This window comes from Pinus tabuliformis, chromosome 1_1 (genome assembly GCF_031772625.1).
Source record: "Pinus tabuliformis cultivar Carrire ecotype Pingquan chromosome 1_1, CPIR1, whole genome shotgun sequence".
NCBI lineage: Eukaryota > Viridiplantae > Streptophyta > Pinopsida > Pinales > Pinaceae > Pinus > Pinus tabuliformis.
In genome coordinates, this window is record NC_142297.1 from 316154682 (window position 1) to 316226770 (window position 72089).

Sequence of the window (72089 nt, forward strand, 5' to 3'; positions counted from 1 at the left end):
AGGTTTTTCCTAAACCCAAAAGATTAACCCGCATACCCCAAAACCCACGAAAAAACCCCTAACCTAAAGTTTTAGAACCCGAAGTATTTTAAATGAATATTATATTCGCTGGCGGGTCCCCACCCAAACTTGCACGATGGGTCGGGGCGCCCGCCAGCCCTTGATTTCCCGCTGCCCCCAATCTAACGGTGGGCAGTCCTTTTCGGATTTGAACCCGCCGCGCTTTAGCGTCCGGGGAGCGGGTGGTTTTGCTCCCGTACGCTGGACGCGTGGTAGCCGGCAGAGGTGTTCGGAGCCCCCCTCCCTGATACCGCCTTCTCCCAAAAGCGGTGCGGGGAGACCGCTTACCGCCTCCTCTGTCACGTCAACCCACATCATCGTGACGTCATGTTGCCAACCCCCGCCACCGCGCCTCGTGGCCCTCCACATCACCTTGCCACCCCAGGCATCCGCCACCGTGTCCTGCCATGCTGGCCTCCAACTCAGCACCCACGTCACCTTCCGTACCCGGGCTCGCCATGACGTCATGCTGACGTCATTGGCGGAAAAGCGCCAATAGCCCGCTTTTTCCAAAATGGTCGTTAAAAATGCGCAAAAGAGCAGTTTTATGTCATTTTCACTCGAAAACGACACAGTCGCCATTTTACTTGTTCATTGCGAAATTTGCCTCCAAGCTGCGAAAGTCAAAGCAACAGACGCCGCAACTCACCTGTTTAGCTGCATTGTTCATCCACTGTCCGACCCGGAGGCTCTCGGCATCGTTTATCCAGGTATTTGCCAGAATTCACCCGTTTTACCTGTGTTTATGCCTTTCTCTGCAATATTGTCCATTAAACACCTAGTAATTCCCAAATTAAAGATTGTCTCTTAGTCAATTCTGGACTAAAACAACCTGCATTGCCCCCTGCTCCAAAATTCGATGTTACAACAATAATCCGCGGTCTCAAATTTGCAAATTGACCCCCAAATCGCCCGACATTGTTCCCTTTTGCCAGGTGCATACTTGAAGGACCAAATTTTACCAAATTATAATTATACCCCCTCCTCTGCAATTCATCTTTATTATTCACAATTCCTGTGAATTTACCAAAGAAGAGCAGACAAGCCTGCCTAACCTGCCTATACCTCTTTGAAGAATATATCAAGCATCATCTCTATGAGTATTTGGAGGTCTTTCTCCTCCAAGGTACTGAACAAACTCTTATCTTCGGTCATGTGGAAAGAAGCTCCACTGTCAAGAAACCAACCACATCCCACCATGGATGAAACCATGCATGCGAAGAGGGTGAAATCCAACTCGAACTATGAGGCCAATGCCTCACTTTCAGATCCTTCCTTGGATCCCATCTTGGATTTCTTCAGTGGACAATTTGTAGCAAAATGGCCCACCTCATGACAATGAAAGCATCGCACTTTCGATTTGTCAAACCTCTTCCCACCTTGAGAAGAACTCGATTTGGGATAAGAATCCTTCTCCTTCCCTTTCTTTGCCTTACTTGCTAAGGTGCAATTTTCTTCATCCTCCTTAGATGAAGAACCATCTTTGGTGCTTCTTCTTATCTCCTCCTGCATCAGATTTGACCAAAGTCGTTCCCAATCTAGTAGTTTTTCTCTTCCATTTACTGAGTATTGGTAGCTATGCTAGCTCTTAGGAAGACCAAGGAGCGCAAGACTCACCATGTCATCATCGGTTGTCGTGATCTCTATGCTTCCAAGATCATCCCTGCAGGTGGTGAGATTGTTCAGATACGTAGAGATTGTGTCACCCTTTTCACACTTCATTTTCCGAAGCTTGTCTTTCAGTGCGAGCTTCCTCTGATCATTGTTGTTCTGATATAGATCTTTCAATGTTTTCCACATCAAAAATGGTGTCTCCTTCCCATGGAGACTCGAGACTATGTGGTCTCGAACTCGCTCCAGAAGGATTCTCCTTGCTCTAGCCACACATTTCTTCCATTCTGCCAATTCTGTAGTATTAGCTGCTGCCGGCTTGGGGACTTCTTGATCAATGAAGTCCTTTAGACTGTTATCCTCTAATACTGCTTCCATGCGATCCTTCCAGGCTATATAATTCGAACTGGCACCAAGAGCATATTCAAGTCTTAAACCGTTGAACACCATTGGTGAAACTGAGATGTGATAAGAACTCGATTTCTATATTCAGGAACCTTAAACTTCGAACTTCTCCCTTCTTGTATACAGTTCTCTCCTTTGATCACCTTTGCTCTGATACCATGTAGAAATTCTCACTGTAGATCACCTGATAGTGTAATATGATAAAGCAAAATATTTGATCTACTTCTACTATCAAACTTTGCGGAAGCTTAATCGAATATGAGCAATATCAATAAGAACACATATAATTGAGAATGAGAAAGCAATCACACATGAACACAAAAGAATACTTTGGGGAAAGTCTCAGCCTAAAACCCCGATCTTTGTATTATCATACAAGTGGAAAATAGTCTGGATTACATAAAGAATCGGCTCACAAGCTATCCTGCTCTCTCTACAATCCCTTTTCTGCTCAAAGATAATGAAAGGCTTCTCACAAACCTTCTCCTCTGCCCTCCAAGCCTCTTATTTCCTTACACAGTTTCTCCTAGGGTCCAATGCTGCCACCTGTGTGAATTCACCTCTCACACAACTCACCAAACTTAGAAATAACTGTGTAGTCCTGAAGGAGATAATTCCTTCTGCATGGATGATTTTCCTATATAGGAGAATTCCTCCAACTGATAGTACATTGTCCCTTCCTCTGATCTCAACTGGGTCTTTGACTGAACTGACATGCATGAGTTATTTATGAGAGAATTATTAAGTTATCTAAAGTGCAACAGTTACATGCATGCATGCATTGACTAACTGAACTCACAATTAATTCTACAAACTGTTAAAACTAATCTAACTGGACTTAACTCAGTTAACTGATCTAACTAATTACAACTCAAAGTACAACTCATCCTCATCTCCTTAACTAAGGGATAAATTCCTCAATCAATGGAGAAACCGTTGCATGTCTTCACATAGACTTCATGTTTGATTTTCTACAACTAATTAACTCAAGATGAATTAATTAATTATTTTATAACCACTGCTAAGATCAAATTTGAATTTGAATTCTCAATTTTAGTTCAGGGATTAACTAAAATTGGAATCTATACTGAAATGATATTTATAGCAATGATATTTTTAACATTTCCATTTTTCATTCCTTGTTGCTATGTCCAACACTGGAACATGAAATGTTATTTATAGCAATGTTATTTTTAACACTTATATTTTTAGCATTTCTTGTTGCTATTTTCAACACTCCTATTTTCTTGCGCAATTCTTGAGGAAATTGGCCCCCAAAAGATAAGAATTTCCTCCAAATTGATTGCACAATTCCCAAGGATTGAGTCCCTGTGATCCAGGATACTTTCGCTTATAGATGTATGGAAATAATCACATGTAAAAATTGCAGCTTAACATAGAATTATAATGTGCACACAAGAAAAGAAGAAGAAACACATAAAAAGCATGAAGGAAAACACAAAGACTTGATAACGGAGTTTGTCCAACTCGAACTATGTCTCCGGGCCCTGCTCTGTCAATGGGGAGGCCTTCATATTAAATGGCATAAAAAGAAGAGAATGCAATCATTTGGTACATCAAAAGAGGGTTACACCTCCATTATAAAAGATGGCTGAGAACAGAAGAATTCAAATGGAGAAGTGGGCAACACCAATGCGTCTGTGGCGTTGAGCAGACTAAAAAACATCTAAAACTTGTCCAAAACAGACAAAATACGCTATTAGCCACCTGAAAGCTCTCCTCCTTCGAACAACATGCTGAAATTCTTCCCCCTTGCTTTTTCCAACTATCGGGCTTTTATAATAGGTCATTTGGACTAATCCCGCTTAAATCAGGGTTGTTTTGATATAAAATAGAGGTCGTTTTAGTAGAAGGGTCGGCGGGTGCAACAAACCCCAACACAATATTTTTATCGTTCCAAGCGATAATATCCAAAAACCCCCGAAATACACTAAAATCCGACCAAATCCTTAAGTCTTGGACTTCAAAAAATATTAAATCGGACATATATCCTTATTGGGTACGGGCTCGATATCGCAATCAGCATATCGGGGTTCAACAGTCATGTTAAAGGGGATTGCCGACCGCCGATCGCCGATCGCCTATATCGGCGTTGGCCGATCGCATTGCCATCCTGCTCATACAACGGCCCGGGGTTCTGGTCTGCCGATCGCTGATGCCGATCCGATCGCTTTATATCGCCGATCGCAATCGCAAGTCGGCCCCTGCCTGGTTCCGATATCGCCAATATATATATATATATATATATATATATATATATATATATATATATATATATATATATATGTATATATGTATATATGTATATATGTATATATATATATATATGGCCTTCCTCCGACCCGATTTTTTGGCAATCGCTGATCAGGGGTCTTAAGGTCTGCCCTCTGCACGATTTCCAATGTGATTCCTTTTTAAAGGAAAATGCCTCATTTTCTTAAGGAACATAGCAAACTTCTTTTTGTGATAACTTCATCATTTGGACTCGGATTGAAGTGTTGTTCATGCCATTAAAATCAGGATGACGAGATCTACACTTTGGTCCTAGGTCGACTTCATTCTAAGCACTTTGATTTTGGAGTTTTTCCATGTCATTATATCTGAAGATCCACATGAATCAATCTTCCCCATTGAGGAGCTTTTGGACTACCAAAAGCTTTCATTAGTCAATTGGCAAGTGAGGGAATTATTCCCTCACCTTTTCCTTCTCCAACCATTTATCTTTGTTGGGGTGCATTCCCTTAAAACCCACTCGAAGGTATTCCACATCTCCTCGCTGTGAAGTCCTTGTCCTTTTGTCAAGGATGATGTCCTCCAGTAACTCTTCGAGATATTCTAGTGCAAAATCATCGACTGTAGGAATTGTGCCCACCTCATCTGTGTCCATGATTAATGATGGTTCATATAGCTTTAGGTTCTCTACATTCACTACTGAGTACATCTGCATATACACTGGAAAATCAAGACGAAAGGCATTGTTTCCAATCTTCTCCAATACGGTGAATGGCCATACCAGATGGATCACAATTTCTTCCCTTCTCCTTTCATACTATCCTTGCTGATGTGGAACCACACTTTGTCGCCCACTTGGAATTGGTGGTCGACTTGGTGTTTGTCATGTCGAGCCTTGTAATAGGCTTGACTTTTCTCCAATTGCTCTTGTACTGCTTGGTGAATCAATTGGATTCGCTGAATGAACTGCTGAGCTTTGTCCCTATCATTACATCCACTGGAGCCATCTTCCCTTCCAGAGACCATATCAAAAGGGTCCTTTGGCAGGTAGCCAAAGCATGTCTCAAACGGTGAACGTTGCGTAGATGAAGGCACTGCTCAGTTTTAGGAATGTTGTACATAGGGGAGATGTTCATCCCACAACTTGGGAAGTTTCCCACGATAGCCCTGTAACAAGTGTACCACGGTACGGTTTACAATCTATGTCTATCTGTCAGTCTGCAGATGAAATGTCATGCTTTTTTTTCATTTTGGTGTCCATCCTCTTCCACAAACTGGTCCAAAACTCTCTGAGAAAGCGAGAGTCTCGATCTGACACAATAGATGTGGGTAACCTAAAATGGACCCAAACACACTGAAAGAAAAGAGAAGCAATCTTCTCTGCAGTAATTTGATTTTTACAAGGCATAAGAATACACATCTTGCTAAAACAATCAACGACAACATACAAGTAGTTGTGACTCTTTCTGGACAAAGATAAACCTCCTACAAAGTCCATTGACACACTTTCCCATGGACGACTCGGAATAGGGAGTGGTGTGTAGAGCCAGAGTTTTCTATTAGAGGGCTTTGAAACATAACACATCACACAACCCTTTACATAGCAAGTCACAATGTTTTTCATATGAGGCCAAAAACAAAATCTTTGTACATGACATAAAGTCTTTTCGACACCAAAGTGTCCAAACACAAGAGAGGTGTAGGCCTCTCAAATTACATGTACTGTTTCCCCTGTGGGAATACACAATTTTCCAAGGTGATACAACAATTTCCCTTGCAAGTGATAGTTGTCCACCTGTAAACCATGGGTTAGTTTTGCATAAACCTCCTTAAAGTCATCATTGTTAGCATATTGTTTAGCATAACTTTCAAAAGATAACGAAGCATTATGCAAAATAACAGAAGAAGAAATAGGAGGGCGAGATAGCATATCGACCACCTTGTTACTAGTGCCCTTCTTATACTTTATTACCATATGAAACTGTTGAAGAAAACCCATCCACCTGAAATGACAAGATTGCTGCAACTTGGTTTGTGACTGAAGGTACTGCAAGGGTGATGATCTGTATGGACGATGGTCTCCTTGCCGATTAGGTAGTGTTTCCATTTTTTCACACTCTGCACCAAGGCATAAAGCTCCTTGTCATAAGTGGGATAGTTTATCACAGCTTGAGTAAACTTCAAATCGGCTTCTTTTGTTGCATCAGTACAGCGCCCATGGCATAATCGCTAGCATCGGTTTCAATCTCGAATGGCTGTTGGAGATCAGGTAAGGCTAAGACCAGCGCGGTGCTGATCTTTTCCTTCAATGTTTCGAAGGACTTTTGTTGTCTTCCTCCCCATTGGAAGACCTGTTTCACACTTTTCAATGTGTGCAAAGGTGCTGCAATAACAAAGAAATTAGCAATAAATCTCCTCCAATATTGGACTGCACCTAAAAAGCTACGGACCTCGGTTACACTAGTAGGCTTAGGCCAATTTAAAATTGCTTCAACTTTAGAGGGATCAATTTTTAACTGACCATGACCAACAATATGACCTAGGTAACCCAAAGAGGTTTTCTCAAACTCACACTTTGACAATTTTACAAAGAGTTTTTCTTTTTTCAGTACATCAAGCACTTTCTTTACATGACACACATGCTCAGCCCAGCTCTTACTAAAGGCAAGTATATCATCTAAATATACAAGAGAAAATTCATCAATGTAATTATGTAAGGTTGAAAGAGATCATTCATAACCCTCATAAAATTGGTTGGAGCATTGCAAAGTCCAAATGGCATCACCATCCATTCAAACAGCCCCTGTTTGGTCTTGAAGGCAGTTTTCCATACGTCCTGCTCTGCGATTCGGACCTAGTGATAACCACTGTGCAAATCCAATGTGGTGAAATAAACAACATGCTTTAATTGATCTAATAAATCATCTATGCGTGGAAGGGGATAGTGATTTTTCACCGTAATTTTGCTGAGCGCGCGGTAATCTACGCACATCCTCCATGTGCCATCTTTCTTTGACACTAAGACAATTGGTGAGACACATGGAGAGGTTCTCGGCCTGATGACCCCTTGGTCCAACAATTCTTGCACTTGTCTCTTGACTTCCTCCATCTCAATAGTCGACATCCTGTACATGCCAATATTTGGCAAAGGAGCATCATGCTGCAAATGGATTTCATGTTGGATTTCCCTCTTCGGAGGTAATCCCTTCGGTTCCTGAAACAACTCATCATAATTAGAAATTAATTCAGATAATTCTTGTTTATGTTCTTGATCGCAACCCTGGAAAACATCAGCAAATTCTGCCTCTTTTTCCTTTACAACCATAAGCATGCAACCCTTACTGGAATTTACCAGTCTTTTCATTTGTCCAGCGCTTACAAGGTTGGCATTGATTTTATTTTGATGAGCCCCTACTATATATTATACCCCATATTTTGTGATTTGGTATTTGTTTTCATGTCGAAAGAAGACTTCCTTTCTATCATACAGGTATGGGCTCCCTAACACCATGCCACAGATATCCAGTGGTATTACATCTAATTCTACTTCATCTATTAGCTTAGAAGCAATTACAAATTTGACCTTTCACTATTTGGTTACATTCAGTTTTGCTTTATCATGTATCCATCAAAGCGGGTAAGGTTTCGGGTGTGGTCTTGTTTCTAAGCCAAGTTTCTTTACCAAGGATTCTGCAATTAAGTTTGCTTGGGACCCAGTATCAAACAAAGTTTCAACTTTGGTGTGATTTACAACAACTCTAATATGAAACAGTTCAATTCTCTTTTGATCATTAGGAAGGGACACATTTACAGAATTGGTGCCTTCATATGATTCATAATTGACATGATGTGTAAGAGTACCTTTTGTTCCTGCTGTTGTGATCAATGCTTCATCTCCCGAATCCGATCCAAGGTCTTGTTGTGCCAATGCCACTGTCTTTTACTTCCCTTTTCCTCCATACTTCTTTGGACACTTTTCTGGGTGCTGCTTCCAACAGTGATCGTCATCGTGGCCTTCCTTTTGCAATGATTGCAATATGACCATTCTCCTTCTTTGGCTACTGTTATTTTCTTTTCCTTTCCCTTCCATTTTGCTTTTGATTTACCATTGGGAGGTTTGAATGGTGGCTTTCTAGACTGATCATCCCTTTCATTTTTGCCCCTGCTTTCAATATGAATTTCCTTTACGCTGGCTGAGTCAATAGTGGTTGGTTCAAACAACAACAATGAATGCCTAATATAGTTATGCAATGAGCCAATATACTTAGTTACAACTTCAGGTGTATCAAGTGCAATACCCAAATTCAGTGATTTCTTTTTAAACTCCTTTGAAAAACTCTAAACATCTAACATCCTGACCTTTGCCTTGCCTTAAATACTGCCAATTCATTAATTCTTTTTGCTTGTATCCTAAGGGATAAACTCTTCCCGGTTCCATTTCTTAATCTTTCTTTTTATTTCCTTAAGCTTCAATTGGAACATGTGCATATGGTTCCTGCCAATTCCATGCTTTTCTTCCACCATTCTTCCACTTTTTGCATCAACTTACGGTCCCTGAGACAAAAGGATTCAAATATGAGGGGAGGGTTTTTACGACCTGCTTTTAGGTCAATCTCCAACAAAATGGGCCAGTGATCTGATCCCATACAAGGGAAAATGGATGCTTCCAAGATGTCGTGGCTGATTACCTGCTCATAAACCAGAACTGAGAAAACGATCCAAACGTGATGCAATCTGGTGTAGTCCCCTTGTTCTATTATTCCAGGTGTGGATTCCATTGTTGGTCAGAATTTCAACGAGGTGGAGCTCAGTGATTAGGTCTTTGAACATTTCCATGTCTATGTCCTGAACATTTCCATGTCTACGTCGTGACATATGATCCCCCCTTTTTTCTCCTCTAGGGATGTAATCGTATTGAAATCTCCCCCAACAATCCATAAGTCGTCTCGATAAGCTCTGCTCATATTTTATGTGTTTTGAAGGAAAACCCCTTTGTCTCCACGAATATGAGGTCCATAGAATCATGTTAGCAAGGCCCAATCTTTAGATCCAATATGTCTAAATCTCCAAGAGAGGATTTTGGGTCAACTTGCCCAATCTTCAAAATATATTTCCATCATGTTGCATAAGATGGAAAGTCTGCCTGCACTGCCCCTGACATCCTAGGCTATGACTTCGTAGTGCGTCTTGAAGGTCTTTATGATGTCTTTGAGTTTGACTTCTAAGATCTTGGTTTCTTAGATCACCATGATATTGAGCTTGTCTTTCTTAAGTCTCTCTTTCAAGCAACCTTGTTTGCCTTTGTTGTTAAGGCCTCTTATATTCCAGGATGTAATTATTATTTGGACAATTTGTTGAGTTAAGGGAATGCCACTGACAGCGGCACCACCCTTCCAGAGTTCACCGACGCTTCTCCTATCATTTTGATGGTCTCATTTAAGTTTTTCCTTCCTCGTTTCTTCCCTCCTTTCCTTGGGGATCCTTGGCTCCCCCTAGCTGATTTATGATCCCAGTTGCTCTGGTTGAACAGATCCACCTGTCCCCTATTTTTCTTTGTATTGTTGGAATGTTTCTTTGTAAAGTTTCTTATGGTCCTTTGGTATGAAATGCTCATCAAAATGCCTTCACTCATTCAACAACCTATGTAAGACTTGCTCTTCATTGCTTATATCTTCTCTTGGACTGCCAATTTCTGTGTTGGCTTGTTCCATTGGTTGTTCCATAACCTCTTTGTAAGATATTTCCTCCTCAGCCTTTCTTTTGGTGCTATTTCCCTCCTTTTGTTGTGTTGGTTGGTTATCTGGACCTGTTTCTTCCATTTGGCCTTCCCTTGATTCTTCCTCCTCCTGTAGGATGTCATACCAGTTGCTGTTTTGTGGACCTTTTCTTAGCCATGATTGGGTCAAGGTATGAGGGTTCTTTTGAGTTCGCCTTTTCCTCTGTACTTCCTGAAATCCCTCCTCCCCTTCTTGTGATTTCCCTGAGTTATTGGCTTTGAATGGCTCCTAGGTCTTAGACTGGTTCATCGGGAAATCCCGGAACAGATGGCCATATTCATGGCATCTACGAAGGGGATATGCTCGTAGTCAATGGGTTGTTGCCATACCTCCTCATGGTATTCCAATTCAATGGATTCCGGAAAAGGTTTTGTTATATTCATATAAACACAAATCATTACATAAGATGTGTACCTTCCACTTTTCATGGAGTTTGCAACTTTCACAAAACTTCCTATGGAGTTCCCGATACCCTTCAGGATGTCCGAATCCCAAAAGTCCACTAGGAGGCCAAAGAGGCGAACCTATACCAGAGCCGCTACGAATTTTTCCGGATCTGGATTATAACACTCCTCCCAGTGTCTCATGAATAGCCCTCAATTGTTACAGAAGTACAGACTAGCATCGAACACCATTCCCTTGTCCTCCACGTTGGAGAAAATTACTATAAAGAATCCCGTAGCACCCAATTTCAGCTTGATGTGGCCTTTTGGTTTCTTTATGCTTAATCCACTTAACTAGATCCTGTTTAGTTGGCTAGACTCCTATAAATTTACAGATCATTGTGCGGTCCTTCATATATATCTTGCAGTTCTCTAGTTTGTTCTTGGGTATGACAAAGTGAGGCTTCCTTGCTTCCCTTAGGAGGCAATGGCCACACATGCTAGCCTGCCATTGGATTCCGAGGACAGGAGGTCCTTTTCCGTGACCGTTCTGTGTGCCTGCGGTTTGCACGCCCTGTGAACTTGTTTCACCACTCACAATATTTTTGTAGGAGGGGATCTCTCCCCCCTTGCAATTGCACTCATTCCATGTGTCAGCGCGACAATCTGAAGCCGGTTAGGTGCTCAGGGAAAAGTTATCGATGACATACAAAGCAGAGATGTTAGGTTTCTCAGAACCCTAGCAGAAACACAAAAACCCTAGTGCTCCACCTCTTTATTCTTTATCTTTTAACTTCGAATAACATTTCGTTTATTAATTTTTATCTTCAATCATTTTTTATATGCACGATTCTTCTGGAATTTATGCTTTACGACATCTCCTTTGCAACATCTAGTGCAATTGCTAGTTAAAGATCTTTTAATTTTGAATAATTACTCAAAACATGTAATTCATCATTATTACAAACTTCAATAACATAAGAAAGAATATTGATCTTTAAAGATACTTTAAGTTTAACACAAACTAAAAACACACTACCCTTAAAGTACAAATAACAAAAATATATATAATATGAGTAACAAAAATATTTAGAATAAGGTAAAAAATAATTAATGTTTAAAAAACTCAGATTATTTTAATTAGGGTTTCAAAAATTATATTATTTTGTATTTAAAAGAAAAAGAGAAAAAAACCAAGCTTGACAATGGTTTTTTTAGCTAACTTTGATGAGTCATTTATGAAAGTTAATACCAGTCTAGATCCATCTTAACCTAGATTTATCAAGGGTTGAGAGGGATCCAATCTCTCAAAGTGCAAACCTCTTTTATGAGTGCAAAACTTCAGGAAAGCTTTGCACCTCGAGAGATTTGATCCCTCTCACAACTTAAAATCCAAGTTAAGATGGATCTAGGTTGGTTATATAATACTATATAATATATGTATTTGTATCTATGTGTCTCTTTCTTATTTCCTCTCTCTATCTCAACCCCCAAACATACACACTCTCTCCCTCCCTCTCCTCTTCACGTCTCTTGCTTCCCCTTCTCTCTCTCTCTCTCTCTCTCTCTCTCTCTTCCCTTTCTCACCTTCTCTCTATCCTCCCTCCCGCTACCATCTCTCCTTCACTCTCTCTCCATCGCTCCCTTGTCACTCCCTCTCTCTCTCTACCTTTCTCCCTCTATGTCTTTCTTCTTCCTTCCCTCTCTCCCCCCCTCCAAATCCATCTCTCTCTCCTTCTCTCTCTTGAGTCTTCTCTCCCCCTTTCTCTCCCTCTTCCCTTTGTCTCTCCCCCCCACCACTCTCTCTCTCTCGCTCTCTCCCCTCCATCTCTGTGCCTCCCACTATCTCTCCCCTCGATATTTGTGCCTTCCTTTCTCTCTTGCCCTTCTCTCCCTGTGTCTTTACCCTCCTCTTTTATCTTTTCCCTCCTCCCCTCTTCATCACTCTGTGTCCATCTCTCCCTTGTCACTTCTCTCTCTTTCCACCTCTATCTCTCTATGTCTTTGTTCTTTCTTCCTTCTCTCCCCCCCCACCCCACTATCTCTCCCCTCGATATTTGTGCCTTCCTTTCTCTCTTGCCCTTCTCTCCTTGTGTCTTTACCCTCCTCTTTTATCTTTTCCCTCCTCCCCTCTTCATCACTCTGTGTCCATCTCTCCCTTGTCACTTCTCTCTCTTTCCACCTCTATCTCTCTATGTCTTTGTTCTTTCTTCCTTCTCTACCCCCCTCCCCCCTACCCCCTCTCTCTCCTTGCCCTCTAGCTTCGTTGCTATCTGCCTCCCTCTCTCCTCCTCCCCCTCTCTTCCCTTCACTTTAGTTGTTGTCATCACTTGGATCCTTAGTTAAGATGGATATATGTTGGTTCTTATTAATACTATTTGTATTATATATATCTCACATCTTTAATATAAAAGTATTCTCACTTTTAATTATATTAAAACCTTAATTTAATTTCTATGGGAATTTTTTTAGTAATGAGGACATAGAGTTTAGATATATCTCAAAACTAATTATAACCTTTTTCTGTTTAGCTTCAATTATTATTATTTTTAAATAAAATAAAACTAAAATAAAATATTTTTATTGTGAAATAAGTAATGACTTTTGGGCATGTGGTATTAATAAGCCATGGTATTGTAACAAAGCCTATTTACAAGTTAATAATATCCATGGTAAAGTGATGGTGAATATCCATGGTTAAGAATCTTGTCATATTGTTATAAAATATTTTGATTATGAAATAAGTTATCATTTTTTGGCATGCCGCACTGATAAGCCATGGTATTAGCCCATGCTATTGTGACAAAGTCTAAGCCATGGTATTAGCCCATGCTATTGCGACAAAGTCTATTCACGAGTTCATAATATCAATGGCAAAGTGGGGGTGAATATGCATAATTAAGAATCTTGTTATATTTTTATTAAATCTTTTGATTGTGAAATAAGTGATGTTTTTTTGAGTATGTGGTATTGATAAGCCATGGTATTGGCCCATGGTATTGTACCAAAGCCTATTTTTCAAAGTAATAATATCCATGCTATTGTAACAAAGTCTATTCACAAGTTCATAATGTTAATGGCAAAGTGGGGGTGAATATCCATGATTAAGAATCTTGTTATATTTTTATTAAATCTTTTGATTGTGAAATAAGTGTTGTTTTTTTTGGGTATGTGGTATTGATAAGTCATGGTATTGGCCCATAGTATTGTATTATCTATGGTAAAGTAGGGATGAATATCCATGATTAAAAATATTTTTGTATTGTTACAAAATATTTTGATTATGAAATAAGTTAAATTTTTTTATTGTGAAATATTAATAAACCATGATATTGTCATAAACTTTATTCACAATTTAATAACAAAATCAAAATATAACAAATTACATTTTATTATTTTTATTACTTTAACTTTTTATTATTAATTCAAGTAAATTATCACGAAATCACCATTATTTTATTTTTTATTTTTTTATTTACTCTATACTGAATTGTAAACCTGTAAACGTCTCTATGCACAATAAAAATGGAGCATGGATAAACGTGAAATGGCCATTTTGCATTGCTGGTTACCTATACCAATTGAACACGCAACAATGACCAATAACATCTTCTGCTTTTCAATCCACGCTATGGAGAGATCTAACACCGGTCGGTAGATGTGTGTCAAATTTCAAACCATATTGAGTTGATCGTACAGATTAGCTTTTACGCTGTTCGCATCTGTGCCGTTGCGGTCGTTGTCTTTTCAGTAAACACCCTGGTCAAGTTGTGGTACAAATATATAGACTATGCGTTAAAGAATTTACGGTGAAACATCAGACATTAAAGAAAGGTAAAAGTTTAAACGTGACAGGGTTTCCATTTCTGTTCTGAATGATTTGGAATTTTGAGGGAAAAATTGAGCGGAATTATATTTTTTAAAATGTTTAAATTTATATTTAATCTTAATCATTAGTATTTACAATTTTAATAATTTTTAATTATAGTTTAAAAAAATTTAAAAATATATTATTAAAAAAATCCAAAACCTTAACGATTATGAGTCAATGATGTAGTGGCCCCTCATAATGACGACTAAAATTAAAGCGTTTCATGTGTCTGTTTAATGTCTGTATATACGTCTGTGCATTCTTTCTACATTTTTTCCTCCAATTCATAACTAGGCTCCTTCCTCGGCAATTTGCTTCCTGTTTCTATTTTCATACTCCAATTAGCAATGGCATACCCATCACCTGCAACTTCATTCTCTGAAATTGAAATTGAAAGTCCGGCTCCTCCTCCCTATCACCCACCATCTGCTAATGACTTTGAGGCATCGACCTCCGCCTCCACCGCTGATGATATCAATGTCAAGAGCAGCAAATATTATAGGCGCGATGTGTTTATAAACCATCGCGGTCCCGATGTGAAGAAGACGTTTGCCAGTCATCTCTACCACCGCCTTCTTGTGCATGGTGTGGAAGCCTTTCTAGACATCGAAGGAATGCAAGAGGGAGAAGACATAAGTGCTCAGATAAAAGATGCTATTGCAACAGCCGCTGTTCATGTGGCTATTTTCTCCCCTCGTTATGCGGAGTCTAGCTGGTGTCTCGATGAGCTTGTCGACATGTTGGAATCGAAGGCTCCAATCATTCCAGTGTTCTATAACGTTAAACCTGGTGATCTTCTGGGCAAAGATGGAGTGTACGCTAAAGCCATACGTGAGCTCGAAAAGAAGCCACGCCACAGCTCCAACACTATCGAAAATTGGAGAAAGGCTCTTGCTACTGTTTCAAAAATAAGTGGTTTTGAGCTGGAAGCTTGTAATGGGTGAGAACTCAACACTCTCGGTACTATATTACTTTATGCTGCATATTTTAAAGTATATAGATGGATGTTTGTTTCTTAGTTTCTTAATAGTTATATATATTTTGTTCTGAATATCCAGCGACGAGGGGGTGCTGCTGGATAAGGTTGTTGAACTTCTGTTGGAAAAGGTCAAAAACAAAGAGAAAGAGGTCTTTGTGGCCGATCATCCAACGGGTTTGGATGAGAAGCTGAAACATTTCGAAGATTTCTTGTGCGAACTGCCTAAAAATAAACCGAAGTTCGCGGGGATTGAAGGGTTAGGTGGAATAGGAAAGACAACGTTGGCAAAAGAACTCTTCAATCGGAGGAGTTCCCACTATCGTAAATCGTGCTTTCTATTTGATGTTAGAAATGCAGCTAAAAGCGTAGAAAGCTCTTTAGTTGGTTTGCAGAAGAAACTTCTTCAGAGATTGTTGGGATTTGATGCGAAAATAGACAGTATTGATGAAGGTAAAAAGTTGCTTATAAAGCATTTGCAATCCTTTTCTCACAGCTGCATGCTAATTTTTGATGATGTAGATCGTGTGGATCAGTTGGATGCACTTTTGCCAGATGAAGTTAAATATACCTTTCCCTCAAATTGCTTCATTTTGATTACATCCCGGGACAAGGATGTTCTTCTAAGGTCAGGAATACAAAATCCATCTATTTACAAGTTAAGTGGCCTTAATAGAAAACAATCAATGGAGCTCTTCTGCCTCCATGCTTTTTGCCAGCCCGATCCACTCCCCGGTTTTCAAAATTTGTTAGAGAGCATTTTAAGGATTTGCGCTGGATTGCCTTTATCCCTAAAAGTATTAGGGAGTCATTTTCGTGTAAACAGCGATAATACTTACTGGGAGGCCATATTGCGCAGGATTCATGGACTTCCTGATATACAACAAACCCTTAGAATTAGTTATGATTCACTAAATGAAGAGGAGAAACATATGTTTTTATATATTTCTTGTTTTCTCATAGGAGAAAAAAGGGATACAGCGATAAAAATATGGGACCAATCAGAGGGGAAATGCTTTGTATTTCAAAATCTACAGAACAAATCTCTTGTCGAGGTGGACAGTGAAAATTGTATACATATGCATGATCACCTAAGAGAATTGGGAAGAGAGAGCGCTGAGAGTTCAGGATTCCACAATCCTCGCTTGTGGGATCGGACAGAGAACGAGAACATTGCTGTCTTGTTGGGGATGTTAGAGCAATCAGCTGTAAGTGCTTCAGTCATTCAAGCCTTTAAAAAGAGTTTATTCAATATTAACGGCAATAGAAATTTGGGTTCGATGTTCAAAATTCAATGTTTTTAGAGAAACACAGTGTTTCAAATTTTGACCGTTTTACAAAATTGCGATGTTTAAATTCTTGTCTGTACTTGCAGAATCGCGATGTTCGTGGAATTAGGATGGTTCCTAGTGCAGATGTTGGACACGAGTTCAAGTCTTATGCATCATTGCAGTCAGATACGCCATGGTTCAAAAGGAGGACTCATGAGCTTTTGGGGAACCGCGTGATGAAACTTTCCAACAGATGGCACAAAACTCTTTATCCTGGCATTTCTATGACCAACTTGCATCTTCTTGTTACCGAAGATCATCTATTGGAACGCATTTTGAGGACGGCGGCTTTACCAAATTTGAGATGGCTTCGCTGGTACAAGTGTGGCCATTCTTCTCTGCCTTCCTGGATTCCAATGGAGAATCTAAGAGTACTATATGTAAACGGCAACGCATTGAAAATATTGTGGCAAGGCAAAGCGCAGGTAAATAAGAAATTTGTCAAGGAGTAACTTTCTGCATTATCACTATGGATATCTCGCACCGCAAAATTGAATATCTGCATCTTTATTATAGTTTAAATACTTTAACATTTTGCAGGCACCTTTGCAGCTGCGGGAGTTAGAGATTTTGGCTCCTCTCTCAAAGTTTCCGAAGTCTATTCGACAGCTGAAGCACCTCGAACAGATTTACATCTCGTTACCCGAGCAGAATAATATGAGCTCATTGCCAGAGGAATTTTGTGAGCTGTTATCATTGAAGCGTTTTGAGTTAATAAATGCTTGGAAAATGAAGTCACTTCCAGATTCAATTGGTAATTTGGTCAAGCTCGAATATCTCAATCTGTCGGGCTCCCGCAATTTGGAGAGGCTTCCAGATTCCTTCGAGGATCTAATTTGCCTTAAATATCTTGATTTAAGAGGTACCGACAATTTAATTATCTCGACCAGAAACCATGGAAATATCCCCTCGGAAACGCTAGCGGGAACGGTGGGGCGGTGGCTAAAATTGCACGCGTGCCGCCGGATGGAGAGGGACAAGAGCCAGAAGGAAGAGACAAGGGATCTGTGGGAGGAGAGGGAGGAGGAAGAAAGGAGGGAGTGGAGAAAGGAGAGGGAGGCCAGGAGGGAGAGGGAGAGGGAGATGTTGAGGTCGATGGACACTGTCGCGATGCGGATGCGGCGGCCGATGATATTGGGGAAGCGGGAGAGGGAGAGGGAGGAGGAGAGGCAGTGGCGGGGAATGTGGAAGCAGAGGAACGAGTTGGAAAGAATGGAAAGATTGGAAAGATTGGAGAGGGAGTGGGAAAGCAAGTGGTGGGTGTATCGGAGGCTGTATTGGTTTAAGTCGGTGGAGAGACCGAGTGGATGGAGGGCGTTGATGGAGAGGGAGGAGAGGGTGTGGAAAAAGTGGAGGGCGGAGAGGGAGAGGGAGTGGAAAGCGGATAGGGAGTGGAAAGCGGATAGGGAGAGTGAGACAGAACGGGAGGACCGGTGGAAGTTGGCGGAGCGGTGGAAGTTGGCGGAGATGGAGTGGGCGCAGGAGAGGGAGAGGGAGAGGTGTGACCAGCATGCGTGGTGGTTTAAGCTCTTCTGGAGACACTTAAAAGAGGGTGAGGAGGCACGAAGGGCGGTGATGATGAACCCACCACCATTGCCTCTCCAACTTCCACTGTCTCTCCAAGAATTACATATAGCAGAATTACCCCTTTCTTTTGAAAACCTCTGCAATCTGGAAATTCTGGAAATAGATGGCTCTATGTCGAAAATGCTGCCGCCTTCGCCCAGCGACTTGAGAAATTTGAAAGAATTGAGGCTGCTGGATTGCCCGAGATGGAAATGTCTGCTGGATTCCCTCGGACAGTTGACTGTGTTGGAAGTCGCACGTTGTCGTGGACTGGTTGAGGTTGGAACATTGCCGAGTACGCTTATCCAGCTGAGCATGATTTCTTGTCCTAATTTGGAGAAAATAGATGGCCTTGGTGGTCTCGCTAAACTTCAAACGCTAAACATTAGCGGGTGGAGAAAAGTGGAGGAACTGGCAGGTATTGAAACATTGGTGTCTCTGGAACAGTTGCGGGCACCTGGATGTGAAAAGCTGAAGAGAATACATGGGTTGTGGCAGCTGACAAAGCTTAAACTACTGGATGTTCATGGATGCACGGAGATAGAAGAGCTGGAAGGTGTTGAACATTTGAGGTCGTTCGAGATGCTCGATGCATCTGGCTGTCCCTTTTTGCGCTGGGATTCGAGAGTACTGGAACAGCTGCCCCAACTATTGAAGGAAGGTATGCTCTACATTTGAAAATCAAAGAGGAAGAATGTGACCACAGTTCATATTCAATATGGATACCAGTAGAAATTACATGTCCGAAACATTGAATGGAGGTCTTCAAATTAGTCCTAAAGATCTTTAACAAATTTTGAAGAGAGTATAATTAGATATATGTTTTTTTTAGTACAGGTGACAACTTTCTTCTATAAATTTGGAAATGGTGATACTTTTATAAATCCTGTAGATAACGATAAATTCATGTGTTTGGGAAAGCTAAATTTTAATAAATTGAAACATTTAGACTTTCATTTAAACGCATTTTAAAGCCGTTTGCATGAAGATGACAGATGGTACACCTACTAAAGAAAGAAAATTACGTACATTGAAAGTGATTTTGCGTCCAAAAATGGTAATATTGAACATCTTACCCTCTGCGATATACCATATAAATAGAGGTTCAGTTGCAATATGGTTATTAAAATTTAACTGTTATCTTATTTTGTTTTACCTTCCAATCAGTATCTTGAACATCATACCTTGTCCAATATCAGTATGTTGAACATCATATCATGTGCAATATATGATATAAATAGGCTTATACAGTATAAATAGACTGAGCTGTTGCTAAAAGTTTAACTACCTGTTACTAAAATTTAATCATTTTCTTATTTTGTTTTTTTTTTTTTTTTTAATTTCTACTTGCAAGTCTAATGTTTGGTCGCATGAGAGAACGAAACCATTGGGGAAGTATATGCTTGTGAGTCTTCAAAAAATTTGTGTGTTTTCTAACCCACAAACTGAATTAATTACATGCCATAACTATTTTGCAACCTTATATGTTTTTTTTAAGCAACAACGGGAACGATGCTCCAAGTCAATTCATGGTTTTTTTCATTTTATAGATATATTTATCTTTAATTAGAATTTAGAAATTGTAAATTATATAATTTTTTATTTTATAAATGTATATTTTAATTAGCAATTGTATTAGTTGTTGTAAAGGAAATGCCGTAAAGCAGTAGCTTAGAAAGAGTAGCTTTAAATTGTTAATCTTCTATGATGAAAGTGCAAGTGTCACCAAATGTTGCCAAAGGGTGTAAATAGAATTTTGGATCTTAGTTAAAGAGGGAGGTCTCAAAAATTGCATCATTGACATGACAAGAGTATCCAGAGTATGAGGCTCTCTCTTTTTGGTTATTTAGCGTAGTTGCCAAAGAAAGCATTGCAGAGATAGCAAGGATCTATATCCTTCGTAATTATTGACCAAAAAAATGCTAATTTGGTCTTTTGGTTAAACATCTGTATGTGTTTGCACTGGTAACACTTGTGTTTGAAGTATTTTCCTACTTGAATGGTTGGAATTTATCCACACCGTATTTGAATATGCCAACTTTATTTGGGATTCAAGATTTCTTGCAATTCACATAGCTCTCTTGGGTTTCATTCAGATCCATTTTCATTGTTCCCCAATTTAAACTCTTGCAAACATTTGTATCATTTTGTTTTTTATCACTCTATGGACAAGATCATAGTGACCTTCATCGAATGATTTTGGATGGATTATAAGAAGATCAAGTTGAAGCCAAAATATACATCTTTTGAACTCAAGGATGTTGAAAGCAACAATCACTATATATAATAAAATTAATGATTTTCATTTTGCCAAAATATCAAACAATATCCCATTTCCATCTTCAGTGCAATTCTCTATGTGGAAGGTTATAAATGTAAAATCATATGATTGAGTTTTCATTTCCGTATTGCATCAGTTGATATTCAAAATATCTTCTTGGAAATACATAATTTATAGAAAATAAAATATTATAAGACCATAACGGACTGGAAAAAATATATGGAACCTTCTAAAAACACTCGCATGATAATTACTTTCACATCCAAACATATCCTCGTGAATGTGTCTAGAAGGTACTATGCTACAATGCGATCCTAATTAAGTATAAAGTTGACATGCTTTTGTCAGTGTGAAAAATCATCCCCCGTGGAATATTTTAGATTCCTCACTGCATCAGAGAATATTTTGTGGAATATTCCCCTCGAATACACATGCCTCGATAATTGTTCCCAGCATGGGGGCAGTTCCACACGTGCATTGTTCCACTCCCGCTTCAGTCACGTCTCCATTGGGTTGGTTCCCTTGATCGAATGAGCAAACAATTTTTAAATATGTGTGGGATGGGCAGACTTCATAAGGCAAGGCCCACTTGGTCCATTGGTGGGTGGAGGTCCTAAGATCGAACCCCTGCCCGACCATATAAAAATTACGTGTTTTGTTTCAACGTTGGAAGTCGTTTGAATTTCATATGGAGTTCAATTTATGGCGTTGTTGGTATATTAACAAATCTGTTGGTGGTTTATTAATGAAAATTTATGGTGTTGGTTTATTTTGGGGTCGCTGCCAGCAGGCCAACCCATTGGTTGGTGGCGATTCAACACCCGCCTACCCCAACGTATATGGTCATGATTATGTCAATGAACGAGGGTGGCGAGGTTTGACTGGCTACCACCCCATAATTAATATGACATGTTGGCAGGGGTGGCCGCCAACCCATCATAAATTATTATTTATTTTTAAATTTTTATATATTTTATAATATATAAGTTAAAAGCCTCTGGCTGAAAAATCAGAGGTCATTGGCGATTTTAAAGAGGTGACAAATTTTCCTTTTCCGACCATCAGATTCCATGTGCTGGGAAATTTCCAAATTGTTGCCTCGTTAGTGGTTGCCACTGGGCCTAGTTTGACTAGAACTTTGATTGGCTATATCCTAAGTGTACAAACTCGGATTTGAGTGTTGTTTGTATCGTTGGAACCAGGCTGAAGAGCACTACGATCTGGTATTAGTTTGACTTCAATCCGATAACTTTATTTTTGAGGCTTTCCATAACGATTGTTGAATTCTGAGTGTGTCTAGAGCCACCTGGATCGTGCATGGTTAAAAGGCTAGTTTCTAAGTCAAGAAAAGTCATAATTACACTTAAGCATGGGCTATATAACACAAGTTCTTCTAAGTGTTAGGTGACAACATTTAGGAAACATTCACTTAGGAGGATGCGACACTAGGAGGAAACATAAGAATAAAAAAACAAATAATACGACGACAGTAAGGAGCTTGAAACGACGGTTCAATTACGCTCTAAAATTGACTTAGGAAAACTCTTTGGAGGGTCATTATCACAACGAAAACATTTGACGACACATTAGGAGAACCCCAGCTTCTTTGAAAAAGTTTCATTTAGGCACGAAGCCTCAATTATTTAGGAAGTATTGATTCAATTAGTGAGTTACCTTAGCTCCCCGCTCTTTCCCAGTTAAAGATAGTCTTCCTAGTTCCACTGCTCGTTGTAACACAACATAATGCAATCCATAGCATTATCGTGTCATTGTAAGGGTAATATAGTATGACGAGTTAAAAGAATCAAAGTATGAGTTTTACATCTTTGGCGTCGCTCCACTACCAGTAGGCCTTGACAATACCTCAACAGAGTCGCTTCAGGAACACAAATGTTGCTTGGCTACCAGCGAGGCTGGACAATACCCTGATGAAGTCACTTTCCTCACCTCTCTATGCAGGAATCCTTTCTCATTTTTTCATAGGAATGTTCATAGGCACTTATTATTTTCATAGGCAAAAGAGGGATCCCGACTTATTGAGAGCATAAGAGGTTTCTCCTTTAGAGACAGGTTTAAGACCTTTGATGCTTTATTTTCTAAATGTTTTACCCTTATCTTACTCTACTCAGATAGATAAGAAAGAACACATTATTCATAACAGGACTGAGTGTAGGAATGACAATCTTAAATAGATATTGTCCTCATGGTTTTCTTATGGCTTATCGACTGAAGGATCATATTTTCAATCTGATGATCATTGATTTGAAATATGTAAACCAATAAAGGAAGAGGGTAACAGATAAGCCAAGGGTTGTGTGTTGCCACAGCTTTCATTTTACAAAATTTTATCCACATCATCTTGAAGCTCACAACTAGGTTTATTCAAGAATAAATAAAACCTATCCTATCCTAAACTAAATAGCATAGGGTTAGGTCATGTGAAATGGAACTTCAATGCGTCCATAGAATTTGATCCTTACCTTTGGGTGGAGGGATGTGATCATGTGAGATCAAAATAAAATGTAATGCAGTGACAAGGATATACAATGCAAACATGCACACTGACACATAGAAATAGGAAGTGCAATCACAATGGTGTAACACACTCGACTGTTTTATCAAATGAGAGACTCAAGAATAACAGTAATTACCATATCTATCACCATATAAGACTCGAAGAAGCACATGCAAGTACATGCCATGAGAAATAGGTCCTGAATGATAAGATTCCTCAAGGGAATCTATAATAGGATCATGGAAACAACCTTTAGGGAAATTTTGACAGGAAAAACTAATCAAAGACAGATCCACATCATAAGTGATATCCATAGGTTGACCACAATCCATGTTGTCATGCGAGTGAGATTCTTTGATGGATGATGCAGAAGATAGGTTAGATTGAAGAATTTAACAGTCATTAAGATCACTCTTTTCTTCCGCATCGCATATTAAATATTCCCTAGAGGTGGGGTGTGGCGGTTGAAGCTCAATAATCAAATTAAAATTTCTTCAAGTTTACAAAAGATTCTTCGGCGAAGATCACCGGTGGAGGCTCTGCTCTGTCTATTTAACTTGCGAAGCTGGATCTATTTCTTCAACTTGTCCTGACGATGAACCACACTGGTTGGTTCGAAACGTGTCGACAAATGATGTTTCATGTGATCTTCACCGAAGAATCTTTTGTAAACTTAAAATTTCTTCCTTGAGGGCTAAAAAATTTAATGTGAAGAAAAATCCATCAATAGAGAGTTGAGATTCAATGAGATGACAATAACAACATGATCTTGTGAGAGAATCTTGAAGTGACCAAAATCGCAAATACTGTCAAGGTGAGAGGAACCTGACATAACCATCATTGTAGGCTAGAGTGTCCTACTCACCTGACTTGACTTTGAATTATGAGAAAACATGGTCATCTCCTTATCTAAATAAGAGTCATCATTCAAATAATGATATTTAAAGGAAAATTGAGATTGATCAAATAAATTTTTGAGATTTCCACAGAGATCCCCATTGATAAGCATAGCATCTTCTTGATCAAAAGAGATATACTTGAAAGAAAATATTTGACGAACACACAGATTCCATTTGAAATTCTTGCAAATCTAAATCTTCTTATAGGAACAAAGATTCATCCATGTTACTTGAACAATCATCACTGTACAATTCAGAAAAAATGAAATCATCAGGGTGATGGTTGTCCAATGGTTCAATTTCATTAATGGGTTGAAGACCGACTAGTGAGATATCAAGATTGGAATATGGTTGATTGATAGGATTAGACGAATCATCATAAAGGGATGGATGTGAAAGAAAAATCAATTCTTCATTAGAAAATTGATCTTCCAATTTAGTGATTGGTTTAGGTTCAAAACACAGGACATCAAAAGGAGGGGGACATGTAACAAAAGGCATATTCGGTTCTTCCTTAAGATGATGAAATTATTTTTGATTGGGAGGGTATAATGAATCAGTTTCAAAAGATTTTCTTGACATATAAACTAAAAAATAAAACTTTTCATCTAAGAACTTCTAGTCCACATCCTCATCTGGAAATTCATAACAAAGATAAACGAATCAATCAACAAAATGTTTGAGTGATTCATTCGATTCCATTTTGAGATGATCAAAATAATTAAGAACATATTGATATTCATATTTGTCTAAAATGCGACAAAGCTCGTTAATCAATTTCTTCAAAGATGAAATAGAAGCAGTAGGTAAAGAATAACACCATTGCATCACTTGACCATCCAATGTAAGGGTAGACAATCATGTGAGTATTTCTTCAAAATAAACACCATTCATGAAACAAAACTGAAAAAAAATCAATTACGTAATCAAGGATGGTTGTTTTACCCTTTCCATCAAATTTAAAATGTGATTAGTTATGTAAAACGTTTGTGGGGATCGTTATATCTAAAGCTCTGGAAAAACATCTCAGGATTATGGTTTGGGATGAAGCCTTTAAAGGTAAGAGATTCAAACAGACTTCATATGCTCATCTTGTCATCTAGCCCTCCTTTTAGCATAAAAAATGTTGTATGTGTTGGATGTTTTCGACATGTAAGGGGATCTCCCCGATGTTAAGTCCCAATTAGACATCAAACCATTTGGTGTAGGAGTCCCATCTGGCTATACGGTCTAGCCACCGTTGGAAAGTTTTCAAAGTTATGTGTTGGTTACAAACACACAAGAGATCACAACACCTCTTTGGGAAGCAAGTATGTAAGCTTTGTGAGACACCCAATGTAAGGTGCATGAGGGAGCATCCACAAATGGTAAAAGTAAAATGAACCTCTGGTTAGAAGAGTAGTAGTACTATCCTAAAGGTGGACATGGGAAGGAAGAGAAATGATTGTTGATTACCTGTAGATTAGTCCAAGTAATAAACAACAATCATGAAATCATAACACTTATTCGATAATAACCATAGCTAAACAATGAATTAGTGCATTAACTTAGTATGTAACTAAATCAACATATACCATAAATATAACAAGAATAGTCCTACTATATCTATGATACATAAATGAAGAAGTGTTCACTCATAGAGCTTATGATTAGGATTGGAAGATCCCAAGTAGATTGTTACATATATGAAACACTATATCTAGTAGTGGAACATGAAGCCACAACTTGCTTCTCCAATGAATGATCTATCTCCTATGCACTACAAGAGAAGCCAAACAAATACTCCAAGAATCCAAGCCCTTAGCTGTAGTTATGAGGAGCTATTTATAACAAATAACAATGACCTTTGAGCTTCCTCATGAATCTTCAACTCCTATGACTTTTCACATTCTATATATCACTTATTACATTCCACGTGTCTATTCGCATTCCACATCTGTCTCTTTGACTTAATTACATATAATTGATTACAAAACACAAATTACATATGAGACGGTGGCTACATAAGACAAAATTGATAATGGGACAAAGTCTCATCAAATTGAAAAATCATTTGCTTCCTCATGGAGCTCATTTGTAATGTATGTGTGTCATGCTCTGAACTCCATTGAGATGGCTTTGACATGAACTGACAAGTGCCCTACATAACACATCTTCACCTCCAGTGCCTCCATCAATATGGTCTTGGATCTTGACTATACATTATTCCACAACTATGAAAGTTTCATATGAGCTTTAATTAGTGTGATGGTGTATTATAGAATAATGTCTTTGGTGACCTCCAAGCCTTCCTGTTTTGTTGCTTTCTTGATTTGTTCAATGTATTTCCTGATCTCCTAGAAGATGATTTCTTTGCCTCTGATTGCTTCAAGTGTTCCTATTGAAGGCATCCCATGTTTTTGTGCTAGAGACTTGAAACCATTGTGCAGTTGATTATAAGAAACAATAATACTAATTGACTGTTCAGAAACATGCATATAATTTTTATGGTGGAGTCTCAGTTGAACTGTGTCTATCTCTATGACAATCCTATCTTTTATTTCCAAATGTTGTAGAGCATATGGATACTTGGTAGTCCACTCCTAGATATGGTCAATCGCTTGGTTTGCTACTTTCAAGAGTTTTACCACTTCTTGTGATTTCTTCTAAATTCCAACAAGAGGAGCCACCACTTGTTGTAGAAGTATTATCTCATCATATAATTGTGCCATGTTGTCCTCCATCGACCCCATTTCCTCCTGCATGGTTGACTTTCATTCTACGGTGTTAGATATATGTGAAGATAACTGTTGATTCTCCGTTGCAAGATGTTCCACTTGTTGTTTCCCTGTAGCAAATTCTCTCCTTAATATAGAATTCTCATTCAACATATATTCATATTTGTCATGCATTGTTGTAGCAAAAGAAACATTCATTTCCATGATTTCTCTGAGATTCCTTTTGGTGTTGGTAGTTATCACCTTTTCTATAGAAACCGAGACTAGATTCTGAGGATCATGCAGGAAGTATCTTTTCATCTACTACATGGTCCTCTGAATCTTAACTTTATCAAACATGGCCATACATACATCCATGACTTTGTCTTCCAATGGAGGTGTGATCCCCATTTCTCCAAATGGAAGATGACCACTTATGAGAGGAGGTTCTTCTGGAGAACCTAGTTCATCATCCATGGGTTGGATGGTATCCTCTTCCTCAAAATCTTTCTCTTCTATCTCCAGATTCAATTATTCTTCCTCCAGCCTTTGTGCTTCTTCTTCATCCCGAGACTACCTTTGTTTTTCCTCTCCTTTCCTTCTTCTTCTTCTCATTGCTTTTCAAGCAACACATATTGCTTCCTCTTCTCCTCTTCTTCTACTTCTCTCCTCTCATGTTATCCTTGAATAGATCCTATGTTGAAAGGATAAAATTTCCATTTCTTTCTGCTCTTGCATGTCGAATCATACATGATCCCGTTTTTAGGAGCTACTTCCCTTGCTTTAGGGGTTATCTATTCTACCTCCTTCACCTTAAGTTGTTGGATCTTGGGGTGACCTGTTCTCCATTTCTAGGTGTGTCTTTCTAATTGCATTATACCAGTTCTTGACCTTCTCATATTTTTTTGTGGACGTTAATGAATACCCCGAATTGAAACCGATCCTTTCACAAAGTTGCTTGTGCACTCTCCTAGGATCATATCCATTAAAGTATTTAGTTGCGAAGTGAAAGCGATCTAGCTCTTATATCTCTATCGTTGTTGACGTGTGGCTCTTTAGCTCATATAGTCTGGTCCTCAAGGAGAAGGTGGGCCAAGGGGATTTCTTCTTCCTATGAAGAACTCCTGACAATCCCTTGTCCAACTGATTTTCTACTTCTTGCAAGACCACCTTATTGGTCACATATCATGACATGAGATGATGAGATATATGAAAACCAAAGCATCTAATGTATGTACCCTCAATCACTGCAAATCAATATCGATACATCGTAGTGAATCGTTCCCCTGATTGGTCATGCAAGGTGGATCGATATCAAATATCATATGAAAAATAATTGTAAAGAAGTGCTCAACCAATATGTCATATGTGCCTCTAAAGGTTTATTTTGACAACACTCTGTTGTGAAAGTAAACTAGGAACTAGTCTTGAGGGGTCCAGTTCTAGTACATTGTTGGGAGTGCATATTGTGCATAGATTCCATCGAGTAGAAATGCATACATATAGAATTTTTGGGCCTAATTCGCCCTCAAAGATGCTTTTACTTGCCCCACCTGACGCTATAAATCAAATGACAATATATCTGCCCAACTGTAGACTTTACCATGGTTTACCACCATATTGAGCATATATATCTAGCTGTCCTCAAACACCTCAGCTTTCTTCCACCCATGCAACCAACAACACATGGAAGTCAGACACTGATATACATCTTTGAGAATCTTGGTTGAATACACTATAGATGAGCAATGGTGAAACTTAGCAGACTCTCGACACCAATATTTGATAATGTCGCTTGTGTCAAGTTTGGCCCATCTGGTGTATAAGTATTTATTTTCATATTCTGTGGGGCTAAGAATCTTGTAGTAAGTCTACATGTCTTCTCCATAATAGGTGGTAATGTGACCACCACTTTCACTATGAAGCACATGATAATCCACTCAATCACTTATGAACAGGGGGTGACTGGGAATTTGCATGTGATTCTATGCATCTTGGACTGCTTGATATTGATGTATACTTCCAAGTCCACCAAGTTCTCAGGAAACCTTTTTTGTATAAATGTCTCTTTTATGCTGCTGACCTTAGTAAAATTATCAATGAAGCGTTGCGTGTCTACATAAATGGGAATGGTTGGCTTTGTTACTTCAACAACTTCCTTATTTCTTTCTTCTAAGGCTTCTTTAGAGGCCACTTTATGTGTGGCAGGAGGCATGGCTCCAACAGATGATGAAAGGGTGACAATACTTGTAGCTTGAACACCAGTTTGTGACAACACACTCATGATGACAAGATTAGCTTTATGGAACCAAATATGTGGCAATATCTCAACAAATCATATTCAAAGAGCCATTAAATGTACTAATAATGTAATTCTATCAATGACAACACATAATCACTTTCATGCGTAAGAAAATAGGCATGAAAACAAGGAGAGTGCACCTTCAAAGCAGAAAGGGGGGTCAAGGGTCATTTGGGGCTTTGTAGTTCGCTCATGCACTGAAGCAAGACAAGGAAAACCCTCAAGGGTGCACCAACGTACTCTGAAGGGATGAAGGATGGGTCTTCAAGCCTCAAGCCTTCATGTTTTTCTCATGCGCTCAAGGAGATATAGAGGGTGCACTAGAGCACTTCAAAGGGATGAAGGGAGATGTCTTCAGGCCTTCAAACCTCCACGGTGTGCTCACAAACTAAAGGGATAGGAGGGCACACTAACACATTCTAAAGGGACAACGAAAACTCACTCAAGCCTTTAGGGTGTGCTCATGCGGTAAGAGGGGGTGTAGTTCTTCGTGCTGAAGGAGTGCACTAAAGAGGTAGACTAGTCTAATTTGGGCACACTTTTCAGAGTTGATTGGGCTTTCTGTTATAGAAGTATATTCTTCCTAAGGATGGCTCAATAAAAATTCTAACAACAATATTTTGTGATAAAAACGAGAAGAAGAAGGATCCACAAGATTGTATGGATGATGTTGTAATCATGGTGAGAATGTGAAAAGTTGAGGAATGTGTAGAGTTTCAGCATGTGACAACAAATTAATACTTGTAGAAATAAGATTGAACATAAGCGCTAGTAAATAAACTGGAAAAAAAAAATAAAAAAAATTCTAGCAAGGAAAGCAAGATCGATAGTGAAATCATGAAAGGAAATCAATATATTCAACATGCAAAACATACTTTTAACATAGACTGACGAATAATTTCTTGATCCAAAACTATGCGCCCAACCCAAATGAGAATTGTTATGAAAACGAGTGATTAGTTGGGTTGATTTAAAGGAAATTACATGAGTTAGTTAATGGAATTTATGTGGGCTCCTATTTCCTAGGAGTGCGCCCACATGCAATAAGAAGTGCATACATGCATTCAAGAAGGGCACATGTCTCTGGCAAGAAGGAATGCGCTCAAGGAGGGTGCACTTTCTCAACATGAAGGAGTGTGCTCTAGGAGGGTGCACTTCTTTGACCCAAAGGAGTGCGCTCTAGGAGGGCGCACTTCTTTGACCTGGAGGAGTGCGCTCAACAGAAGAGCATGTCTTTGTCAACTAGAAGTGTGTGTTTTCCTTAAAAGATGCTCTTTCTTGCTTTTTTTCTTTTCTTTTGTGTCTTATTCATTTGCTTTTTTAGTGTGTGCATGGTGAAAAGGCTATTTCTAAGCCAGGAAAGGTCATAAGTCCCCCTAACTATGGGCTAGATAACACAAGTGATTCTAAGGGTTAGGTGATGACATTTAGGAAATATTAACTTAGGAGGATGTAACACTAGGAGAAATCATAAGGGTAATTAAATAAAAAATGTGATGACATTAAGGGGCTTGAAACGACAGTTCATAGAGGCTCCAAAATTGACTTAGGCAAAAAATTTGGAGGGTCTTTGTTGCAACGATGATAAAACCTAGCTTAAATTCATTCACATGCAAAATATAGAAGGGTCGATAATAAATTTATAAATTCCACCATTAAACGATTCTTATTTTGTTTTTTTAAGGATCAAAGTTTCTACTTGCAAGTCTAATGCTTGGTCACATGAGAGAACGAAACCATTGGGGAAGTATATGCTTGTCAGTCTTCAAAAAAATTGTGTGTTTTCTAACCCACAAATTGAATTAATTACATTCCATAACTATTTTGCAACCTTATATGTTTTTTTTTTAAGCAACAACGGGAACGATGCTCCAAGTCAATTCATGGTTTTTTTCATTTTATAAATATATTTATCTTTAATTAGAATTTAGAAATTGTAAATTATATAATTTTTTATTTTATAAATGTATATTTTAATTAGCAATTGTACTAGTTGTTGTAAAGGAAAGAGTAGCATTAAAATGTTAATCTTCCATGATGAAAGTGAAAGTGTCACTAGATGTTGCCAAAGGGTGTAAATAGAATTTTGGATCTTAGTTAAAGAGGGAGGTCTCAAAAATTGCATCATTGACATGACAAGAGTATCCACAGTATCAGGCTCTCTCTTTTTGGTTATTTAGTGTAGCTTCCAAAGAATGCATTGCAGAGATAGCAAAGATCTATATCCTTAGTAATTATTGACCAAAAAATGCTAATTTGGTCTTTTGGTTAAACATCCATATGTGTTTTCACTCATAACACTTGTGTTTGAAGTACTTTTATACTTGAATGGTTGGAATTTATCCACACCATATTTGGATATTCCAACTTTATTTGGGATTCAAGATTTCTTGCAATTGATATAGCTCTCTTGGGTTTCATTCAGATCCATTTACATTGTTCCCCAATTTAAACTCTTGCAAACATTTGTATCATTCTGTTTTTGATCACTCTATGGACAAGATCATAGTGACCTTCATCGAATGATTTTGGATAGATTATAAGAAGATCAAGTTGAAGCCAAAATATGCATCTTTTGAACTCAAGGATGTTGAAAGAAACAATCACTATATATAATAAAATTAATGATTTTCATTTTCCAAAATATCAAACAATATCTCATTTCCATCTTCGGTGCAATTCTCTATGTGGAAGCGTATAAATGTATAATCATATGATTGGAATTTTCATTTCCATATTGCATTAGCTGATATTCAAAATATCTTCTTGGAAAATTATAGAAAAGAAAATATTATAAGACCATAACAGAATGGAAAAAATATGTGGACCCTTCTAAAAACACTGGCATGATAATTACTTTCACATCCAAACATATCCTCATGAATGTGTCCAAATCATTACTTTCACATCCAAACATGTCCTCGTGAATGTGTCTAGAAGCCATTGTATGGATACATGGAATAAGATATAAAAGCCACAGAATTGAGAAGTAGGGAAGACCATAAATACTATTATAAATGTTTCAATGAAGCCACAAAATAAAGCAAGAAATAATATGTAGTTTATGAGAAGCATAATAACACAGGGTACATAATACAATTCATTGATGAATTTCCACGTTGTTCAGGAAACTAAACTTACATTGCAGACCACACATAAAACATACAAGAATACAATGTGTAGATAGAGCATATCGAGAAATCATTAGGATTTTCACATTCCATTTCTTCAGAATTTAATGAGGCAATATCACTCGAATTAATAGTGGAAGTTGGACACGATAGTCAAAGTCCAGTCAAAGAATAAGGTATGCCGACACATCATAAAGAGAATTTTGTAGTGCAACCAGTGTAATATCTAAGCATGAACATACTCATGGTACTACAACTCTGACCAAATAAAGGAAAATACCGAAACAAACAAAAAGAAACTCTGAAAATTAGGCCAAAACTAAAATGAATTGTACACAAGCAGTGCATGGAAATTGTGAAGGAAATAGCCAATAGATATCCATAATGAGCATAGGAGCTCCGCATGTTTTGAGAAGAGAAATAAGTTCTATACATGGAACACTAAAGATCATGACGAGTAGCACTAGAGATTCAATAAAACATGGAAAAATTAAAACTACCCTAGGTCCTACATTTGCAGCCAACTAGAATATTGAGCTGTCAGTGTTATTGAAAATTCCTATCCTACAAAAAAAATAAAATTGTTGATAAAGGTCTGAGGATCTAAGGATTGGATTACAAATGTTTCATGCGAAAGACGGGTTTAGAAACGATGGGTAAAAAGGGATACAACTTGATGCTTTAAATCACCGAAGTTTCACCACCACATTCTAACACAACAGATTAGAAAATTGAGAGAATAAATACCATAAAATGGGGTGTCTCATCTTCCTCACCATCCTTATTTACTCCTAAAATCAATACCTCTTTTCTTGTCATGAACATGCACATGATGATAAAAAGCTACTTAATTCCTTGAATAAACCAATATAACAAGTTACAATTTGTAAGTAGAATCATTGATCTATTACGGTAAAATGTAGCAAGACCTATAATACCTGCACTGAATTGGCAATAAATTCCCGATGATACGAGAGATCTCATACACCAAGAGATTTAATCCCACGCACTCCTTCATAACCACTAGATGCACTTCGGTTTTGATGACCTTCTCTGCAAGATTTTGCTCTATCACCAAGTGAGGACAAGGCTGATATGTCTAGTATGACAACAACTCTGCCTGTGAATATCACCCTGAAATAGAAGAAACCATTAACTCAATAGCTGCAAAAAGAAGAGACTACCCAACAACTGATTAAGTTGAAAGGTATTGTGTGGCACCCCCGTCCCACCCAAAAAAATAAAATGAAAGAAAAGCAATAATGATAATAACAATAAGAAGTGCCTGATGAACCCTTGTTGTAAATTTAAAAGGTAAAGATTAGATCATGCAAAATACAAGGGCATTAAATGACAGTTGTCACCTGCCAAGGACAATGTAGAACCCAATTTTCCCAAAGCACATGATAAAATAGATTGCAGTTTACACTTGGATGTGGTGAAAGGAAAAATAATTAGAAATCATGACTGAACTTAATGAAGCATTTAAAACCTTATGTTAAAAGCTCACTGGATGAGAAAGCTTACTTGTCACCAACCCTTGCCTACTCAATAATCTCATGTCAAAGAATGACATCTAAAGACCGTGGAAGAGAACCAGCAGGTATCTCTTTGGATGTCTCTTGCATTCTAACTCTCTGCCAATCTGCAAACTTGCTCTCTTGACAAAGAAGAGCCCATCTATCTCGATTTGAATAAGTAGCATTCACACAAATAATGGGATGAAAAGCAAGATCATGGTTAGAAATTGCAAATAGATAGAATATCTATAGAATTTAAATTTGGGAAAAAAATCAGAATGTTCTATAAGCAATTCAAATAAATGTGAGTTATTCTCATATAAATTCTTTGCATTCTGAAGATCTTCAGTGAAATATGTAGGGATTGTGACATAATGAACAAATACACATTTCAACAACTCATATGCCAATGCAAATTACCACTAGATTTATTGGAATAAATAAACAAGTGCCAGATATCAGCATTAAATAAGCATCGATTATTATGTTATCAACCATGCATTGGGACTCGGGAGCATACTCCAAACCATTTGAAGTTCCCCTCTATGGTCCTCACTGTCTTATTTGACAACTAGATTTAAATAACAAAAATTCATAGCGAAGAAGATAAATACAAATGAATTGTACTATCTTTGTGTATTTAAATTATTGTTCCACATTTGTTTATCACTCCTCCACAATCCAAGCACTTGAAAGTTCCCTGTAAAATCTCTAGACGAACCTCACTAGTTCGATTCACAACCCCACTTACAGATACCCGTTTCCCAATTTCAGCAGTGGTTAAATCTATTAGCCTGTCAACATGCAAAAACCCCATTGTAAGAATCCAAACAATCTCTTGTTTCACTAAATGATGAGAGCAACATGCCACCTTTTGTTTAGATCTATTCTACATGCACAAGTGGAGTGACCATGGGATTCAAAAGCATTAAAAGAGCTGAAATGCTAGTAGTCTCAAGTCTAAAACAATTTTTTCAGCAAGATAACAAGATAACTTTTCTAAATAGAAGGATTATCATAATGTTGCCACAAATTGCAGATATTGCAAAAAACCGAAAGATGTTGGCCACTTGTAGAGTTGTCTGTTTGCTAAGGAGGTTTGGTATTGGATAGATCTTTTTACAAATATCATCACGTCATAAATTTACCAGTAAACTATCATTGGGGTGCTTGATGTTGCCACAAATCTATCTGGAGAGTTTGACGGGTAATTGGGATGGCCATTCTACACTTCCCAAGGTCACAAAGATGTGCTAGAACTTTGAAAGCTTTACCTAGAGAAAGGGCCATTGAAACTAATTGATTCTTGATTTCGGAAGTATAGCTATCCAATATTTGGCTCGTATATTTGATTTAAGAAGAGATTGTGAAAATCAAGATCCCATGCCTACGCTCTACTTGCATGGATAGGTAGGGAGAATGTTATTTTGACTTGAAAATGGCTCCAAGCTTAGCATGTAGTCTATGAAGGGATGTCATCTGCATCCTTTTTAGTAACATGTGTGTCAGGTTGGGGTAAATATTAAAGCAAACTTCTTTTCAAGACAAGATATTTTGTATTTTAACAAGAATACAGTACATAAAATTTGGGGGAAATGTGACTTGACAAACTTATTTTTAAGGCAAGATACTTTGTATTTTGACAAGAACCCAGTACATAATATCATTCACAATGGGGAAACAAAAATGAGTTTTATATACCTCCTCAAAGTAGGAATATTGTAGAATGCAATATTGACATCCTGGTTGGGATCGACATCTGCTATATATGTAGGCCTGTGTTGCATTACGAACCTCTTGCATGCATTTTTCAGGTATGGCTCAAACCTGCAACATGTTGAACGAGTGAAAAACCAACAACCATTTTAGATTTGAATATAAAAATGGTAAAAAAATGTGAATAATTGAAAATAAAAAATATAACAGCTTCCATAGTGTAAGGAACCAAAACAACCAGATTGAGGAGAAGTAACATGATACTCTCACACAACAAAAGTACATAATATTATTTATATAAAATAAAATTACAGAAAATTAAAGGAGAAATATTAAAATAAATAAATAAATGCCTAAACGATGTTCTCAGATTTGTAACTGTAACAGTGCTCTAAATAAAAAAATGTCCAAAACAATAAAGATAAGGAAACAAAACCCTAGAATACCTAACAGAACGAAGACGAAAAAAATAAAATCCACGACAATGAAATGAAAGAAGCTAGGTATACCCACAACTAAATAACACATCCAAATTCAAAGCCAAATCCCTAGTAAAAGAAAAGCTAAAATAAGTGAAAAATGAGAAAAATAACATTTTCCCTCTTTTACAGACCTTAAATACTTGTCTGAGATGGCTTGCTTCAGTGTATCGTCAAACTACATGACATGAATGAAATCAACATATAAAGTGGTGGACTCCATACTTTTCATTGAATCCAACTCTGCCTCGTACATCTTCTGCCTCCCTGATGCTTCTCCACTTGTAGTAGAAGCCCTGATGTTCACCGTAAACCTGATACCAGAAACAACCATTTTAGAAAACACAAAACCAACAATTAGAGACCACATTGAACATAAGTTAGTGCAGAGATGGAGTTACCTATTAAGAAATTCTGAAAAGAGATTTTTGGCCCATTGGGCCTTCTGGTCAACTGGAACTCCACTAGAGGACATGAGGATGTTTTATTCGCTGACAACGTACGATGATTTTTCTACTTCAAATAAATTTTCCCCTTATGCATGCCTTTGGATGGGCTTATGTCTCTGCATAACTCCTGTATCTAGGTAATAAAGTACCTTTGTTCTAATCTCCATTTTCTTTGTCTTTTCTTGCTCTCCTCCACCCAGGCATTTATCAGTGCTTTCTCCCATGGTAATGTTCTTCCTTCTGACCACTCGATTTGGAAATAATTAGTGATCAACCACCAACAAGGAGGTAAGCGACAGTAATGCAAAACTAAATGCGGGAGAGAAAACAATGCCATCCATTCCAGGGTTGTTTCGATATTCCTGTTGTTGTCAGAACCAGGTAATGCAGAACTGAACACGGGAGAGAAAATAGTGCCATCCATTCCAACAATGTTTTGATCTTTCTCTTGTTGCCAGAACCAGGTAATACAGAACTTAATGTAGGGAGTAAATAGTGCCATCCTTTCCAAGGTTTTTTGGATATTTCTCTTGTCGTCAGAACCATTTCTTAATTGACAAAACCATTTCGTAACTGATTAGTCAAATTAATCCAATGGCCCAAGTTATTTCTATCGTATAACACCCAAATCAATGGCATATGAAGGTACATGTGGCATGGGAGGGGAGTTATCCCAGAGGGAACACCATATAGCATAATAAAAAATGAAATTTTACAATTTTACCTAAATACATTACAATTTTATTGATTTAAATATAAACTTATAAAAATATGATTTTCTTAAAAAAAATTAATCTATAAGAAAATTCAAATACACTAGCATTTTGATAAACTCTATATATATACATGATCAAATATGCATGCAATTAATGGCTTGAATGAATTTATTCTTTTTATGATTTGTGCTCTTTTGGAAGTTTAATTTCTACAAATTGGGTTTCATCCTCAACCCCTCCCCATGAGTTTTGAAGCTTTAACTTCTATCCTCAACCCACACCCCATGAGGTTTGAACCAATGACTTGGTGGGGACTGAAATGTTGGAAATACTGAGAGGGGGGTGAATCAAGTTTCCTTAGAAATTAACACTTTTAAATCTTTTCAGAGCATTAGTTAATCTTCAATTATTATTAATGTTTATCCAGTAACAAAAGTAAACAAAAGAACACAATAAGCACAATAATTTTAGGTGGAAAATCCCCTCCAGGTCAAAAACCACCCAACGATTTTCTAATAAATTCTTTAATCTTCAGCTCCAACTGAAATGAAAGTTACAAATTCTTAGAATTCTAAAAAAACATTATTCTCCAGCTGCTACTGGAAGGATGCCCCAATGCACTGGTTTCTTCAGTAGTAAACTGAATGGATGCTCCGACATGCTAGACCAACCTACCACCCTAAAGTGTTCACAGGCTCCAACTTGTAGGCGATTTCATGCACCTTCCTAGCACCTCCCTCCCACCCTATAATGACCATAATTGAAACAAGAGTGTGGATTCCCGTACCAGGGACAATGATCCACAATAAAATATAATTTACAATGATTTTCTTGTACTTGATTGATTACCCAATCACACTATGACCTGCAATCCAACCATCACATCATCCAACAATGACTTGTACACCTCCCAACAATGCCTCTTCAACTATAGGTAGATTGACTTTTTACAATAATGACTCTCTTACAATTTTACAATGATGATCTTTTACAATATTGACTCTTGACAAGAATGTAGGTTTCAATCCCATACAGAAATTACCTGCATACGAATTCTAAAACACAGAAAATAAACAATGCGAGAGCATAACACATAAAACACATATACACAGATATTTTCCCCTGGATCCCAAAACCAGGACTACCAGCTTGATTTTTCATTATATTTCTTTCAATGTTACAATACATATTTATACATGCCGAAGCATCCAATACCGTGGACCGAAAACCATCACGTACAAACCATGTACTGAAAACCATCGCATCCAAAACCATGTGCGAAAATCATACACAAAACCATAGGTAAGTCCACCCAACCTAATATGGGGTCCAAAAACAAAATTTTCTGGGGCGCTGCCCCGGACCCCATAGAGTGGGGTTACTTGCACCCCTCAAACCCCCTATGACCCCCCCACTACGCAATTGGCGTAATGAAGGGTGGAGCTCCTCCCCCCACTCTAACCCTCCGGTTAACTACGTGCGCTAGTCGTGGAAAGAATATAACACAAACCAACATTCTCCCACTTGTTGTTTTCTTTCCACAGGGGGCCACAAAAGAGTTTAATCATGTATCCAGTCCTGCAACGCCCATTGTTTCTCTGCACCAAGAGAACTCTTCAGAGCTCACAGATTTTGTCAATGCATCTGTAGTATTCTTTAAAGTGTCCACCTTTACCATCAACATTTTTTTGTATTCTATCATATCCCTTACAAAGATACTGAACATCAATGTGCTTTGTCTTTGAATGATATGAAGGGTTCTTTTCCAAGAAAATTTCACTTTGGCTGTCACAGTCTATCCTTATAGCTCCCTGTACTAACCCCATACTTGAACACAATCTCTGCAACCAAACTGCTTCCTTGCTTGCATGAGTGACTGCCATGTATTTGTAGGTTTTAACCCTGTATAGAAATTACCTGCATATGAATTCTAAAACACAGAAAATGAACAATGCGAGAGCATAACAAATAAAACACATATACACAGATATTTTCCCCTGGATCCCAAAACCGGGACTACCAACTTGATTTTTCATTATATTCCTTTCAATGTTATAATACATATTTATACATGTCGAAGCATGCAATACCATGGACCAAAAACCATTGCGTCCAAAACCATGGACCGAAAACCATCGCGTCCAAAAACATGGGTGAAAATCATGCACAAAACCATAGGTGGGTCCGCCCAACCTAACATAGGGTCCAAAACAAAAAAAACATGTGCAAAAATCATGCACAAAACCATAGGTGGGTCCGCCCAACCTAACATAGGGTCCAAAACCAAAATTTTCCGGGGTGCTGCCCCGGACCCCATAAAGTGGGGTTACGGGTACACCTCAAACCCCCTATGACCTCCCCCCCTCTAACCCTCGGTTAACAACGTGGGCTAGTCGTGGAAAGAATAAAACACAACCCAACATTCTCCCACTTTTTGTTTTCTTTCCACAAGGGGCCACACGAGAGCTTAGTCATTTATCCAGCCCTGCAACGCCCATTGTTTCTCTACACCAAGAGAACTTCTCAGAGCTCACAGATTTTGTCAATGCATCTGCAGTATTCTTCAAAGTGTCCATCTTTACCAGCAACACCTTTTTGTCTTCTATCATATCCCTGACAAAGTGATACTGAACATCAATGTGCTTTGTCTTTGAATGCTATGCAGGGTTCTTTGCTAAGAAAATTGCACTTTGGCTGTCACAGTCTATCCTTATAGCTTCATGTACTAACCCCATACTTGAACAAAATCTCTGCAACCAAACTGCTTCCTTGCTTGCATGAGTGGTTGCCATGTATTCTGCCTCTATAGTTGATAGTGCCACTATAAATTGTTTCTTACTCATCCAACTGACTGCACCTCCCAATAGGTTAAACACATACCCACTTGTAGATCTTTTCTGATCCAGATCTCCAGCCCAATCTGCATCAACAAAGCCATGAATATCCAACACTCTATCCAATCCTGGTCTTCCTTGGTAGCACAAACCATAATCACTAGTGCCACGCAAATACCTGAAAACTCGCTTCACTGTTTTCTAGTGCTTCTTCCCTGGTTTTGACATAAACTTGCTCAATACTCCCACTGCATGTGCAATGTTTGGTCTAGTATAGACCATTGCATACATTAGGCTACCGACTGCACTTGCATATGGAACACGGGGCATGTCCTCTTCCTCTTCTTGTGTTTTGGGACACTGTTCAGCAGATAACCTCACACCTACAGGAATAGGAACCTTCACCGATTTACTATCCTGCATATTAAACCTCTGCAGTATTGTCTTGACATACTTCCTCTAGTTTAACCAGAGCTTCCTCTTTGTACGATCTCTTTTAATTTCCATGCCTAAAATATAGTTTGCAATACCAAGATCTTTCATTTCCAATTTGGAGGACAATTGGGTCTTCAAATCTTGGATAATTTCTTTATCATTTCCAACTAGCAACATATCATCCACATACAAGACCAAATAAATAACACGGTCACCAATTAATTTAAAATATACACAGTGATCTGCTTTGCTTCTGGTGAAGCCAAGTCCCCATATAAATGTATCAAATTTCTGATACCACATCCTTGGTGACTGTTTTAACCCATACAGAGACTTCTTTAACTTACATACCAGTTCTTTCTTACCCTTCACTGCAAAGCCTTCTGGTTGCTTCATGTAGATCTCCTCTTCTAGATCCCCGTGAAGAAATGTTGTTTTCACATCCATCTGTTCTACCTCAAAATCAAAAGCAGCAACAACAGATAAAAGTAATCTAATAGAAGTTACCTTGGCAACAGGAGAAAAAATATCACCAAAATCAATTCCTGGCACCTGGGAATAACCTTTTGCTACCAACCGAGCTTTGTATTTCTCCACTTTTCCTTCTGCATTTGTCTTCTTTTTGAACACCCATTTGCTGCCAATGGGTTTCCTTCCAGCCAGCAACTCCAAGCCTCATTTTTGTGCAAAGATGCCATTTCATCAACCATAGCCTCTTTCCAGAGTTTTCCATCCTCTGAATCCACTGCTTCCTTCACAATTCTGGGATCATCAGTAACAAACAAAGAAAAATTTGAATAGAAAGTAGATGGACTATACCTTTCTGGCTACTTTCTTTCTCGAACTGATCTTCTCACAGCCGGAGTTTGTGGCTCTTCATCTTCTGATTCCTCCTCTGCTGTAGAGTCTGATTCTTCTTCCTTTAGCTCAAACTCTATCTTCTCAGGTTCCTTTGGTTGGACTTCATGTTTAATAACATCTTTCACCTCTCTAAACACCACATCTCAGTTGTACACAACCTTCCTTGTTACTGGGTTCCAAAACTTATAACCCTTTAAACCATCCTTATACCCAATAGAGATGCACTTTTCAGATTTACTATCCAACTTGGTTCGTTTCTCCTTTGGAACATGTACATATGCATCACATCCAAATACCCTTAGATGTGAAAGAGAGGGTTTCTTACCAGTGCATACCTCTTGTGGAGTCTTATCCTCCAACGCTGATGAAGGTGACTTGTTGACCAGGTAACATGCAGTATCCACCGCCTCTGCCTAGAATTCATGTCCTAACCTGGCACCACTGAGCATGCTTCTTGCCCTTTCCATCAACGTCTCGTTGATTCTTTCTGCAACTCCATTTTGTTAAGGTGTATATGGAGTAGTCTTCTGTCGTGCTATACCACACTTCTTGCAGAATTCTTCAAATTCCTTACTGCAAAACTCTCCACCATTATCTGTCCTCAGCACCTTTATCTTCTTCTCTGTCTAGTTTTCCACTAGAGCCTTAGATTCTTTAAACCTGTCAAAGACTTTTGATTTCTTCTTAAGGAAATATATCTATGTATTCCTTGAGATTCAGTCATCTATAAATGATACATAGTACACAGACTTACCCAGTGATGGAACCTTCACATGTCCAAACACATCACTGTGCACAAGCTCTAATATATGTTTCGCCCTCTTACCACCAGAAGGGAAACTCACCCGATTCTGCTTCCCGTATACACAATTTTCACAAAAATCAAAATCCAGAGAGTTATTACTCATACCTTCTAACATACCTTTACCATGAAGTATTCGAAGGCCCTTCTCTCCAATATGTCCAAGCCTTTGATGCCACAACATGGTATTTTCTCCACAGATCACTAGATCTTCTGCTCCACTTTCAGGAACCACGGAACTATTGCACCCATCAACAACAGTGCTACCTTACAGCTTATACAAAGTTCCAATCCGAACTCCCCGCATCAATACCAGTGCTCCCCGAACCATCTTGCAAGTATCCTTCTCAAACACTGTTTTTACACCTGCATCATCTAGCTTGCTTACAGAAATTAGATTTCTGGCTAATGCAGGAATATGTAGAACACCTGGAAGCGTTCTAACCCTTCCACCTTGCAACTTCAACTTTACTTTTCCGCGACCAATGATTCTAGCCTTCCTGTCATCCCCCAAGAAGACATCACCACCATCATATTTCTCATACTCGCAGAACCACTCTCTATGGGGAGTGAAGTGAAAGGATGCACCTGAGTCAATCAACCATGCCTCATGATCTACATGTGTACTTGAAGAAGCCAAGTACACATCCCCACATTCATCTGAGGTGGTTTTCGCCTCTGCAGAAGGAGCCTCATCAGATCCCTTTCCTTTGTTAGGAGCTTTAGATTTATAGTCCCTTTTAAAGTGGCCTTCCTTTCCGCATTTCCAGCACAACACTTTTACAGGTTTTCTTGGAGATTTAGATCTCCCTCTAGATTTAGATCTCCCACTTGATGACTTATTTTTGTTTCTGTTCTGGGACCGTCCTTGTACAAACAAGGCATCACCATTCTGGCTCTCCATATTTTTCTGTCTCATCTCCTCCATCAGCAAAGCTGAGACCATTTCATCAAACTGTAAGGCAGTTGCATTGCTACCTATTGCAATAACCAGACTATCCCACGAATCTGGTAGAGAACACAACAAACTGATGCACTTATCTTCATCTGAAATTTTAATATCAACAGATGCTAACTGACTTACCATAATATTAAATGCATTTAGATGCTCTGTCACCGAGTCTCCATCTTTCATCCTTAGGTTATACAGCTTTTTCCACAGGAACAATTTATTCACTAGAGACTTATATTGGCACAAAGCCCCTAACTTGTCCCACAAAGCCTTTGCCGTAGCTTCCCCTGATACATTCAGCAATCCTAAATTTGAGACACATAATCGTATTATGCTCTTTGCCTTCCGATCCAACTTCTTCCATTCTTCATCGAACACTCTCGTTGGTTTAGTACCCGGATCTACCGCGATCCACTGATCTTTATCCACCAACAGATCCTCCATTTTGAGTTTCCACAACTCAAAACTCTGACCATTAAATTTCTCGATCTCTATCTTTCCACTGCTCGCCATCTTCTTTCACCACCAAATTCGATCTTGCAGATCTCTCACTGAATAGGGTCTACCACAGGCCCGAGCGAAACCCCTCAGCAACAAAGGCGTCCCTTTGAAGCCAAAACTGCTCTGATACCAAATGTAGGTTTTAACCCTGTACAGAAATTACCTGCATACGAATTCTAAAACACAGAAAATGAACAATGTGAGAGCATAACACATAAAACACATATACACGGAGATTTTCCCCTGGATCCCAAAACCGGGACTGCCAGCTTGATTTTTCATTATATTCCTTTCAATGTTATAATACATATTTATACATGCCGAAGAATCTAATACCATGGACTGAAAACCATTGCGTCCAAAACCATGGACCTAAAACCATCGCATCCAAAAACATGTGCAAGAATCATGCGCAAAACCATAGGTGGGTCCGCCCAACCTAACATAAGGTCCAAAACCAAAATTTTGCATGGTGCTGCTTCGGACCCCATAAAGTGGGGTTACAGGTACACCTCAAACCCCCTGTGACATCCCCCCCTCTAACCCCCGATTAACTACATGGGATAGTCGTGGAAAGAATATAACACAACCCAATAGTATTCTGCCTCTGTAGTTGATAGTGCCACCACAGATTGTTTCTTACTCATCCAACTGACTACACCTCCAAATAGGTTAAACACATACCCACTTGTAGATCTTCTCTGATCCAAATTTCCAACCCAGTCTGCATCAACAAAGCCATGAATATCCAACACTTTGTCCAATCCTAGTCTTCCTTGGTAGCACAAACCATAATCACTAGTGCCACGCAAATATCTAAAAACCCCCTTCACTGTTGTCCAGTGCTCCTTCCTTGGTTTTGACATAAACCTGCTCAATACTCCCACTGCATGTGCAATGTCTGGTCTAGTACAGACCATTGCATACATCAGGCTACTGACTACACTTGCATATGGAACACGGGACATGTCCTCTTCCTCTTCTTGTGTCTTGGGACATTGTTCAGCAGATAACATCACACCTACAGGAATAGGAACTTTCACTGGTTTACTATCCTGCATATTAAACCTCTGCAGTATTGTCTCAACATACTTCCTTTGGTTTAACCAGAGCTTCCTCTTTGCTCGGTCTCTTTTAATTTCCATGCCCAAAATATAGTTTTCATCACCAAGATCTTTCATGTCGAATTTGGAGGACAATTGGGTCTTCAAATCCTGGATAATTTCTTTGTCATTTCCAACCAGCAACATATCATCTACATACAAGACCAGATAAATAGTACGGTCACCAATTAATTTAAAATACACAAAGTGATCTACTTTGCTTCTGGTGAAGCCAAGTCCATGTATAAATGTATCAAATTTCTGATACCACATCCTTGGTGACTGTTTTAACCCATACAGAGACTTCTTTGACTTGCATACCATTTCTTTCTTAACCTTCACCACAAAACCTTCAGGTTGCTTCATGTAGATCTCCTCCTCTAGATCCCCATGAAGAAATGTTGTCTTCACATCCATCTGTTCTACCTCAAAATCAAAAGCAACAATAACAAATAAAAGTAATCTAACAGAAGCTATTTTGGCAACAGGAGAAAAAATATCACCAAAATCAATTCCCGGCACCTGGGAATAACCTTTTGCTACCAACCGAGCTTTGTATTTCTCCACCTTTCCTTCTGCATTTGTCTTCCTTTTGAACACCCATTTGCTTCCAATGGGTTTCCTTCCAGCCGGCAACTTCACTAGATCCCAAGCCTCATTTTTGTGCAAAGATGCCATTTCATCAACCATAGCCTCTTTCCAGAGTTTGCCATCCTCTGAATCTACTACTTCCTTCACAGTTCTAGGATCATCATGAGTAATAGATAAATTAAAATTTGAACATAAAGAATATGGACTATACATTTTCGGCTGCCTTCTTTCTTGAATTGATCTTCTCACACTCGGAGTTTGTGGCTCTTCATCTTCTGATTCCTCCTCTGCTGTAGAGTCTGATTCTTCCTCCTTAAGCTCAAACTATATCTTCTTAGGTTCCTTTGATTGGAATTCATGTTTAATAACATCTTTCACCTCTCTAAACACCACATCTCAGCTGTACACAACCTTCCTTGTTACTGTGTTCCAAAGCTTATAACCCTTTAAACCATCCTTATACCCAATAAAGATGCACTTTTCAGATTTACTATCCAACTTGGTTCTTTTCTCCTTTGGAACATATGCATCACATCCAAATACCCTCAGATGTGAAAGAGAGGGTTTCTTACCAGTCCATACCTCTTGTGGAGTCTTATCCTCTAACGCTGATGAAGGTGATCTGTTGACCAGGTAACATGTTGTCTCCACCGCCTCTGCCTAGAAAACCTGTCCTAACTCAGCACCACTTAGCATGCTTCTTGCCCTTTCCATCAACGCCTTCTTCATTCTTTATGCAACTCCATTTTGCTCAGGTGTGTATGGAGTAGTCTTCTGCCATGCTATACCACACTTCTTACAAGATTCTTCAAATTCCTTGCTGCAAAACTCTCCACCATTATCTATCCTCAACACCTTATTCTTCTTCTCTGTCTGGTTTTCCACCAGAGCCTTAAATTCTTTAAACCTGTCAAAGACTTCAGATTTCTTCTTAAGGAAATATATCCATGTATTCCTTGAGAATTCATCTATAAATGATACATAGTACATAGACTTACCCAGTGATGGAACCTTCACAGGTCCAAACACATCACTGTGCACAAGTTCTAATATATGTTTCGCCCTCTTACCACTAGAAGGGAAACTCACCTGATTCTACTTCCCATATACACAATTTTTACATAAATCAAAATCCAGAGAGCTATTACTCATACCTTCTACCATACCTTTAAAATGAAGTATTCGAAGGCCCTTCTCTCCAATATGTCCAAGCCATTGATGCCACAACATGGTCTTCTCTCCAGAGATCACTAGATTTTCTGCTCCACTTTCAGGAACCACAGAACTGTTTCACCCATCAATAATAGTGCTACCTTGTAGCTTGTACAGAGTTCCAATCTAAACTCCCCGCATCAATACTAGTGCTCCCCAAAACATTTTGTAGGTATCCTTCTCGAACACTGTTTTTACACCTGCATCATCCAGCTTGCTTATGGAAATTAGATTTCTGGCCAATGCAGGAATATGAAAAACAACTGAATGTGTTCTAACTCTTCCACCTTACAACTTCAACTTTAATTTTCCATGACCAATGATTCTAGCCATCTTGTCATCCCCCAAGAATACACCATCATATTTCTCATACTCGCAGAACCACTCTCTATGGGGAGTGAAGTGAAAGGATGCACCTGAGTCAATCAACCATGCCTCATGATCTACATGTGTACTTGAAGAAGCCAAGTACACATCCGCACCTTCATTTGAGGTGGTTTTCGCTTTTGCAGAAGGAGCATCATAAAATCCCTTTCCTTTGTCAGGAGATTTAGATTTACAATCCATTTTGTAGTGCCCTTTCTTTCTGCATTTCCAGCACACCACCTTTACAGGTTTTCCTGGAGATTTAGATCTCCCTCTAGATTTAGATCTCCCACTTGATAACTTATTTTTGTTTCTGTTATGGGACTATCCTCGTACAGACAATGCATCACCATTCTCGCTCTCCATATTTTTCCGTCTCATCTCCTCCGTCAGCACGGATGAGACTATTTCATCAAACTGCAAGGCAGTTGCATTGCTACCTATTGTAATAACTAGACTATCCCATGAATCTGGTAGAGAACACAACGAATTGATGCACTTATCTTCATCTGAAATTTTAATATCAACAGATAATAACTGACTTACCACTATATTAAATGCATTCAGATGTTCTGTCACTGAGTCTCCATCTTTCATCCTCAGGTTATACAGCTTTTTCCGTAGGAACAATTTATTCACCAGAGACTTAGATTGGTACAAAGTCCCTAACTTGTCCCACAAAGCCTTCACTGTAGCTTCCCCTGATACATTCAACAATACTGAATCTGAGACACATAATCGTATTGTGTTCTCAGCCTTCCAATCCAACTTCTTCCATTCTTTGTCGGACACTTCCGTTGGTTAAGTACCTGGGTCTACCGCGACCCACTAATATTTATCCACTAGCAGATCCTCCATCTTGAGTTTCCATAACTCAAAAATCTGACCATTAAATTTCTCGATCTCTATCTTTCCACTGCTCGCCATCTTCTTTCACCACCACAATCGATCTCGCAGATCTCCCACTGAACAGGGTTTACCACAGGCCTAAGCGAAACCCCTCAGCAACAAAGGTGTCCTCTTGAAGCCAAAACATCTCTGATACCAAATGTAGGTTTCAACCCCGTACAGAAATTACCTGCATACGAATTCTAAAACACAGAAAATAAACAATGTGAGAGCATAACACATAAAACACATATACACAGAGATTTTCCCCTAGATCCCAAAACGGGACTACCAACTTGATTTTTCATTATATTCCTTTCAATGTTATAATACATATTTATACATGCTGAAGCATCCAATACCATGGACCTTAAACCATTGCATCCAAAACCATGGATCGAAAACCATCGTGTCCAAAACCATGTGTGAAAATAATGCACAAAACCATAGGTAGGTACACCCAACCTAATATAGGATCCAAAAAAAAAAAAAAAATCTGGGGCATTGCCCTAGACCCCATAAAGTGGGGTTACCTGCACACCTCAAACCCCCTGTGACCCCCCCCACTATGCAATCAGCATAACGAACGGGGGGGGGGGGGGGCTTCACAGCCCCCCTCGCGCCCCCTCTAACCCTCCGGTTAACTATGTGGGCTAGTTGTGGAAAGAATATAACACAACCCAACAAATAACTGATGATTGAATTGACCCAGCTTCTTGGATCACTTGCAAGTGTTGAAGTACTATCGTTCTTGCTTCAAGTAAAGGTACTTTAGTGCTACATGTCCTTCTAGTATGTGTCCGAGTTGTCCTGAAGTGTCCTCCTTCTTGCACATGCATTAATGAACAAGACCCAAATCAATACACAAACAAAATACTTACATTGTCCTGAAAAAACACATGTCAGAGATGATATTCAAAATTAAAATGAAAACACTAATCATACATACCTTGTTGTATCAGACATACCCTTGATTGTTGATGTGTGGTCCTTATTGCAGTGATCTTTTTTCTTGCCTTCTAGGAGCTCGATATTGAATCTGTTGTATCTATGCAATTTCGGATATCCAAGGTCTGCAATCTTATCCTGTGGTATCCCTTTGAGTCCTATTTCCAATCCCATAGGCCTGATCAAGATTGGCTTCTTCAATAAAGAGTTATGCCCAATCTCCCACAATGACCTCATTATATACTGGTTTAGTAGATCAAACTTGTACGAAGTTCCATGTGTCATTGTTTCGATCGTCGGCACTGAAAATGATACCCAACAAACTACAGTCTATTCGTTTTCTATCACTATTTATGAAATTTAAATCCAATGCTCAGAGAGAAAGTTATGATGAGTTTCCCAAGGTCACCTATTTGAAATGGAATTCGGGAGCCTGCAAAAACCTTAACTTCCTTAGATCATATCTCCGAAAATATAGCGAACCAAGATTAGCAATTTGGTCATGAGGTTCATCAAGATTTTTGATAAAATGGGTTTTAATTTCAGCTTCTGAAGCTTCATAGAAAAAACTTTATAGTGAAAATTCCACAATGACTTGTTTGAAGTAGCGAAATCTTAGAATCCAAGGCTCTAAATTTGCTTCAAAACAGACCCTCAAACTTGATCATAATTTTTTGCCATAACCAAACTTTGACGAAACCTTAAAATCCGTGCAATAGGCCATACATTAGAAGCTCATGAGGGCTGAAAAATTACAGAGGTCGTCTCACAAGATAATTTTTTGAAAAGTGCTTACATGAGGATGATATGAGGGTCACAATTTATAGAAATGCTTAGGTTGAGAGGGTCTTCAACAAGTGAACATTGGAGGGATTTTAGGAGCTTAAAGGATTATTAATTATTGACTATTCAATGGCCACAACCAATGATGAGTGCCATGCCCCAACCCCATGGGGTTTTAGCCCACTAACTGGGGTTACTAACTTCAAACACGAATATCTCTTAAACCATGAAGAATTATGTGGTGTGCCATATATCAACGAAAACATCTCAGTGAGTAGAATCCATATCTAAGATCCTTGACTTGTAATAGAGTAAGTTGTCAAGTAAAATTCTCATGCAAGGTTAGGTTAGCCCCTAGTGCTGCTTGGGTTGACATCAATGAAAACCACTAATCAACAATATCCCCCTTTGGCATTGATGGAAACACAAGTACTCCCCATACGATCATGACACCTCTTCCTACTACTTTCTCTCCCCCTCTATCATTAATGGCAAAGGGTAACTCCCCCTGACAAACCGTCATCCTGCAGATGTGTACACACCTCCACTCCCCCTTTCTACTTAGTTAGATAAGAGAAAGAGTCTAATGAGAACTTGGAAGAATCCCAAGATTTTGGTGATGATACTCAAATGCTTCACGAGGTAATGGTTTGGTAAAAATGTCAACAATTTGTTCCTTTGTTTCAACACATTCAAGCTTGATATTATTTTCAGCGACCTGCTCTCTAACGAAATGATATTTGATCGGAATGTGTTTTGTTCTAGAATGCATCACAGGATTCTTGGAGATACTGATGGCACTGGTGTTATCGCAGAAGATGTGAATAGGCTCATAAAACTTGACTTGAAGATCTTGCAAAGTTTGCTTCAGCCAGAGAACTTGAGTACAACAAGTTATCGCCGTGATATATTCTACTTCCATTGTGGATAACAAGATGGAAGACATCCTTTTGCTTAACCATGAAACAAAGCAACCACCTAGATTTGATTGGTCTTGTTCTGGAGCTTCCTTCATCCTTCAAAGGTTCTACCTCAAGCCCCTCAGATTTGCTTGAAGAGACGATCTCATTGTTATACTTTAGAACATAGTCTTCCTTAAAAGTAACATTTATGTTTTCCACTATTTGTTTTTGCCTCAGATTGTAGCATCTACAAGGCTTTCTTTTGCGCGAATAACCAATGAAAATACCTTTGTCAACATGGGAATCGAACTTGCCCAATTTTTGGTCTTCTCTTTTGATGTAGCATTTACTTCCAAATATTTTGAAGTATTTTATGTTAGTCGGTCTTCCTTTCCATAGTTCGTAATGGAAGTAAAGTATCAGTGAATGGAGGTGTGGAAGGAGTGCTATGAGATGTGGATGACTCCATTGTTGTAATTATTTTTGTTGAAGCTGAGACTCAAGCTTCAAAAATTCAATTTTTTCCTATGCATTTTGCAGACATATTTGAATGTCAACAAGAGTGGTTTTGTTGATTTTGATTGTGTCCCCGATTGTCGAAAATATTAGATTGTTTAGTAATTCTAATACTCCATCAGCCATTTTCTGATTGAAGACTATTGGTTAATTCAAACTATGGAGGAGTGCTCACCCAAATTAAGTACTTCCACTCCCATAGAAATTAGAAGTGCGTTGTAGCGGCTACAACCACCCTCCAAAATTTTGGCCTGCACCCAATTTTAGAGCCTCCCTTGAGAGTTTCACTTGATGACTACACACACTCGGGATCACTCCGTGAGCTCGTGTGAGTCTTCGCACCCACCTTTCTTGATCATTTCACCCAATTTTTTGCACGTTGATGTCAAAGTCGTGCTTGCGACCATGTTCTAGTTATACTCAAATTCTTTGCTTCATGTGTACTTGTTGTGTTCGCTATGAAAACATCTGTTACACTCACACACGGAGTCACATCCACTGTCGCGCAAGCATCGTCACGGTTGACCAATGATCAATCACAAGTGTCGCACATTTTGCTTACACCGTTGGTCAGTCATGTTGATCATGTGTGTCTGGATGGTTTGAGTCATGTTGTCGTCGAGTCATGTAAGTGTGTGTTTACAAGATCATGTATGCATCTTTCGCTCATTCACACACTTAGTCACTTTGTTGAAGTTTTGACGACCAGATTCCCCTTTGACAGTCAGACCATCACCCCGCCATCGACTCAATCGACTGTCACCCACAACACTGGAGAAGCGATGAGAAAGCCATTTCAAGCTGCGTTGTCAGCAAGAAAATCAATCAACCTTCATGCTAGTCAACTAGAGACTTTGACCCAGCAGCCACCCCGGGACTGACTCCCCTCAGAAATTGCACAGAGGCTGCAGACCTTGCCCACTCCACTAACTTAGAAAATTGCGTAGACAAGCCAGACAAACACCCGGTGTTCATCCCTCTCTACCTCAGAAAATTGCGTAGTTTTTCCAGCTAGCCCTCCTGATAGTTGATTGGATGCTCATCGAGAAAATTGCCCAAGACCTCTGCTACCCAGCAGTCCGCTCAGCTCAGAAATTGCACAAAGATGGTTAGCAGGCCGACCTCCCAACATCAGTGCAATTTCTCTCACCAGCAGCTCCCAACAATAGACTATAGTTTGCACTAGAAGTTGCACAGTTTCTGTTGCCAAGCTCCCGACAGCTGACTGCCAGTTCCCCTTAGAAATTGCGCAGTTTCTACTACAATTGACCTAGTAGCTAGCTGCCAGTTCCCTCTAGAAATTATGCAATTTTGGCTGCCAGGCTCCTGGCCAGTTCCTCCAAAAAATTGCACAAATCTTGTCTGCCAATCCTCCCTGCAGCCCCGCCTGTTCCTCCAATAAATTGCGTAAATTTGCTGTCAAGCCCCTACTACTCGATCGTTCCAAAAATGGCGCAGATTTTGCTTGCCTTGCCTTCCCGCAGCCCAGACTGTCCCTCCCAAAATTTGCGTATTTTTGTCTTCTAGCCAATACAAACCTCGCGGACAGTCACTGTCAACTCAGATTTCTCATTTCCATCATCCAGGGACTATTGCACAATTTTCATCAGCAGTTACCAGAGCCATCATCCTGCCTCACAACCTTGCTGCCTCTCTTGGTCACCCACATCCGAAATGATCATGTGTCATGGTAGACTAGGAGGTTATTGGATTTGATGTCGTCTCATCATGAGTGAATATAGGTACAGGTACCCTAACAAACATGGCACAACGACGAATGGGATGAACGAAGGGAGCACATGCAGAAGGACAAGTTCACCAACAGATGAATGAATGATGCATGTGAAGAGATGTGCTCGTGAATGGATGATCATGCAAATATGTGTTCATGGACGGACGGACGAGAAAACATGCAAGATGTGCTCACGGACAAAAAAACAGACAAACATGCACCTTTTGCGAACAGATGATCCTTTCAAGCCTTCCAACATACAAGAAAGGAGAAATGTGCCAAAGAAACATCAAGTGAACCAACGACCATCAAAGACTCCTCACACCTTGCCATGCGGAGGTGAAGCTATGACACACCATGAAGACATCCGTCACCCAGCAGCACTGCAGCTTGACATGCACTCTAGTAGCAACATGAATGTACTGGCACCGTCATGTCAAGTCATGTCATGAGTCATGTTGTCCACATCTCTACTATGGGCCATGTTGTCAATCAATGTAGTGTAACGTGGAAGTCCAAGAGACCCACCTATTGTACAAGAGTCATGTAAAGACAAAAATTCATGGAAGTCAAACAGTCATGAGGGTAGTCGAATAGGCACAAGGGTCAGTTTCACCCTTGGCTATAAATACCCCCACATTTGTACAAGCAAAGGAATTTTTTCACCTCAACTCCTCCCACATAGCCAAGAAAGTCTGTAATATTTCCTTTGAGGAGTAAGCAGTGGCTCCAATGCCCCTCACATGGGGTTAGTGATGTATGGTGTCTTGTAACTTTCGTTTAATTTAGAAGCCTGCTAATAGGTTAGCACGTTTTCACACATGTATTGTAATTGTTGTAAGACTATCTTTAACACTTGTGATGCATGTTGCTTTAACCTGTGTTCTACATTTGAACTATTTCACTTGTTGTAATACATAATCTATTAATGGAAATGTGTTGTATATGTTGTTAACGATGTCTTGCCCGTTTAGACTACTCTCATGGACATCAGATAGACCTTTCACATAAAACTTGTTGTAAACAACCATTGCACTCGTGTGAGCTAATTTGCTGAGTGTTATACATGTTATCTTCCCTTGTGTGTTGTGATTTCCGCATCTGTGTGGACTACTTAGCCGAAGTTGTGTATGTCCTGTTGTGTTGTATGTTCCTAGCAACATTGGGACTACCCCCAATCGACTTGGAACTCACTCTCACCCTCTCCCTCAACAGTGAAATAATAATTGACACAAGTGACACTTACACTCACCGGGCACGCAAACCTCACTTCTCGAAGACAAAGAAGACCACTCTCTTGTGTTGACAAGCAAGAGTTGAGGCAAATCCTTAAGATAATGGCAACCGGGCCATCCTTCTGGATGGGACACCCACACCAAATGGTGTGAGGTATAGTTGGGACTTCATACCGGGGAGATCCCCTGATATTGGCTAGTCCAGTACCATCAACATTTTGGCACTAGAAGGAGGGCCAGATGACAAGTTGAGTTCCCACATCTATTTTGAATCTCTACATATCTATCATGACTAACTACAGAGTTGCTCTTCTAGAGTGTATGTCTTATGGAAACGACTTCATTATCTCGGAAAATCTCTCAGATAACTTGTCACATAAAACATTTGATGGTGGAGGCCACATAGCCTTGGTTAGGCATGCGGTCGGCGTTGTAGGCTCATGCAAAAGACATGGAATCTTTGAAGAGTACATGACCTGTGCGTTGTTTGTCTACACACTTCGAGGGCACCCCATGCACTGGTGTGCCACGCTTCCCGAAAAATCTATTCATTCTCTTGCTCATTTGGTCGCATAGATAGACTGTGGTTTCAATCACTAAAATTATAAAGCACTCGATCAAGAAATTATGAAATTATGAAAAGCACCCAATGAATCTGTTGATCAGTTTTACACATACTTTTGTAATCTTGCATACCGATTTCCCGCAGATGAAATTGATTAGGAATTTCTTTATGGAATATTTGAGTATATTCTTCGCATATCCGGACCCCACTCAGCACACTTCGGTGATGGAGCTACGAAATCACAGGCAGGCACAATTGTTGCCACAAGTGATTGTCCGCCTTCACCTCATCAAATATGTCCACCACCGCGAAGTGATGTGGGATATCATGCGCACGCATCTGTTGAATTGTCACATCCTCCCACCCCACCTGCTCTTGATATCTGCACAGATTTGGCTTGCAATCCTGTTGGTTGTCACGTGGATTCATTCCCTCAATCTCCATCCCTACATTCTGTTGATCCTCCGGATTGTACTGTCTTGTGTTGTTCCATTCCAAACTCCTCATCTCTTGTGAACAAGGATCAAGTTGTTGACGGAGTTGGTATTATGCAGCCAACCTGCACCATCATTCATGATGAGTGTGTGTGGGAATCTAACGAAGAACCCATGCTGAAGGATGAATCCCTTCTAGCGCACCTCATCCGCTTTATCTTGACATCCCTTGTGATTCTGCCACTTTTATTTTCCCTTGTGAAAACTCATCTCCAGGTGTCATGATCGTAGGGGGAGTACTTGTGTTTCCATCAATGCCAAAGGGGGATATTGTTTTCTTTCATCTTCATGGAAGAAAACAATATCTGTTCGCTGATCTATAAATCTAATTTCAAAATTGTCCTCATTTTCAAAAGTGGAAGAAGCTTCACTAATACCTTCTTGACAATGTGAACACTGCAAACTTGCATTAGTTTGGGTTGTAACATGATCTTTCAGGAGTTGATCTATCTCATCTTGTTTTTTATAAAATGACTGGATTACCTCCTCGTGAAGGCTTTGTTCTAATGAAATGAGAACACTTGGGTCAATAATTTTTTTTTTCTTCATTCCAGATGATCTCAACAACAGATCTCTCCTTCATTGGATTCAGAATAAGTTACTCTTCATCAACACGATCTGAATCTAGATCTGAAATAGCCAACTTGACTTTATCACAATCTGAAATTGGAACTTGATTTTCCTGCATACTGTCTCCTGCTATGATCAGATTTGAAATAAGACCTTGTCTTCCATCATTTTCAATTGTACTAAGATCTTGAACCTGCTGCAAATTTTCCTGAGCATCTTGATAAGTATCCTCTAAGCTCTCTTTATGCTGCTGAAATGGATTTTCATACAGGGCTTCCACGATCTCATCGTCCATGAAGTCATCACCTTCATAAACATTGTCAAGATTTTCAATAAAACTATAAACATGTTTACAACAGTTCTGAACTAATATCAGGGATGGACAAGATTCTTTATACCTTTCCAAGAACATGGTATGAAAATCCTTTAAACAGTAAATACAAGCAGGCGACAAACTTTCATACCAAGATCGGGCTTCACCTTCCAGAGTGGCCATGAATATCTTCATCAAGCAGTGTTAAGGAAAATCAACCTTCAACTTGCAAGTATGCATGTGAAATCTAACCAGATATAAAGCAGCATTATTCCATCATCATCTTTAAGCATAGGCATATTCCTTTGCCAATCTACCTTAGGAATTTTATTTGGGAAACCTGGAATGTGATCTCGGCTCATCGGAGCATACCTTCGAGCCAACGAATCCATTTTGATAACAATGAATTCACCAAGCAATTCTTCAGGCTACTGGTTCTTGAAGAGTGGAGTTGCCATAAAAATTCTAAACCTTGATATTTTTGACATTGGAGTCGCCAGGTGAATGATTTCAGCCTTCTGGTGTCTAATCGTTGTCCACCATCAACAATTAGATCTAAACTTAATACATTTTGTTGAGGAACATAAAACTACGTTCCCCAGCTGAGTTGCCACTATGTTATCACCTGGTTTGACCTTAGGCTGAAGGAAGGCTATTCCTAGGGTAACCACAAACCAAGTTAACCTGGTAGCTAGCCCTACCAGGTCGAGAGAGGGCTCTCCTTATGGATCTCAGTCAAGATGAATGGATCAGGGACAAGATTTTATGCTAGGTATAGTAGCTCAAGGGTTTTGATTGAAGTTGTTGGTGTTTGCTGGGCAATTTTGGGTCTAGGAAACTAAGTCAAAATTGCAGGGGATTTTATGGGGCAAGGTAGGTATGAGCTTCAGCACCTTAGGCTTGATGAGGTGAAATGCTAGACAGGTGAGAAGTTAAGAAGGGCATGAGAAAGTCATGAATCCTTCCTAAACAGTAGGAAAAAACATGAAATACTGGTGTTTTCCCAAGGCAAAGCATTAAAACCTAATGAATTCCACCTATCTGACTTGAAAACAACCAATCAGAAGCAATTATATGAAAGATGCATACATAAATAACATGAGAACATAATCACAGAAGAAGAAACATATGCTAAAGTCCATACCACTGGGATCCCATAAAAATAGCTGTAACTTTATTAGTTTCCTGCCAAAACTGCTACAAAGTGATATGTGTTCAGTACATGAGCATCGAGCTGAATCCAACCTTTGCTAATGACAAAGAAAATACATAATTTAGGTATCCAACTCACTCATCCTAGCCATTAGGGGTCGAAACCATGATAAAAGGAGATATTTCAACCATTTCTAAACTAAGAACAAGAATCTAGGCAGTCAAACAACTTACCTCTACAAGAGTGGAAACAGATTCATTACCCTCAAAACCACTTTTTGTCCATGAATCTACCATCTACTAGTGTTTGAATATTACATTTACAATCCATGGCATTAATTACATCAGCAAATTCACTTGCATGAGAGAGAAATCAAGAAAATAGGTGAAATTAGGCAAAAAAGTCATCCTGAGTGAAAAATGCCCTATGCGCAGTGCCACTGGTCCTACGCGCAGCGCCATTTTGAGTCCACTTTTGGAGGCCTTCCCAACATCCAAATTGAGCCCAAGATAGCTCATTGGAAAGGTATTTAAGTCTAGTTTCTGGAACACCTAGAATTTTTTCATTTAGAGCTCATTTTCCCCCTCAAAAACCAATTCTCCCAAGGCTGCTTCTGTGTGTCCAAAAACTAGCAGAAAGGTCCAATTTTGGGTGTTTTTGGACCTTCTGGTGGACTAAATGTGCTTCAAAAATTCTAACAATTGGTAGGGTGCATGTCCTTGATCCCCTGAATCCAAAAATGCAACCCATTTGTGCATTGGGTGCCCCGAGAAAAAGCGCAACGCCGGTGGCACTGCGCTTTTGGGCAAATTTTCTGTGTTTTAAATTTCCAAAATTTCAAAATGACAAAATTTCTTAAAAAGCTGCCCAAATTTGGCATGAGACACCACCATCAACTACTTTGATGGGCTAGGGAAGCTTCAACCAACATCATGAATTCTAGTGGCCTCTGAAATAACAGCTGGTGACACTGTGAAAGTAACCCCAGCAAGAGTCACTTCATGGTTATGCAAATTGGCAACAAAGAGTTTGACCAACTCATGATGAAACTGAACTCTCTCCGCTAGTTCACAAAACTCAAAACAACCGAGGTATCTGAAACAAGAAACTGCTAATGGAGAGGCATGTAGTTCTGCTAAGCTGGTTGGTTCCTCTCTTGTAATTTTGCCTCCCTTATGAGGCTTTCTCTGTTGCCTTCTCCTTTCCACTGAATTGTCACTTGATGTCTCCTCATCATAGTTAGAATCACCTCTGTCCATGATTAATCAACTCTCTTAGTTTGCACAATTTTGACAATGTATGGGATGAATGGTATGTTCTAGGGCTTGTAGGGATGGGTGTGAGTGAATTTCGGATGTTATGAGCAAAGCATGAGAGGGAGGTGAAGGTTTAGGGAGTGATAAATGAGTGGTAGAATATGATAAAAGTGATGGGAATAATAAGTGAAGGGTTTAGTTATGAGGTTGAGTGATGGGGAAAAACCAAATAACTAGGGTTTTATATAGAGAGTGAAAAAATTATGAAAATCTTCACATATGCAAACTAAATTGCAAGGAGAGCAATGATACTTACTTGCACAAGGTAGATTTGGAGGAAATTTGGCATAGATTTGAAGTTGGGAGAGTTTTGGGTGTTGGATGCCCTAAGCGCAGTGCCTCTGCACAGACGCACAATGCTAGGCCCTAAGTGCAGTGCCCGTTGAAATTTGAACTATGAAAAATCGCCCTACATGCAACGCCGGGCAAAATTCCTCCAAAAGCGCAGCGCCGCCCCTATTTTCTCAAGAACACTTAGAAAATTGATTTTTCTTCTCTCCTTTGGCTCCTTTGATTTGCTAAATGACACAATGGAGTCAAAATAGAATAAAATGAGTTTATATATGAACCCCATTCTAATTTTTTCTTTTTGAAAACCCACTTTTCCAATGTTTCTTTGCCTTTTTAGAAACCCTGATTTTAATGCCTTTCACTTTTTGCTTTTGCAGGTGGATTTGCTCATGTTGTCTTGGTTTCTTTGTAATCTTTGTAGCCTAGTAGTATAATTTGGTGCTCATTGGGAGTTGAGGATCAATATTACATATAGGAACATGAAATTACATAAAAAATAAGAATAGAAACAAAATACTCTGTTTTAACCTCAAAACATGTTTTGAGGTGAAAATTACATTTGACTTTGATAAAAATAATCTTCAACTCTTCTGATACTTTTCTTGAGTTTATTTTGGCATCCTCATGACCTTGCTGATCTTTATTGGCATTCAACCATTAATTTTGACTATGGTGAAAACCCTACAACCTAATGGGACCAAACCCTAGTAACCTAATGGAATGTACTGTAGAAGGAAAATGAACTTTGACTGAAAACAATAAGAAAGAGTATCAGCAAGTATGTTTGATGAGGGAGAACAAAAGTGACCTCAACCATAAGTAGATCCATGGCCTAACAGATTGTTGAAAATTTACAGTATGGGACTCCTATCATGCAAATGCAAAAGAGCATATTTTGATCACTGATGGCAGTATGACCATACTGACACTAACACAGTTTACAGTGGAAGAAACTGCACATGTGTGGTTTTTGTTCATACAAAATGCGTAGATGCTCAAAAGCAGGGTTTTGTACCACGAGATCCAAAAATTCCACTTTATTCAAGGTATATAAGTTTTTGACTTGCAAGGGAGTGCTTCGTGACACTTGGATGGATGGTGAGAGATCTAATTTTGATGATTATTTGTCATGATGACAAAATGATGTGTAACAACTACTAGGGGTCTAGTTAAGGTCCTGAACAAGTATTTACTTTAGTACTGTAGTTTCTATGATATTTTACTGATTTGAAGAGATGGCTCAATTATGGGCAGTGAACTGGGCTCTGGTCCTAAAAAAGTGGCTCAAATACCGAAGTCGTTGGCATAGCACTAAGAAATTTAGTCTTTGGTCACTGGCAGGCAAGCCTGTGAAAGGGGATTTGGATTTCTAGTAGCTGTCATGCCTATAGCATGAGAGCGACTGAGGCTTAAGCTGTCCAAACGTTTAGTGGGACCCAAGGGAAAGTTGTCTAAACTATTGGATTGGTTCTTGAGGGTCCTGTAGTTGATGTTGAATGTTTTCATGGTGTGTTTCTGTCGATTCCACATCCTTAACGTGACTTAGGAGGTCAAATCATGTCATAGTGGCCTCTCATCGCATGTTTACCCTGGCTAGCTAGTTGCTTCCATAGATGTGGGAGGAGGGTATTACACGAGGCTTGTATGGTTAATCATGTGTAATGAATTTATCAAGGATTCGACATACATGTTTACTCAAGATTTGTTCGATTTTACTATTATTTCAAAAGTAAACAATTCTGAGAGAAAATTAGAAATTTATTCTAAGAGAAAAGTTGAAATATGAGGCCAGATTGTTTATACTTCTATTTAATGCCCCCAATGAATATCCCTACTGAAGTGAAAGGTCTGTCCATTAATTTTATTTAATGGATTTATCAACGATTCCTAACATAGTTAATTTATTTATGAAGGATTCCTGGCATACATAGATGCTAGAATGTCAAAATGCTTTACCAAATATAGAGACCGATGTTCGAAATAGTCATAAATCAATTATGCTATGTAGACATAAATCAATTGTTTGAATTTTCCATAAGCAAGAATGGTGATACCATGATTATGATATTCTATGCTTTGATTTCTATATTACTCATTGATGCCTTAACTTGTTATTTTATTTTTAAATTGTGTGCACTGATTTTAGTATTACTTGTTGATGACTGACCGTGCTTTATGATTTTTTTCTTTATTTTAGGAAATGGAATCATCTTATGATGAAGTAGCATATAAACTTAAAATTATGGTGTCATCATGTGCTAAGAGGAATAACCAGAAGGTAGATCAATCAACAAATGCAACATCTTGCATGGAAGCTAGAAAACTAGTTATAAATGGAAGGAGAATCACTCCTCACTGTCCCTATCCCATGATCTCTTGATTATGATTTATTTGATGTTTAATGTGCACTACAGAAAACAAATATCACAGTTCATATGTTAAGACAAGAAGAGGCATGAAAGCTTGTGGCAAGGATGAGCATCAATATTCTTGTACACAAAAGGGTGTGACCATCAAATACTAGAGAATATTGATGTTAACATTCCAATTACCTCCATAACGGAAAATGTAGATGAAATTGAACTATTGAATGTGTTTTTCATTATCGTTTCTAAAATTCTGCAACTCTGCCTGTTGGGAAATATATGGTAGGAAGTATGCCAGATCCTTGACCTTCCTTCTCTAGGGATTGGTGTTAGACCTCAAGCAAGTATATTCATGGGGAAATGGACACTTTGTATTTTAATGGATGGAATATAAAGCATAAGGCATAAGGAAACTCATCAAGATCCATTCCTACAGCTTCAGAATGACAAGCCAATTGATCTTACAATAGGAGACTCAGTGCTTGGTACACGTAGAGATGTTAGAAACAGTAAAATTACAAAAAAATCAAACTGCTCAACTACAAAAATATCTCCTATGGGATTGTATGAAAAAATATTGCGCCTTAGTGCAAAGTGTTTCACAAGGGGATAACAAAATGTAACATGGGAATACTACCACTATCATGTAAATAATCACTTCCTCCTTTTAGTGAAATATAAATCCAACAAGGGAGGCTTCCCTAGGAGCCTCAAGGAATCCTTAGCCAAGAAAACATCATGTCTAGGGCCTTATATACTAAGAACTTATTACTGCCACTTAAATATAGCATTCAAGGTAAGGAATCAAATGGTTTGTGAGGTGATTTTGCACATTTTAGCATATGAACATTCTAAGACAATTTTGGGATGTTTATGAAATTAGAATAAGTCAAAGAGTAAACCATAAACACTACAAATGAAGAAAAATTTATGGTTGTTGTAAAACATGCAATTAAGATAGTATATTTCATAACTCAAGTTATTACAACAAGAAATAAATCGACCCTTGAACTTGAATGCCAATGAAAACTAGGACTCAAAAGAAAAATTAGAATAGATTTTAATTAACACCTGAAATCTGAAAGCAAAAGGGAATATAAAATCCCTAAAATGAAAAATGTCTAGCCCTACAAAGGGTGTAAAAGAAATCAGTAATACAAAACATGATGAATGAGTCCATTTTTAACCATACAAATGCTCAAAAACCCTAGACATGCAACTATTTTATGACTAAAAATACAATTTTAGTTGTTATAAACCCTAATTTAATCCTAAAATAGAGAATAAAGAGAAAAAAATTGAATTTTATGATTGAACATTAGGAGAAAGACTAGTACCTACTTATTTTAAGGGCATATGAGGTTAACAAATGACTCCTTTGGGAGAGTAATATGATCTAGAAATATATATAGGGTTGTGTTACTTGTGAATTGTGTTGTTGTACCTTGAGAACCATTGTCATTATTGGTGGTTTCCCTCGTGCCTGTTAATGGTTCACATCATTGACTAGTAATCAGGTGGTTTTCTGCCATGTTCGACTCTGGCATGTTTATTCACATGGTAGAATTCGTAATTTGGTTAGCTTGAGATAGAGATGAAGACCCTGGGTTTCGTCTGATAAATCTAGGCTACATGGAGATATTATGTATTCATGATTGTACACATGATTCTTTCTATTCAGATGGTTGCATCCCTGTCGTGGGACCATACATAGGATCCCTTCTATTTGGATGGTTTCATCCATGTCGTGGATCCATAAACGTGATCCCTTCTATTCGGATGGTTGCGTCCATGCTGTGGATTCATGTATTGTTAGATTAAGAGATGTATTATTAGGCATATTTACATCAGAGATGTCATATATACTATATCATGCTTGATTCGTAGGTCTCCTTATGGTGTTTCTTCGGGTCTTTGCCTTGACTTATAAAGTATTTCACCCATCACTCCATGTTCTACCTTCATGCTTTAGGGGGAATCTGTTACACAATATTTTGTCACACTTCTCATCTCGTATGCTAAAGTGTAAAAATGACAAAATATATCACTCTATTCACCATGAAACATATATAAAAGCTTCCCTAAAGAATAGAAGAAAAGTTTACCCGAAAGAGTTTCTGAGAAAACCTGTCAAAAACTTAGTTTTTAAGGATCAATGCATTTCGCACCACTAGTGACCCGTGTTGGTAACTTCTTGCACTCTTTTGACCTACCGCTATCAGCATGCCTTTTTATAGGAAAACCTACATTGAACCTCTTCAGGTAATTTTTTCTAAAGTGGAGGAGAAGCTTCTCTTACTAAAAGCCTCGAGAACGACGATTTGGTTATAGGTGAATAAGGAATAGAGTGAGATCTACCATTCTTGTTCCTTGATCCTATCCTCATGGATCTTCCCCTAGAGTTGTGGAACCTCTCCCTCCTTTTATGGATCCTTAACTCTCTCTCCTCCCCTATAAATGAGATCCCTACTATCCAAAACTGGTTGGTCATTTCTTGGTTGCATTCCTATTCTAAAACTATTCCTAAATTCTTCCCATCTTACTATGGAGAAGGAGTGCTTGAAGGTCTTGGCTAGGACTTGGAAACTCGTCCAAAGGAGGCTTCTAACATCAAGGCTTGATTGGTTGTATACTTCCCTCATTTTCTATTAATAAATACATCATGTGTTTACTTTCCATAAGCGTGTAAAGAATTACTCATTTAATATGATATTCCTTGATCTATCATATACTTTATGTTATAATGAATTATGCTATGTATGCCTTTGTCATTTTTGTTTGATCTTCCTTGCAGGTACTCATCCACAACTGTTTAAAGAGGATTGAACTTGGAAGCGAGAATATTGAGGACAACATCAACATGCATTTAACATTAGAGTGAGATAAGTCATATATCATACTTTTGTAGGAATTTAGAGGGTAAGTTCCTTAGATAGAACACCAAAGGACACCACTCAAAAACAGATCACAAATCAATACACCAGTATTCTTGACGTGGTTAAAACCCTTAAAGAGGGAAACAATCGACGACCTTAGACAACGCGGCCACTTTAGGCAATTTATTAAAAGAAAGAAAATTTACATAAGCTTCTCTCATGAACGGTCACCTACAAATGACCCTCCATGCTCTTTAAATAGAGATCATGGACCAATTAGGTGTTAAGCCAAGGATCAAGTGTCAGTAATACCGAGGAGAGAATGAACCGTCAGATCACTTCATGTCTAGAACATATCATGACTGTTGGATTCTAAGTTACAAAATTACATAGTAAAGAAACATACCAATTTTGTGAAAAGCGTGATCGGGATTAAATCGCCACGGGGAACGAATTGGAAAAAATCGGAAAAATTGGGAAAAAATCGGAAAAAAGTGGGAAAAAATCGTTTGGTACAAAAATATTCATTTTTTTTCAATTTTTTTAATATCTAAACCATATACAACATAAAATAAATACATTGACACATAAATATGATAAAAAAACTAATATATAAGATGTTTAATATCATTTCTAGCGCTAAAATCACACATAACATTGAATCATGTCCTGAATAGTAAGTCCTGACTCCTGAGTCCCAACTCAGCCTCAAAATATCAAAAAAAAATATGATAGTGTATCTCATCATGTCATAATGTCATATACAATAAAATGAGGTCTAATCCTATTGATTTCCTCTGCCCCTCTTGCGAGAAAATGCCACAGCTTTCCCTTTCCCTCTAGATGTAGATGTTGGTGCCTGTGCTGGTGGAGATGGCAGTGGAGTCTGATGTGCTCTAGAAGCTGAAGAACTAGAAGTAGGAGCTATAGGAGGTAGACCACGTCCTCTACTGGTGGTAGGGGTAGCCCGAGCAGGTGGTGTCACCTGGAAACATTACAATCTTCTAATCCTGAAATCCTGAAAAACTGATAAGTCTGCTGGATTTTAAATGAAATCTAAAATTCTACTTTCTCCATATAAAATCCAATGACGCTGGAACCAATCTCAAACATCCTGAGTCATTTCATGGTAATGTTAAAAATTTAAGTAAAAGGATGAAAATGAAGATTAAGGAGAATGTCACTTTTACTTTAAGAATTTAACATTACCATGAATAACATATCCATACTAGGGCCTAGACTTGATCATTAAGCTGCCCCACTCAAAAATTATTTGTTTCTTTCAAAAAAATTGCATGAAAAAACCCAAATGACCAAATGAAAACCAATTTTTTTTTTTATAAAATCGTGCTGTCCCGGCAACCCCGCGCTTTTTTCGGAAAAAATCGCGCTTTTTTTCGGAAAAAATCGGCAAAAAAAAGTAGCCGATTTTTTCGTGTAAAAAGCGCGATTAAATCGGCGCGGGGAAAAAAGCGCAATTTTTTCAAAAAAGTGCGATTTAATCGCGCTTTTCACAACACTGAAACATACTTTACCTTACTCTACACTAGACCAAGTTATACTTAACTATTTCCTATGTGTCAGAATATCCTAACATCCCCCCTTAAGAACAACTTGGGATAGGATTTAAGGATGTACAAATATGACACAATAGGAGAAGGAAGGAGGCATTAGAGCCTATCCCTCCTTAGTGACAACTTCTTGAACTCCAACCATAAATCGAAGTTTAGTAAACTTTGCCTCTGTGAGAGCCTTTGTAAAGATGTCTGCAACTTGATCATCTGTTGAACAATATTGCACTTCCAGAACATGGTCATGAATGAGCTTTCTTATGAAGTGCATGTGTAGTTCAATGCGTTTTTTGTGCTAATGTTGGACTAGATCTTTGCATAGTTGAATAGCACTTTGATTATCACACCAAAGTGTAGTTGGATGCTGCTACTGAAAACCAAACTCTGACAGGATCTGATGAAGCCACAGGGCTTCCTTACTAGCTTCTATAGCACCATGATACTCTACTTCTGCTGAAGAAAGAGAGATGGCACTTTGTTTCTTGCAAGCCCATGTAATAGGTATAGAACCAAGAGTGAAGTCATAACCGGCAGTAGACTTCCGATCATCAAGGTCACTGGCCCAATCGGAATTAGTGAAGCCAACCAATAGAGGAGATGCTTCTGCACTGTAATGAATCCCAAACTGAACTATACCTCGAACATAATGAAGTATTCTTTTAGCTGCTTTCCAATGACTTTCATGTTGGTTTTGTATAAACCGAGCAATAAGGCCAACAACAAAGGAAAGGTCAGAACAAGTATGGGTCAGATACAAAATTTTTCCTACAAGTTGACGATATAAGGTAGCATCAACTTCAGGGGAAGTACAAGTGGCTGAAATTTTGGCTCCAAATTGAAAGGGATAAGGGGCTAGCTTACAGTCTTCGATGTTAGAAGATCACATGCATACTTGAACTGGGAAAGGGAAATACCTTCCTTATATTGCAAGACTTGAAGACCAAGAAAATAATGCAAGTGTCAAAAGTATGTCATTTCAAACTTCTTATTAAGGCTGGACTTCACATGGTTTATAAGGTTGGGATCACTACCAGTAAGGATAATATCATCAACATAAAGAACAAGAATGATAAGAGACTTGCCCACTTTCTTGGTGTAGACAGTATTGTCAGAATGACACCTAGAAAAGCCAATATCTAAGAGAAAGCTATCCATTTTGGCATACCAAGCCTAAGGGGCTTGCTGCTTGAGACCATAATGGGATTTCTTAAGCCGACATACAAGGTTGGAGTCTATTTGTATAAAGCCAGTAGGTTATTCCATATAGATTTCTTCATGCAAGTCCCCATGCAAGAAGGTAGATTTAACATCCATCTGATGGACTTCCCATTTGAAAGAGGTAGAAAGGGAAATAAAAAGGAGGATAGAGTTCATTTTGGCAACATGGGAGAAGGTTTCAGTATAGTCAATGCCTTCAACTTGTGAAAAACTCTTAGCAACAAGACAAGCTTTATGTTTATCAACTTTTCCATCTGGTCCATACTTGGTTCTGTAAATCCATTTGCATCTAACAAGTTTTCGTCCCTTTGGAAGAGGAACAAGATCCCATGTATCATTTGCCAGTAATGAACGATATTCTTCATTCATAGCTGCATACCAATCTAGATGGCCTGAAGCTTCTGCAAAGGTGTCAGGATCATAATTCACTGAAGCTTGAGCCAATAGAGAAGAGGCTCTATCGAACTGAGAACGTGTACGTCACTGATATGTAGGATCACCGACAAGAACACCTGCTACATCCCGAGTAGCACGAACCCATTTTGGAAGCTGTGGAGCTGAAGGGGGATCCTAAGAAGGTGGGGGAGGATTGTCATCCTTGCTGTCATCATTTGAAGAAGAAATATTTTCAGAAGTAGAAGGGATAGAGAGAGGTGGCACATCCGCCAAACTAGGTTCGTAGGCCGATATATTTTCAACAAAATTTACATCTCTTCTAATGATAACATTTTTGAACTTAAGTGGAATAAGTCTATATCCTTTGACATCTTCAGAATATCCAACAAAAATACATTTTTCACTCTTAGGTTCTAAAGCTTTATGTTTCTCATTTGGAATATGGGCCCATGCTTCACTTCCAGAAACATGAAAGTGATTTACATGTGGTTTAATTGAGATCCATGCTTCTTCTAGAGTGATATTCTTTAAAACCTTAGTAGGAGTGAGATTTACTATGTAATTTGCACAGTTAATTGCTTCTCCAAAAATTAAGACTAAGTCCTTTAGATTGAAGCATACAATTAACCATTTCCTTAAGGTGTGATTCTTCCTTTCAGCTACACCATTTTGTTGTGGAGTATATGGAACAGTATGTTGCATTTGAATTCCATTCTCAGTGAAAAATTTGATGAATTTGTTGTTAACATATTCTCTGCTATTATCTGATCTTAGCTTAAGAATTTGATGTCTAGATTGTTTTTCAACAAAGGCCTTAAAGGCCAAGAACATGTTAAATACTTCACTCTTGAGTTTTAAGAAGTATACACAAGTGCGTATGGAGAAATCATCAATGAAAGTTAAGAAATACTTGTAGCCATAGAATGAAACAACTAGAAGTGGACCACATAAATCATTATTCACAAGCTATAAAGGGGTTGAGGCATGCCAAGAGGCACATTTTTCAAAACTATTCTGATGATTTTTCCGAGTACACATCCGGAACAAACACCATATTTGCAAGATACCATTGGAAGACCTGTCACCATATTTTCTTTACATAGATTCTGAAGGGAGAGATAGTTTAAGTGACCAAATCGCTCATTCCAAAGTTTGCTAACTTCATCATTATAAGCAACGAATACCGAGGGAAGATTTGATGACCCAAAGTTGTTAAACTTATACAACCTTGTAGAATCATCAGCAATGCCAATAGCTAAAATCTGTCTAGGATCTCTTAGGTCCTTAATTACAACATTGTGAGGTGAAAATTCAACGATTTTACCTTCACCTGAATGAGTTATTTGATATACAGATAGAAGGTTGTAGGATAAGTTTGGAACACATAATACATCATTAAATTGACCATTGTCTAGATGAAAAGTTCCAGTCCCTATAACATTAAGAGATCTATCATCACCAACATATATATTTTTGGTGTTATAATCATTTAAAGAAGAAAACATGGCTTTGTTTTTGTCCATGTGATAAGAAGCTCCAGAATCAATGAGCCACTCATGAGAATGAGAAGAAGAAGATACATTTAGTGCATAACCAGACCGAGATGCTTGACAACCACATGAAGAAAGTGTTATTCTTAAAGATGAAGTTGAAGTTGAAGAGTGCTCCAAATGGATGTTATGCTTCTTCATTGCTTCCTCCAAGGCTTCCATCTTCTTAAAGAATTTGGATTCTAAGTGGCCATCTCAATTACAAAACTGGCAATGTCTATCAATCTTCTCCCCTTTGTTTTTATTTGCCTGATTATTTTGTTGAAATGATTTTTCATTTTGAGACTGAAATTGCTTAGGACCCTTGTTTGGTTTAGGACCATTCTTTTTAGGATACTTCTTCTTAGGATTCTTTGAATTTGGTTGTTGTTGGGAAGCTAAGGCTTTCTTAGAAGAGTTTCCAAGATTAAGAAGACCAAGATATAAGAGTTTTTCTTGTTCTCTTATTAAATAATCACAAAAGGCATAAAAAGAGGGGGACTTATAGTCTTGTCCTTGAGAAATAAATGCTTCTCTAGTAGAATGGAAAGTGGAAACAAACACAAAGTAGGTTGGTCTCAACTTAGTAGGAATGGAATAGATAAGGTTACCATATTCTTTCTTAACCTTAAGACCTTTGAAGAGAAGTCTCAGGGTCTTGAACTTGGACAAAAAATATTCAATAGAAGAAAAATTATTGGGGTCCAACGTAAGCAACTCATTTTCGAGTGATGGGCTCAAATTTCATTTTAATTCCAAAAACTTTAGTGAGTTGTTTCATTGCTTCATTAGGGGTATCAAGTTCTGCGATATGGAATCTAAGGTCTGGAGAAATAGACATCCATATCAACTCACGTGCTTGATATTTCCTATTTTCCCATTTGGCTGCATTATCTTGATCTTTAGGTTTGGTTTCTTGGCTTGAGGCTATTTTGTAAAGACCTTTAGTTCTAAGTAAATCCACAATGTAGGACCACCATTGGAAGTAGTTGGTGCTGTCAAGAATAACTTGGCATGGAATTTCTAATTTAATAGAAACTGAAGCTATAGATGCTGAAACTTCCAATGGAAAGATCTCAAAAAATTAGGTGGATTAAAAAAAACGGTTCTGAAAACGGCTTCCAGATGAAGAAGTTATGGCTTTTTGAAGAAAAGTTCTTGAAGATGCCGACGAAGTGCGTGAATGTGCGGAAGTGAATGATAATATTATATTTAAAAAAATCCTCCCCTTTTCAAATTTAATATAATTAGCTCACTTTAAAAAAAAAAATATGTGACCCACTTTTATAAATAAGTGAAAGTCACTTTTACAATGGTACTTTATGAGCTACTCACTAAATTGTAACTTAAATAAAAGATAAAGAGACTTTAGAATTGTAAGTGACTCACTTTTTATAATGGGTGAGAACACTTTTACATAAAGTAACTTTAAAACATAAGATACATGTGTTTTTTGAAAAAGTAACTAACAAAAAGAAAGACTTGAACCCATGACCTCTATTCTCATAAAGCAACCTTGGACCAATTGAGCTAGTTTAAAAGATTAGTAATCTTTGGAAAAGAGGAAACAATTTGTTTTTTCTTTTTCTTTTATTAGTCACTAAAGCTTTGGGGTGTGTGTTTACTTGAGAAAGCTCTTTTTGCCTACAAAACAAAAGACCACACAACCCAACATAGACATGCAAAAAAACCAAACCTTATGGCTTGAAGTTAGTTTTCATCAAAAATTAAATATTTTCTTCAATGTTTCTGATTTTCTGAGATCACACTAAGGTGTGGTGGAAAAGAGCATACGCATGAGAAAAATCCTTTCTTTATGTTTCTAATTTTCCCAGATCGCACAGAGTCGCAGGGAAAAGAGCATACGTAGAAATTAAAGGCATAGATCCAATAATAAAAAACCGAGAGCTAAATAAACCAAAATAAACAGAAAAATGAATAAATAGAATTAAAAAAAGAATTGTATACCTCCAGATCTTAAAAATGATGTAACTATAGCTACCAGAAACCTTTTTACGTGAAAAAAAAGGGGTTCATCACTGGAATGGATTCTCCTAACACAATAGAGCAGTCATCTCAACCCGAAACCAATAAAAAATAGTAGATCTAGGAAACAACAATCAGATGCAGTTATTACCGGCTTTGGATTTGGATCACCAATGGATGTGGCCCTCAGCTAGTTCTGATTCCATGTAGGAATTTACAGGGTAAGTTCCTCAAATAGAACACCAAAGGACACTGCTCACAAACAGATCACAGATCAATACACCAGTATCTTTGACGTGGTTAAAATCCTTAAAGAGGGAAACAGTCCACGGCCTAAGCCAACGCGACCACTTTAGGAAATTTGTTAATAAAAGAAAGAAAATTTACATAAGCTTCTCTCATGAATGGTCGCCCTACAAATGACCCTCCATGCCCTTTAAATAGAGATCATGGACCAATCGGGTGTTAAGCCACAGATCAAGTTTCGGTAATACTGAGGAGAGAATGAACCATCCGATCACTTCATGTCTAGAACATATCGTGACCGTCAGATTGTAAGTTACAAAAATACATAGTAAAGAAACACACTTTACCTAACTCTACACAAGACCAAGTTATACTTAACTATTTCCTATGTGTCAGAATATTCTAACAACTTTGTATTTTCTAATATAAACTACGAATTTTTTCACATGCTTATCTAGTTTCTTTCTATATCCTCTTATAGGACTAGAGAGATCGCTTCTGTCTATAGAAGGGATTATCTACACAACAGGTTGTCCACTATTAACCCTAGAATATCTACCTAGTAACTTACAAAATCCAAGAAATTTAATGGAATGTTTCTCCACTAGAAATATTCATAGGGTTTTAAAGAAGGGATTTTCTCAAAAAACCAAGTGAATGCACCCTTTGCACTAGACAAATGCAATTAATAAAGAGTATAATTTTGAATTTTATGATTGAATAACAGGAGAAATATTAGTACCTACTTGTTTTCAGAGCATAAGGGTTAATGGATGACTCCCATGGGAGAGTAAGATGATATATAAAGATATCTATGGTTGTCCACTACTAACTCTAGAAGACCTAACTAGTAACTTACAAAATCCAAGAAATTTAATGGAAATTTTCTCCACTAGAAAGCTTCCTAGGGTTTTAAAGAAGGGATTTGCACAAAAGAACCCAAGTGAATGCACCATTTGCACTAGAAAAATGAAATTACATTTAAATCATCCATCAACAAATCCAACAATATCGTCTAAACCACATACTCATTGAATCAAGATCATCCATCAATACCCTATCCATGAAAATCCATATAAAATGCAAGATCATCCACTAAATTCATCTCCACAAAAAATCACTTTAGCCATCCTCCTATAGCCTTTTTCATAATGAAAAAAGTAGACAATTAATAATACAAATCCGCAAGTATAAATTATCAAAATGGGGAGAGAACTTCCTCTACTTATAGGAGGAAACCAAGCACCCTTCCTCTACAAGAGCTAATATCAACTAGAAGCCCATAAAACACACAAAAATTTGTGATACAAGGAGGAAGGTCAAGACTAGCACCCAAGAAGGTTTTTTCATTTGAATCATCCAATAATTTTTCATTTATGTAATTTAAAGGAGGTTTCCCCCTCGAAGAGGCTAATTTTTAAGTCGTTGATCTATCTTTTCTTCTATTTTGTAAGTTGGTTGCATAACATTTGGTATTAGAGGTTTAGATTATAGGGTTTTGCTTCTTTAAAATGGTCATCTTGGAATTTTCGCTATAAATTTTTTTATAAGAGTCTTTAGAAGCTGAAAAGTTTATCACGTGGAGCCAAAATCTTTGTGAA

The 72089-nt window shown here is 38.4% G+C and overlaps 1 protein-coding gene across 1 annotated transcript; it reads left to right on the plus strand.

Moving 5' to 3' along the window:
• The first annotated feature begins 14575 nt into the window (after window positions 1-14575).
• On the plus strand, window positions 14576-19195 carry LOC149212814 (TMV resistance protein N-like). The gene is made up of 4 exons (XM_089391914.1): window positions 14576-15300; window positions 15419-16544; window positions 16712-17092; window positions 17208-19195. The coding sequence occupies exons 1-4, from the start codon at window positions 14708-14710 to the stop codon at window positions 18909-18911; spliced, it is 3804 nt and encodes a 1267-aa protein (XP_089248040.1). The 5' UTR covers window positions 14576-14707; the 3' UTR covers window positions 18912-19195.
• Window positions 19196-72089: the final 52894 nt, after the last annotated feature.

Coding starts and splice junctions, on each gene's coding strand:
- LOC149212814 (XM_089391914.1), top strand. CDS start 14,708: ATGGCATACCCATCACCTGCAACTTCATTCTCTGAAATTGAAATTGAA. Junction 15,301..15,418: donor GAGCTGGAAGCTTGTAATGG/GTGAGAACTCAA, acceptor CTGAATATCCAG/CGACGAGGGGGTGCTGCTGG. Junction 17,093..17,207: donor TGTGGCAAGGCAAAGCGCAG/GTAAATAAGAAA, acceptor AACATTTTGCAG/GCACCTTTGCAGCTGCGGGA.